Raw genomic sequence first — 70,385 nt, 5'->3', positions numbered from 1 at the left:
CAAAATATATGGCCGTTTGAAGTTGGAGCAATCATAGCCCTTATTTTTTCTCTCTCTTCGTCATCGGCTCCCTCATTTTCTGTTTTCAATTAAACAGGCACGCCGTTCCAAGTTTCCACGTCTCCTCGTCTTCCGTGTTCGGGTTTCTCATCTTCTGTACTCAGACTTCTCGTCTTCCGCGCCACTTGTACCTGTCTTTGAAAAAAAAACAAAATAGATAAAAAGATAAGAAAAAAGCTTTATTCTTTCTCGAGGCTGATGTGGCGGTGCGTCAGCCTGGGCCTTGTGTACACGTGGTGCCGTGTCGTGTGGCCACGTCGCTTGCGCTATTTTGAAGGAAACATAAAAAAAACAAACGTCAAAAGGTCGTATTTTGTCTTTTTTCTCCCTCGGTCCACGCTCACATTTTTGTGAAAAAATGGCTTCTTTTTTTTCGTCCACGTCGCCCCTGCCTCAGAAAATTCAAATTGAATTATCAATTATAATTGCAATCATTGCTTCGCGAATCGTGAAGCCATGATTGCGTGGCAAAATGATTGGTTGAAGCCAATCATTAACTAAGTTAATGAGTGGATGTCACCAATCATCAACACTAGCTGTGATTCATCGCCGTTCGACGAGTCGAACTACGACACGTGGCGGTGCGAGATAAAGGGCTAAAAATATTTTAGAAATTCATATCTAAATAAAATAAATGCCCAAAAATAAGTATAAATACATATTTCGACTTCGAAAAATCATACATTTCCAAATTTAATGTCAAAAATTCCAGAAAATTCATATTCTGTCTCAAAAATTATATTCTTATAGAATCTATTGTCAGAAAATTCTCCAAAAATACATAAAATGCAGAAAATTCAGAAAATCATTCTAAAAATAGGTTTAATCATTTTAAGCTTGATAACATGCAAATATGAGTGATTTAATGCAAATCGACTTATAAATATGATCATATTAAAGTACTAATATGCATGTTATCAATTACTGCTTTCAATCCTTCATTGGCCAAAATCCCATCCATTGATTAAGAGTTGGGTAGTCTCCAACAGATCCATACACAAATTATTTCCCTTCTTCATGCATTGATAGGTCTTTTCTCTAAGCATTAAAAAAGTTGGGTGAGAAATGCAGAAATCTGTCCTCCCCTTGCACATATAGGCCTCCGGTGAACACTAGCCCCTATACAAAAGGGCAAATCAGCCACTAGCTATGAAAATGTCAAGAAGAGCATCTTCTTTCTTTTTGATGAATGAAGAGAGACAAGAGAGGTGAAGTTATATTAATAAATCTGAACAAAATTTTGGTACGCCAAAAAATATAAACCCAACAGCTCTGCAATTTTTTATTTATTCCAGTCTCATTATATTATAAATACTGTCAAAAATACTAAGCCTACTTTAAAACATAAAACTCATAATAGCTAAAGACCAATCCGATAAACTTCTACTAAAATGTGGAACCCTCAAAAGGGCAAGAGTTCTTATTCCTAAAATCTACAAAGCTCAGGCACAGAAGGGCCCGCGTCGTTGACCAGGACTCTACACTTGAGGACACGATCCCCAAGATAGAACCCAGGTGCAACCATAACGTTGACCTTGGACTGACCATTGACTTTGACTTTCTGAGGCAGAGCGTCCTCCATGTAAACCGGGTCAAACCCAAGTCCCTCGTTGACCCGGAAGATCCCAACCGGAGGCCCAAAGGAGAAGGCCAGTCGGTGCACCATCCACACGCAATCAGCCGCCACGTGGAAGCCACGTGTCACCCTCTCAGCCCACGCCGGCGACCAGCCGAGCGCCGCCGCCAGCGCCGCCTTCTTCCGGCGGCGGAAGCCCCCGTCCGCCGCCGCCGTCCCGTTCCGTTGCGCCAGAAAGGAATTGAAACTCTCCGCCTGGTTCTCAACGGGGTCGAGCGATAACGGAGCGCCCCCTCTCTCGAAGATAACGTTCTCAAAGTCTTCGTAGAACACGCGGTTGACCACCGCCTCGAGACGGAGGAGGAAGCTCTTCGACCGGCGACTGAGCTTCTCCAACGAAGAAGAAGAAGAAGAAGTAGAAGAAGAAGAAGGGAGGGTTTGCTCTGCGTGGGAGATGACCAGCTTGCAGAACTGTCTCACGGAGAGGCGGGCTTCCGCGGCGATACTTAGAAAAATTTGGAGTTTCTCGGTGGGGGTTCGTAGAGCGGTTCTGAGCTCGTCGCAGTGGGATTCAAGGCTGGCGAGCTTGGCTCGGAGGTCGGCCATGGGGGAGTCTACGGAGCAGAGAACCCATGGCTTGATTTCGGAGCTGGAGGGGATTTCTGATCTGGGTTTTCTCCGGAAGCGAGGGAGGAGGCGGGAGAAGACTAAGGATTTTGAAAGGTGGGTGTGGGTCTCTTGGGGAGGCTGGGTTTTGCTCGGGGAAGCTTCTTTCATGGAGATCTCCGAGGGAGGGAGGCTCTGGGAGCGCCGGGAAGGGAGATATCTCACCATGGGCTCGCCGTAGCTCTGCGAAAGTTTAAGTAAGAGGAGAGGTAGCGGTTTAGGTTTATGTAGAATGAAGGGGAAGAGAGCGGGGGGCTTACGGGGGTGAAGACGGGGTAGTCTTCGGCGGGGACGGAGTTGAGGGGTTTGGGGAGAGATGGCAGGTTGTGGATGGCCGCGTGGAGGGCGCGGAGCTCCTCGGCGTTGGCCATGGCGGCGCGGAGCTCTTGGAGGCGGATCGTGGGCGCCGGAGAGGCCATGGCGGAGGAGGGGAGAGTCGATTGAGCTTCTCAGTAGAGCTTCTTTGCAGAGTCTGGAATTCCCATGGAGAAGAAGAAGGTAATGGTGGTGAAGAAAAAGAAGAAGAAGAAGAAGAGCAGAAAAAGGAAGAAGAATCAGAAGACGGAGTTTAAGATGAAGAAGAAGATGAAACGCAGGTTAAGGAAGAAGAATTAGAAGAGAATATCTAGGAAGAGGATGGAGAAACGCAGGTTAAGGAAAAAGAATTAGAAGACAAGGTCTAGGAAGAAGGAGAAGAAGATGAAGCGCAGGTTAAAGAAGAAGAATTAGGAGACAAGGTCTAGGAAGAAGGAGAAGAAGATGAAGCGCAGGTTAAGGAAGAAGAATTAGAAGATAAGATCTAGGAAGATGGAGAAGAAGAAACACAATTAAGGAAGAAAAATTAGAAGAGAAGATCTAGGAAGAGGAAGATGAAACGCAGGTTAAGGAAGAAGAATTAGAAGATAAGGCCTAGGAAGAAGAAGAAGATGAAACGCAGGTTAACGAAGAAGGATTAGAAGACAAGGTCTAGGAAGAAGGAGAAGAAGAATTAGAAGACAAGATTTAGGAGGAAGGAGAAGAAGAAACGCAGGTTAGGGAAGAAGAATAGAAGACAAGGTATAGGAAGAAGAGGAATTAGACAAGCGAGTTTAGGTTGAAGATGAAGGAGAACAAGAAAGCAGGTTTAAGAAGAAGACTTAGCAGACCAGGTTGAGGAAGAAGACGAGCAGGTTTAGGTTAAAGAAGAAGGAGAAGAAGAAAAACAAGTTAAGGAAGAAGACTTAGAAGAGCAGGTTTAGGAAGAAGAAGAAGACGAACCAGTTTTGGTTTAAGAATAAGAGGAAGGAGGAGGAGAACAGCAGCTTTAGGAAGAAGGAGGAGGAGAAGAAGAAGATCGAGTATAGAGAGATGGAGATCGCCGAGTGGGCGAGAGAAAGAGATGACCCAGAAATTTATTTCTCTGCGCAGTGTACGAGAAACTCATGTCGGTGGTTCTGTAATTTTATTTATTTATTTATTTTGATGAGAAGGAAAGCCGCGGGGAGTAAGTAAGTGGGTCGCGGCGAAGGAGTTTTTTTTCTGGCCGGCGTAGCAGGCGGAGGGGGGAAAGAGGACGGTGGTCCTTGTTTAACCCTCCTTCCCGGGCAACGCCCATTAATTTCTCGCTGTATGGCTGCAGGTGGGCAACAAATGCCGCTCCAAGTTATTTACTTGGGCAAAACTATCTACTCTCCTCTCTCTCTCTCTCTCTCTCTACCCCTCCCTCCATCTGTCTACTTTCATCGACCGATCTCTTTACCTGTGTGCTTCACAACTCTCTCTCTCTCTCTCTCTCTCAACCCCTCTGTCCATCGGTCTACTTTCATCTACCGACCTCTTTACCTGTTCGCCTTTGAACTCTCTCTCTGAATCTGTCTCTCCGGTCTCTCCTCTCTCTATCTCTATCTCTATCTACCTCTCTCCTCTCCTCTCTCTGTCTCTCTCTTTTTCTCTTGTTTACATCTCTCCTCTTTCCGTCTCTATCTCTATCTACCTCTCTCCTCTCTCTGTCTCTCTCTCTCTCTTCTTTACATCTCTCCTCTTTCCGTCTCTATCTCTATCTACCTCTCTCCTCTCTCTGTCTCTCTCTCTTTCTCTTCTTTACATCTCTCCTCTTTCCGTCTCTATCTCTATCTACCTCTCCTCTCTCTGTCTCTCTTCTCTACATCTTTCCTCTCTCTATCTCTATCTCGATCTACCTCTCTCCTCTCTCTGTCTCTCTCTCTTTCTCTTCTCTACATTTCTCCTCTCTCTGTCTCTCTCTCTTTCTCTTCTCTACATTTCTCCTCTCTCTGTCTCTCTCTCTCTCTCTCTTTCTCTTCTCTACATCTCTCCTCTATCTATATCTATCTACCTCTCTCCTCTCTCTGTCTCTCTCTTTCTCTTCTCTACATTTCTCCTCTCTTTTCTCTTCCTCTCTCTTTTTTCTCCCCCTCTCCCCCGTCTTTCTACCTCTCTCCTTTCATACTCTCTGTTTTATCTCCCTATCTCCTCTCTCTCTCTCTCTCTCTCTCTCTCTCTTATCTCTCTCTCTCTCTTATCTCTCTCTCATCTCTCTTTTCTCCCCCAGTCTCCTGGCTCCTGTCTCTCCCTTTCTTTTTTCTACCTCTCTTCTTTCGCTATTTCTTTTTTTTCTCCCACTCTCTTATCTGCCTCTCTCCTCTCTTTTCTGTCCCTCTCTCTTCTCTAACTCTCTTCTTTTTTCTCTCTCTATCTCTCTCTCTCCTCTCTTTTCTCTCACTCACTCTCATCTCTCTCTCTTTTCTCTTTTCTCTCTCTACCTCTCTTTTATCTCTCGCCTCTCTCTCCCCTCTCTCCCCTCTCTCTTCCTATCTTTTGTTTTATCTCTCTCCGCTATCTTCCCTCTCTCCTCTCTCTCTTCCTATTTTTTGTTTTAACTCTCTCCTCTCTTTTCTTATATTTTGTTTTTCTCTCTCTCCACTCTCTCCTCGCTCTCTTCCTATCTTTCTTTTTTCTTCCCCGCTCCCCCCTCTTTATACCTCTCTCCTTTCATGCTCTCTGTTTTCTTCCCCCTTCTCTCCTCAGACTCTCCCTCTCTCTCTCTTTTATACCTCTCCCTCTCCCTCTTTTTCTCTACTTTTCTCCTTTCAGCTCTCTCTTATCTCCCTCTCTCATCTCTCTTTTCTCCCCTTGTCTCCTGTCTCTCTCTTTCTTTTCTCTCCCTCTCTTCTTTCACTATTTATCTTTTCTCTCCCTCTCTCTTCTCTACCTCTCTCCTCTCTTTTCTCTCCCTCTCTCTTCTCTACCTTTTTCCTCTCTCCTCTACCTCTCCCCTCCCTTCTCTCTCTCTACCTCTGTCTTCTTTTTTCTCTCTCCTCGCTTTTCTCTCACTCTCTCTCATCTCTCTCTTTTCTCTACCTCTCTCCTCTCTCTCTTCCTATCTTTTTTTTTCTCTCTCTCTCTCTCTCTACCTCTGTCTTCTTTTTTCTCTCTCGTCGCTTTTCTCTCACTCTCTCTCATCTCTCTCTTTTCTCTACCTCTCTCCTCTCTCTCTTCCTATCTTTTTTCTCTGTCTCCTCTCTCTCACCCTCTCGTATTCCCCCTTCTATTCCTCCCTTTCCCCATCTCTCTCTTTCTTCCCCTTCTATTATTTGCTCTCTCACCCCTCTCTCTCCTCCTCCCACTCTATTCCTCTCTCTCTTGCTCCCCCTCTATTTCTCTCGCCCCCTCTCTCTCTCTCTCTTGCTCCCCCTCTCTCTCTTGCCCTCTCTATTCCTCTCTCTCTTCCCTCTTTCTGTCGCTGCCTCTTTTATTCCTCTCTCCCCCCCTTCTTGTTCCCTCCTCTATCCTCTCTCTCTCTTTCTGCCACTCTCCAGTCACCAGCTATATTCCTACTCCATCATTTCTATTATCTATGTCTCTCTCTACAGACGCATCCATCTCTCGCTCTCTCTTATATCTGTATGACTCATCGATTTATCAATCTACTTCTCATCAATCCATATAACAACCTATCCATGCATACATTTATATCTCTACCCATAGATATATCTGCTTTTGGTGCACGTCATCCGTCCATCTATCGATCTATCTGTTTACACTAGAATGCATGTATCTACACATCTGTATCAACCACCCATTTATCGATCCACTTCTCATCAATCTATATCAGCATATCCATGAATGCATCGATATATCTACCCATTCATATATCCCCTCTACGTGGACGTCTTCCATCTTTCTATCATCTTTTCATCTATTTGTCTATCTTTACATGGATCCATCTTTCCATTCATACGCCTGGCTATCCATGCATGCATACATCTAATACACATCAAATCTCTGTACATATATATATATATATATCTAATCTATCTAATTTATCTTTCTATATATCTATCTATCTATCTATGTATCTATCTAATCTATCCATCTAGTTATCTATATCTATCTATCTATGGAGCTATAGATATCTGTATATCTCTAGCTATCTATATCTATCTATCTATCCATCTATCTATAGATACATCTATCTATAGATCCAGCTGTCTGTATATCCATCTATCCATATATTTGTCTACCCACGCGTGCATCTATGTATCCACTTTTGCACGCCACGGTGGAATAAAAAGTATGGGAATAAAGCTGAATGGAACAGTAAAAGAAACGGTACGACTCGTGACTCGTGAGTGTCAAATTCATGTTCAACCCGTGGTATAACAATAGCACATAGGAAAACGTTATGAGTTTTCTAAAGGCCTTTTATTCAGAGTGTAATGGAACAAAGTCCCAGTTCCTTTTCTTGCATTCAGAAATTCACAGTCCAAATGGTCGTCATAGCTGATTAAAATTGATGTTTTTAGGGCACTAACGCCCATAAACTTACCTTCTTTTGAATCAGACTTGTGCAATAATCTAAACGAAAATGGACGACCAGCAGCAATAGGATGACAACTACATGAGAATGTGGGAATTTAGACTCCCCCTGATTTCTGCCTCTTAACCCTCTCTCTAGGTCACGAAACGGCCAAATCTTCTTTATCCTGGGACCAAGATGCCTTGGCTTTTATTATTGATCTCAGGTGTCCACAGTAACTTCCCTGGACTACTACATGAAAGAAAGGGAAATCATTAATTTTGGGAGTAACCTCACTTTGTTCCCAGTAGGATTAAATGGCCCCCCTATTCTAAAAGATGTGTATCTTTAGAGATACATGCTTATGGATCACATATGGATGAGATTATACATTTTTGGAGCACTTTAGAGACACATGTTTATGGAGCACTAATTAATCGTATGAAAAACCCCTGACTTTCAAAGAGACAAAGCACTTATGGAGGAGATTATACATTTTTGGTACGCATATTTGATATGATGCCATGTAATGGTATCAGAGGAAGGGTGTTGGAGAATATATTTTCTTGATTATGCTAGCACCTAATTGGAAAGAGTGTCATCAACCTTTCAGTACTTTTTATCGAATGTAACAACAATCAATATTGATCTGATTTCTTCCCTCATGAAAGATATGATTGAAATCTATTTTGACAAGCTGCTTGTATGAAAGAAGAGAGAAGATAAAAGTATTCAACGAATGATGATGTCATTCATGTGTTGGTTTTTCCTCAGACATACCGTGTTTGAATGATCATTATTCAGATTCAGTTGATGACCATGAAATAACCGCTTATTTATTTTCATTCCAAAAAAATCGTAAGAAATTCATATTCTTGTTACATATCGTCACAAGTAGGGTTTGACATTTTGGACCGGGGACCGGTCGGACCGGACCAAACCGGGACTGAAAAAAGACCGGACCGGAAGTGGATCGAACTTTAGGTAAGGTTTAGGTCCATGGCAAAAAACCGGACCGGACAGGACCCTATCCCACATACTACCCATTCCCCTCCCCATCTCCCTTTCAGTAACCCACCCCAAAGCTCATTGACGCTGCTTTGCATGCACAGCGCCTCTGCCCCCCCCTGTTCCTCCGCCACCCTCCATACCGAACCGGACCGGGACCGAACAAGACCGGACCGGAACCGGACCGAACTTCAGGTGCGGTTTAGGTCCATGTCATAAAACCGGACCAGCCCGGGACGGTCAAACCCTAGTCACAAGAGCTTGGAGTTACAACTTTGAGTTTCTAAAGATCAAATACCTTATCATACAATGGATACCATGACTGCAAAATCCTCAGCATTTTCACATACTATCTTATCTAAGCATTTATATCGCGTAAGAGATATTTGGGGAAGAGTATGTCAAGTAGACGAGTCTACTGATCAGTTTTTTTTATGATAAATTATTTTTATTGAGTTTTCTCATTCCAATAGTGCGCGCAGTCTTAGCTCTATAAGAACATTATCAAGTAGACTTAGCCCCTTGAGGCCCACATTATCAAGTAGTTGCACTGTATAATTTCATTTGAGATAAAAAATGCCGTTCATAAAGAAATTTTACATCCAATAAATATTTGAGTGATCCATGATCCTTGGGATTGAATTTGTACCTTAAAAAGTCATTGAATGACTTGATATTTGTGACAATATATATAGATGATAATGAAATCAACATAAATTGGGATACTTGTCCGAATCGATAACTATTCGTAAAATTCAGGTTGTACAATCCTTTAATTTATTAGAGAAGATAATTTTCAGTATTTTTATCAATATTCTTAATATAACCCATAGGCTGAATGACTCTTGGATTTGAAAATGAGTATTAGTCACCTCTTCTAGATTCATTGTGCATCTTAATTTAGTATAGACACTTGAATATCTCCATGTTGAAAGTCACTATTTATGTTGAGCTAAAATTATGCTTATAACTATATTTTAAAAATGACTTAAATTATCCAGATTATGGTAATTTAACTCCATGTTATAAGGTTTCATATATAAAATGATTTCTCATTTGCTGTAGGCATTGTCTTCTAAACAATCCTTGAGACCTTATAGTACACTCACGTAGGCATTGTCCATCAGGATTCCAATTTATCTTGTACACTCATGTAATATTGGTCATTTTAAATTTCATAAGATAAATATCTTATCAAAATTCCAATTTAAGTAAATTTCTAAGAATCATTCATGGATTGGTGCGTCCCGCTTAAGAAACTACAATGCCTCAGAAAACATAAAACTTCTAGAGTACATGAGACATTGATGAAATGCATTTACATATCATTTACCGCCATTGTATTCATTATAATGATTGAAATAATGTGTTTTCATATATCTAATAAACACGTACCATTCATGGATCAAAATATAATTTTGATATTATATTATTTTAATATGATTAATAACAAAATAATATGCATATAATGAAGTAAACTAGTTTTGTTTGGAATTTAAATTTTTTTCTGGATTTTTAGAAATTTTTATGGGATTTTATGACATTATTTTGTCATCCCAATGTACATATTATGATCTCAAGATCCATAAAATATATGTAAAGACTGTTTCTCTTAATGGAAACATTGAGTAAACAATATACAAGATAAAACCAAAAAACTTTTGTTTTACGAGACCCAAAAAATAGTTTTCAAATTAAAGAAATCTATCTATGGATTCAAGGAAGCTTCCTGTGAATGGTACCAAAGTTTCACCAGGTCATCATATTGTACTGCTTTGAGATGAATAAATTTGATGAATGCGTACACCACAACTCTAATGGTCTATATATATATATTCCTGGTTTTTTATGTGCATGACATTTTGCTTTCAATTTAATATTATAACAACATAATTTTTCTTTAATCAATATTATGATATAAAATGATGGTAAGAGAGTTAGAAATAAAAAATAACATGTTTTTCATGAAAGAATGATTGATCTCAACTTCCCACCAAGTTCTTTCTGTGATGATGCCCTTGATTCAAGCTCAATTTTCTCCCTCATCAAAGCATAAATTCATGTCAAGTCAAATTCAGAAGATTTATATGTATCTCATCTCTCCAGTAAACAAAAATACACTCTGACTAAACATAATCATAAGGTTTGAATCAGACTCTATCTATGTATAAGTGAAAAAGTGGGTGAGGTTTTCTTAAGAAGGCAAAGTAATATTTGTGATTAAATAATACTGGATCTATTAAATGGTGTACATTCTTGAGTCATAGTGGTATCCTTTTAAAATGTGCTAGACATACCCCTAGTACTTGAAGCCCGGATTGAAGGAGTCCAGATTATCAACGAAGACAAAAAGCCAACTTATATTATAGTGGGAGTTTCTGAGATTGATTATGGGATATGCTCAATTTGAAGGTTAAGTTTATGAAGTTTGTGATTATTTTACTATCAAATATTAATTATATAATGGATATATTAAGCATTAACTTGTTTTGTGTCATAAATGCATGCAAATGGTGCATGATATCAGCCCCATTCGTGAAGGAAAACTACCTATCAAGTTTTGTGGGCTAATTTTCAAGCTCAGATCCTAACACAATTAGAAAATGATTTTTTACAAAAAATATATTTTGATAAAGGATTGATCAATTAATCAGGCACATAAAATGGTTTGTCAAATGACACTACTGTAAAATTTTAAAGGTTCTTAGAGTGCACCATCATCTATCACTTTACAAAGAGATGTTTTGTCGATGATTTGGTGTAGTTTGGGCCTCCTTAAAATTTTTTTCACCCATGAGCTAAAATAGGGCAATGTGTTTGTTTGACTGTAAGCTCTCTAGTGCCTATGGTATACCCATCCATATGCCGATATCAGAGGCCAATTTCATGTTAGATGTTTAATCAGATATTGAAAGGGGAGTAACCGATATTTACCTTGTCCTATATCCAGATATTTGATGCCACTATTGGATATCGGCATTCAAAATACCGGTATCTGACATCGATATCCATCTCGATATTGGCATCCACCTTTGTCATGAGGTTTGGGGAAGTAATGGATATCATTGACAGATATCAGTTTTCACATCATGGGACATATTATTGTCAATAGATATTTTTATTCGTAAAATAAATAAATGCATCTATATTCTAGTTGTGCTTCATGATCAAATAAACTGTGTGATGCTGTAAAATTTATGGATAATCACATATCCATAATTTTTAACCTGAATTACCTTCAGGCATGTCAATATTCAATAGCATGGTTAATTATGCATGAAAATATATGATCATGGCAAGTAAAACTTTTTCCCGTGCATACATGGTAAAGTATTAATTTTCTTGAATACACTAAAATTTGTCATCGGAATTATTTTTGGCTAAAAAATCAGGCATACAAAAAATGTGTGTGGAAGATTCATGCTGGGAAAGTATTGGTTGCTTGATAGGAGCATGAAACATATGCATGTATGATTTACATCATGGAGATTGTGCAAGACGGGCATGTGAAGGCACAACAGGCACACAGAAGGGTGGGAGGCATGGGGGGTACATAACTCTAATGTCGGAGACTACTAGAGAGATGATTTTCAATGAAGTGGCACTCATGATGAGTGCACCAGAGTTGGGGTTTTCAGAAGTGGAGATGGGCAAAAAGGTAATATTAAAATTTTATAATACTTCTAAAATACTAATGTGTTAGGTTAAACTTTTAGTTATCTAACAATGGAGGTTCACATACTCAAATTAGTGTCAACAATAAGCTGGTGGTGACAAAACTAAGCTTCTACAGAAATATGAAATCTCCTCTTAGACTTCACTCATTTCATGATTATGCACAAGAATGGGCCCTGGAAATCATTTTTTCACTCTAGTAGCAACTGTTATTATGATGATTAAAAATCCATCAACACAAGTGAGAAAAACAGGTATGGTGCTTTTGAATACTTCATATTCTCTATCATTTGGTGTCCTAACATTGGAGGTTCATGAGGAGTTGATCTGCTCCTAAGATCCAAGTCTGTGATTGATCCAGATCTGAGAAAAGCACTAAATTCACATTTAAGCCACACTCCAAAAATGTGGAGCCATGTTTTGACCAAACCATTGATGCCTAAGTATGCTCAACTGGGCCTTTGAGTCCCCCTATTTGTGGTTGGGCTTACTCCTCTGGCCTATGTTGTGGTTTGGGTTCTCTTTTTCTCCCATTTGACTCCCTAAATTCTCGTAATGTGTATTCAAGAGTAAATACGGAAAACACATACTAATACATTTATGGATATGATTATCAATGTGGCCCTTGTCTAGTCACATCATAGTTAACTTGGGCATTTCTACATCAAATGCTTAAAATTTTAATTTTTTTGTAATTTTATCATATTTCTCATAATTTCAAATTATCAAATTAAAACAATAAGTTTTAATACTATATTGCCTAATTTTGTGATATGGTCATTGAACACACTCAAACATTGAATGAAAAAAATAAAAATAACATTTATAAAGTTATTCACATAAAAGGGACTAAAATTACAAAGACAAGGTCATTTTTTACATTGATCATTGCCTGATGGTTTTAGTTCCCCACATGGAGAAAACACAAAACATCCTGAAAACATATGATATCAACCATTCCAGTAACTAATTCATGGGGTAAATTCCATTTGAAAGAAAAAAAAAGTATGCAGTATGTCATGTAAGCCATTGAGAGATAATAAAAATTAAAGCATCTGGACCACGGAGTCTTTATCACATTCAAAACTTGCAACTTATACTATAAAATTGATGACTATTACATAAATATATGTGTTCTATATGCCATATTTACATGTTATCATAATTAAATGAACATAATAGCTTGCACTATAGTTTCATGATTTGTTTTTAATTTTTTAGTATTTTTACATAACATCTTGACCTTAATGCGCCGAAGATTTATTTTTTGCAGGGAAAAAATATTTGGCTAGAGGCTGTTAAAGCATTTACTAATTTTTATGGAATTTTCCCATTTTTTAATAATTTTCTGACCAGTATTTAGCCAAGAATTTTTTTAGAATTAATGGATTAAATTTCATGATTTATTTGGCATTTAACAATGATTTTAGAAAATTTAAGTGATTTTTCCATGTCATCCGCCCCAAAAATTTAGGCGAATGATTGGCTGCCCCAATCATTTGCCATCGGATAAATATGGCATCGCAATTCGTGATGCCATAATTATCCAATAATGATTATCATTATTGTGTAGGGCGGGTGGTTCGAGGAGATTATCCTATGTGCCTTTTTCACGCAATAAATGCACACGGAAAATTGTAATCACATGTATTTATTATATTTAAAGTAATATCTTTTTTTATTAAAAACGAGGCATGCTACCAGCCGTGCACAAGGTATCTTTTCTCTTTCTCTTTCAACGAGAATTAATTTGTCATTTTTAGTGCGTAGCGATGTGGCGCATGTGATCCGGGGGCAGATAAAACAAGGAAGGCACCTGGAAGAATAAGAAGTCGTGATTTTCACATGGTTGGCGTCTGTGTGGAGGAGAGATAAAATAATCCAAGGGCTGAGATTAATTGACAGTAAAATGATGATATCTTGAGATCTAATTGTCTGATTGCACCCAAATTTCGAAGGTAGGTTTGTCTTTTCACCCTCTACAATCCACACGGTTAGATTACAAAATAGAGGTTGAGAGAAAGGGGAAGGATACCAAGGAAGCTCTCCCCAACTAGTTTGGCCAGAAAGGACACATGACCTGCTTCTAAAGTCAACAATTCTTGATTCAAGGATCAAAATTCTAAGTTTCTTCTTCACTATTTGAACACCTTCTCAAATGTTTTCAAAATGCCAAGGAATGAGCAAAATGAACATGCACTTGGAGGTGAATTGAATTGTGATTAGCATTGCATTTTGGTTTTGATTCAAGATCTGAGTTTAATTTTCCATTTCTAAACTGTTTCTCATCTCATCTTACACCTCAAATCCACAGATCAAAGTCAAATTTCACCTATAACTAACTTTCCCTAATTTTTCCCCAGTTTATCTCTCTAGGTTATTTCGCCTAGTAAATGAGAATTTGTGTTAAATAAGTCGTTCAAGGCTCAGATTTATGCAAGAATATTTACAAAATTTTCCTTTCTTAGAATAGGTAAGTAAGGGTCGAATCCTCAAGGAGCAAGTAATGAGAGAGTAAATTGTAATTCAAATATATTTTGAAATAATTTTCTTTGGTGATTTTATATATTTTTGGATTTTTAACTATTTTGTAAAGATAAACTTAACTAAATGATAGAAAACTAGTCAAAACTATTTAAATAAGTAAAATAAGTATTTATATTGTTTATTATAAATTCCATTAATTTATTATGACTTTTACAAGTTTTTCTAGGGCAAGAAAAACTTTAAAGATAAATATAACCTTAGGACGCATTTCCCATGGTGAAATTACGTCAGAAATTAGTGGATGAAAATCGATGCAACGTTTTCTACAGGAGGAATTTTTTAGTGTTGTTTGATGCGTTGGAGAGATTGAAGTGTATGCTATCCTCTGGAATATTTACCTAGATATAAAGGTGAGAAAATTCAAATAAAATATTCAGGAGATCATACGGACCTTCTTGTCATGCCCTCCAATGGCCAAGTGGTGCTCTCTCTCCAAGAATCTTGATCACCCTCGAACTCTCTCTCCCACACTCTTGTAGAAAAGAGGGGATCAAAGAAATCTGATGCACTAGGCCTCCCAAAACAAGTTGGGAGCAGAAATCCAAGATAAGACACAATGAGAAGGGAGAAGAGAATAAATAGAAGTGGCTAACTCTTCCAGCCATTGGATATAATTCCAAAGGGATTGGATGGCTAGGATTTCTTGATTCTCAGATTTGAAAACAGATCGTTCAAATTCAAATTGTGGGTTAGTTCCACAATTCTTGCCTTTAGTTGACCCGATCTTTAAGGAGGTTTGAATGGACTTCTAGAATGGGTTTCTTGTGTATTGGGCCTCCTCTCATTATCCATTTGATTTCTAATTTCCTTCCATTTGTATCTCAAATTCACCATTATATTTACCTGAGTCCTGTTTATCAAATAAAACTCCAAGATGATGTGAGAAATCCACTTGACTCTAAAGAGTCAAGTGGGGTTAGGCTCAAAATTCAATAAAATATATAAAAAATAGAACTTAGAAAACTGAAAAATAAATCTATCATTTTATCCTTAAATGGTGAAGAATTCTAGTGCAAATCTAAAAATATTTGGTAAAAATTAAGTATAAAAGCATAATTGTATTGATCTAATTTGATGTTTTCACCTACTTTCTCTCTATATATTTGGAAATTGATTTTTGCAAGATTCAATTCCCTATCTATAATACCTAAATCCAAAATTTCACCCAAAAATTCATCCATCTTGAACTCTACTTTCTCAATCAATTACTTTCTTTAATAATTCCCAATTAAATACATAAATTTTTTTCTTGATAAATCACATTTCATTACATTGTAGTATTTTGAGTTTTTGACATAGGTCCAAAAATCATCATCTCTACAATGCTCTGACCAAAAATATAAATACCAATATAAAGATTCTAGACCTTTTAGTAATTACAAAACAAAATTAAACACAACGAGGGTTCACTAAGTACACAATTTATTCATTCTTGAAATTAATTCATAAAAAATAGAATGAAAATTCTTGAGAAATTTTATCCCTGTAGTTTGACCCCTTTATCATTCTATATTTCCAAAATTGTCATTAAGGGTGAATAGTAAAAATTTCATTGCATAAGCCTAATTCTAATGACATTATTAACTGAATTTTCTTACCCAATTTTAGGCTTATCAAATGGGGCTGTTGTCGGGGAGGCACGGTGAATATAAAAACTATATCAAGTATTTATGTATCTAGTGAACATCACTGTTCTTAGTACATTCTGCACTTGCATTGAATTTTTCTTTCAAATTCAGAATTTGGTTTTTTTAAAAAAAACATATTGAAAATTCCCAATTTATCATTGCTCTTTCTTCATTTTGATTTTCTTATTCAGTTAATCTGACTTTCCCTCACCATATGTTGAGACTGAACCTTGCATAAATGGTAGGAGATCTTTAAATCCCCACCTAGTTGACCTTGAGACGATTGGTAGAAGAAGTCCTAGTCTTGATAGTATCTTTGAGAGCTCTGAGGGAGAAATTAAACAATTTGGAGAGAGAATGGAAGACAAACATAACCATAGAGCTGAACAAGGAGTTAGGGAATGAAATTTAGAGAGAAATCTAACCCTGCAGGAAGTGAAACGTACACAAAAATTTATGCTCCTCTACACAAAAACGTCAACTTTATAATTGACCCAAATAAGATCAATCAATTACCTACCTTTTATGGGAGATTCAATGAGGAACCCTATGAGTTTTTGGAAGAATATACTCAATTGTTTCTGCCTATAGTTATGCAGGTGTCCCTCGAGAAATTCTCAAGCTTAGGCTATTTCAATTTGATTTGAAAGATAGAGCAAAAGAGTGGTTCAAGGGAATAGGTCAAGAATTTCAATCATGGAGTGAAATGCAGTCTACTTTTCCAAAGAAATTATATTCTTATGGAAATAAAAATTCCCTAAGAAAGGCTATAAGAGACTTCTGCCAAGGAAATGACACTCTCAGAGAAGCTTGGGAAAGATTCATGGCACTCACTAGGAAATGCCCACATCATGGTATACCATCCTATTAGTTAGTTCAAATTTTTATGGGGGATTGAATGATCAGGAATGACATCTAGTGGACATATATAGTGGAGGAATGTTCCTTGATACTCATGCAGATGAATCCATGAAGCTTATGGAGAAGTTAGCGGATGATTGGACATATAGAAAAAGCTTTTCCAACACTAACCGAAATACAGGTCCAAAGCGTGGAGGACTCATTGATGTAAAAACAGTCGAACCAGAGCTCATAATGGATAAATTGGGGAGAGACAGGGGCAAAATTGGTCAAACAATAGAAGATTTAACTAAGGGAAAGGCGATTGCATTTGATGGCAACACTTCCATTAACATAACTTTTTGCTTTTTCTCTAGTGAAGAACGTACTGATAAGTCTTGTCCCATGATTGAACAGGTTAATGCATTTGGGAGACAAGATGCAGGTCACGAACCATGGAATGCTGGTCTAATTTTACCAACCAGAATTGGGACAAAGGAGCAAACAACAGTGTGGCATCAAAATAATTTGTCTAGCAACAAAATCTTCAAAATTTTCAAAACTACTCTAGACCTTTTTAGTCTCATCCTAACAACTCTAATGAAAACACTAACTATACTTTAATGGATTTTATCAGGGATATGCAAGAAGAGAGAAAGAACAAGCATGCATAAAGGAAGATGGCAATGCAAACCTCAGAAGAACACAAGAGAGACACTGAAATGCTAAAGCGAGGACAAGGCGCAAAAGCACAACAGCCTAATCTCAGAATGAAAGGTAAATTGGAAGATATCACTCTAAGAGAAAGCAATCCAGGTCAACTTCCAACTCAACCTAATATTAATCCTAAGAATATCATGTTGTGTGTAGGTAGTAATTTTGAATCATCATGTTTTTTATCTTCTGAAATGTAAATAAATCTTACCTTAGTGAAAATAATAATGTTTCATCATGTCCTATTTTAATAAATGATTTTTTGTATAAGTCTGAAGGAGATAGTGACAATCAAGTAAATGATGAGCAATTGAATTCGATTTCAAAACTTAGAAATGGGAAAATTTTGCATGACCCATGATAACATGCAAAGAAGAGCTAATAAAATGATAATTTTATCATATTTGTAGGCTTTTAACGTTGAAAAACATTAAATTCTAGTGCATGTTATCATGATTTTATGTAAAAATAACACTTTTCTTAATTTTCAAGAGAAACAATACTTTTGATAAATAATTAGGTTAATAAATACATTTTAAACGTCTTAAAATTGAATTGTATAAGAAATTAAATGTTTTAATTGACCTATTTCTATAAAGAAAAAGAAAATTTAAATAAAACTTATTTTAGAAGTTAATAAAGCATTTTTCTTCACATGAATAAACGGTTTTTACAATTTATTTCAGTTGCTTTTAAATAAAAATCATTTTTTTATTGAAACTGGCCCTTATTGGGCCAGTTTAAGCGCTAACAGAGTTGTGGAGTTGGGCAGAGCACACGCAGAGCGTGCAAACCAATCAGGAGCAAGGAAAACGCCTTCGGTGCGGACACGCACATACACATCAACTGCGTGTCACGCCGCACACGAAGCATTGCACAGACCAATCCTGTGCATCTTAACCTGCTGCTTGCGACGCAGCGAGTTAAACCCGTGCGCAACAATATGTGGACCAATCAGTTCTCAGATCGTATGCTGACTGTGAAGTGTTTTTATTGCAAATCACACCTACGCGGCGCTGTGTGTATGAAGGATGACGTGTATGTGGCACCGAGTAAACCAATTGCGGCGCTCCGTGTCACCTGCGTACAAAGCGAAAAAGACCGGAAAAACGACTTCTTCCAATCCTATGGCGATAAATTGGGGAAAAACAAAAAATTAAAGGCAGTTCTTGATTTGGAAGCTCGAGGAGAGATTGCCTAGATCCCTTGAAGACTCAAGAACGCCCTGAGTGGAATTTGGTTTAGATACACTGTACCTCAGTTGCCATAATTCTCATCGGGATTGATCTCTTCTTCATGAGTTCTTTCCACTGATCCTTGTCTTGAATTTCATCAAAACTTTTTCACATTAGAGAAAAGGCTCCATGCCCATCTAATTCGCAACTCAATCTGTGTTTTCTTCTTGTTTAAGGCTCATCTTTTCTGCTAGAGTATTCTATGGATTTGATTTAAGATGAGGTTGGCTCTCTTCATTAACATTTCCAAATTTTCATATTCTTTCCTCCTTCAGCGGGAATTTAATGATTAGTTCTCCAATTTTAATGACCACACTCATCCAAAATCACATACTTTCTAAAATTTAACTTATTTTAAAATATATAGCATTTATCTCCTTGATAAGTCCAATAAGTTAAAGTTCTCTCCTTTTTAGTTTACTTGCCTTAATATTCTTGGTAAAAAATTATCCCTGAATACTCAGTGCATCCTCTGCAATATTTATGCTATTTTCATCATCAATATGTAAAAATTAATATATAACATGAATCTATTTTATTGAATTAATGATATGTGCATGTTTTTAGCTTTTATATATAACAAGGACAATAGCTTTTCAGCTTGCGTCTCAAGAATCTCGCATGTTTTGGATTTCCAAAAAGTGGGACTTTGACTTGAGAAATTGACTTGAGGTTCAGCGATTTGAGGACACAATTCTCATCTCATTTCAACAAAAACTGCAATTTGAGTTTGGGGTTTAAGCTAGGAAAACTCGATTTGCGGTTTCTTAAAATTCTTGATCTTGAAGTGGAAGCTGGAAACCTAGAGGATTTCAAAATGCAAGTGGTTTTGGTGGGTTGGAAGTGCAAGTATTTGGTGTTTGGTGTGAGGCTTGGTTTTTTTTTTAGAACTCCCAAAATGTAGTTTGTATCATCTAACCCTTTTTTTTAGAAAAAGTATCTGAGAGGTGGGGTTATCCAAACACCTAATCTTTTTACTAGAGAAAACATGAAATGGGGCGGCGCGGCAAAAGGTCAACACACATGCGGGAGGGGGAACGCACGCGTGAGAGATCCGGGGTTGCACCAGATCTGCGGACCCGAAACGACTGCGCTGCAGTTAGCTCGGTGGGGCCCGCTGGAAACCCATGGGCTCAGCCATCGGCGCCGAATTGACTTGTCGGGACCACGGCACTCCCGCGGGGCCGTCGGTGCCGACACGATGAAACTCATCATGAGGATCCGTCGGCTGACAGAGAGTTGGTGGACAGTACCCAAGCCACATGGTGCACGAGTGTATGTGCACACCCACAGGGTGGTCGACATGATCGCGTACGTGGGCTCGCGGGAGAACACCGTCGCGGCCAACGATCACGATGATCAACATGAAACTCAAAGCGTTCGTTGAATTCATTGAGCGCTTCAGGAAACGGTCAACCGCGGCAGGTGACTTGGTGTAGCAGCGCTGGGGCGGTCGTGGATCCTTGTGGCGCCTCTATCTCCTTCCTCCCTCTTGCTTTCTCTCCTCTCCTCCTATCTTGGGAGACCTAGATCGAGGAACGTGAATTCCAAAATGCAAACTTTCCAGGCATGCCGACCTTGGGCGCCCATCTCTCCCTTATATGGGGGACCTTGGGTCCTTAGGTAGGTCTATAAGGGGGATGGAGTCCATTAAAGGGGCCTTATACATGGGCCCCCTTTTTTACAACAAAACAAAGGGACAAATACGAAAGAAAACATAAAGACAGGGATACATGACACCTGATGAGCACACGAACACATGGACACACAAACAAACACACGAACGAGGGCAGAAAATGAACATGTGAACGCGATAAACATCGAACTGATGAGCACGAACTGGCAAAACAAAACATTCGAACTCATGGACATGCTCTCACCTGTGATATTTGAACCCGGATGTCTTCATCTTTGCCTTAGCATGTCGGGCGGGTTGAACGCAGACAGGCAGGGCCAACGATGATGGCGGTGGCAGCTCTGATGACGTTGACGGTGCTGGCGACTCCGATAACATCTCTTGGGAGCGGGCTGGCATGCTCCATTACCCATTGGACCAAGGAGAAGCTTGTTGGATTCTGGAGGCCGTGATATGGATGAATATTATGATTCCTTGCATCAGAAGACTTAAGTCAAAATCATAACAACATCATTAAAATATGAAACAAATAATATTTTCACGGATCACATCCATGACTCATTGAATCCTCAAGTGAGTCAAGTGGAGTTGCTCATGTGTGCAGCCTAGACACACCGAAGCAATCCTCAGCATATAGAATCTCCTCCTGCACCTTGTTGAGCTCTGTTTAACCTCTATTGCCATCATTATGTCGTTCCAATCATATCGGGAATGGAGTGGAGTTGTGGGGAGAAGGGAGAAGAAGGGGAAGACCCCTGAAAAATTTTGACCTGGGTGAATTTCCTTCAGGACCTTTCCCTATTTATACTGAGTGGGTATTTTTCATAAAGACCCCCAAATTTTAAGTATATTTTCGACGTTCGTGTGACCTTTAGGCTTATGTATCACCTAGTTAACAAATCCAACAGCCCAATAACCTTTATTGGCCTTCCAAATTAATTCACTATATCATCATATATATTAACATATGTTAGATTGATTTAACCCAATCGATAGGTTGAGTCTCTAACTCATGGGATCTCTAGATACATGTTGTGCTCTAAAAGATACAAAGGAGTGTACATCAACTCACTCACGAGGCCCGTTTCTCATTTGTTACCATGTACAAATAGTCCCTGATCCACTTGATGCTCCTAGGATGACTTGGGATATGTTCAACTATCAAACCCAAATTGGTCATCCGAGTTAGTATTGATGCATTTGAAAATCATCAGAGAACTCTTCTTCGGTATTTGATTGCCTAGGCCAAGGATTTCATCACATCATTTTCCTGGAGTTATCTCCTCTTATATTGAGGTTTGATGATCCCATCCTAGCCACTCAATCGGCTTCTTGAACTTCTTGATATACCTGAATTAAGATTGTTTAGAATCCCATGATTAGAGACTCCTAGGTCATAGTCAAGGTACAATTATTCATCCACAAAATGTATTTAGTGTCTCAAGTCTAAAGACCATTTATAATACCATTCATGGATTCGTATGGATCAAATAAAAGAACTCTTTCCACTAAAGAGAATCCATTATCTATCCTTAGTGTCTCCACGCTAATGGCTACAGGACTGGTTGTACTCTTCTTATAAGTGAAGATAAGTATTGCTATCCTATCAGGACACTTTGATATCCTTCTTGAGTATCCTTCAAATATAAATATTTAGTACACATGCTTTAAGGCTAGTTATCTATCTATTTAGCATCTTATCATAATTCAGAAAGTATGATCATGTATTCATGGACTTCATTTTAAGCATCACATGTGCACTATAATGAATAAATCTATTAATGAACATGAGATGTGATATGGAATGTATGATTGGCTTGTCAGCCACATATATTTCCATAAAGGCATGCTAGGGGCACGTGGAGGCCCATCATATGTCTCATCACATGGGCCAAATCCAAAATAGATATATCTTCCCATAATTTCTGCATCTTGGACAATAGAGAACATACATTTTATCTCATTTATTTAGGAACAGACCTTTTGAAGTAACAGAATAGGCAGCTCTAGAATCTTGATAGTAAGATTATTATATCATTTCTCATGTATGTATTACTCTTCTTTAACCTCTTTGTCTTATTTCAGTTTTTTCATTTTTTCTCTTCCATATCCTCATTTAATTGGAATAATATTCTCCTAGTCTATAGTCATATCTTTATCTGTTATTTAATCTTCCGCTTCCAGTTTGCAAAAGTAATCATAATTTGGCCGCAACATTGGAGCAGATTATTTGTGAGTAGATAAGTAAACTTTTGACTTGAAAGTCTCTTCTTCAGGCTTTTCCTTAGACTGATTGATTCTCTAAATATCACAATAGGCCATCAAGGATGCAAATGAATTTTTCATTTGAGTCTTTGATTGAAGTCATAACATGATCATATATTTTTTGCAGACTTCTCAAGAAAGTATCAATAATATTGTTCTATGGTATGTCTTCTCTAAATATTCTCATCTTATTCACAATAAAAATACACAACCAAAAATTTTGAATGCTTTTCCCACCATCACCGAAATATATTAAAATTCTTATCATAGTTTTCTATTTCTCTAAGATGCTCCCTGATCCCATGTGGTGTGTAAACTTCTGAATTTTGTGTCAAAAGGATAATGACTAGGTTTTATCGTTTCTCCTCATAGCATCATGATCAAGACCATCATTTACAATCTCCAATAACAATTTTGGGTTTTAAATATATATATCTCTGTTTTTACTCTACATTGAGTACTTGTCTCTAATAAAGTGTTAGACAGTTATGATGGATCCTTCTCAAGCACCTATACTAGCATCAATAGATATTTAACAGGAAAACACATATATATTCACTCTCTTTACTACTTTGATATGATTTCCTCGTTATGCATGCCTCTACTTCTCTCTGGCCTCAACATAAGCTTTTTCATAGTATAAGAGCACAGCATAAAAAAGTGCATAATCTTATCAAAACTTCTAAGACACCTCTTGTTGAGATAGCAGTGCAAACAGATAAATAAATCAGGGAAATGAGAGAGGATAGACTGGGGACTATAAAAGAGGAGTCAAAAATACTAACAATGATCAGTAATTGTCATTCTTCACCCCCATTTTGTCATTTCCATGGCTTACTGATCTTTCTGGCCAAAGCACCACCGTCATCATCATTATCATTTTTTACCAGGTTTCATTTTTTATGGAGTTTTAATGTTCAGGCCATTAAACTAAACCCATCATCTCTCTTCTGTTATGTTACATGTTCAACAGATTTTTATATTTCTTACAGTTCTCATATTTTGATCTTTCTTGTCGACATTAGACAAAAATCATTAAAACTTAAAATTCAGGTATTTTGTTCCAGTAGGTTTTTGTTCCTCTTTTCTTGAACTTAGTTTACTTGGTTACTTTTGATCTCTATATTTCCAAGAAATAATTTTATTTCTCTCCTCCGGATCTAATTAGAGTAAAGTGTCAACTTTGTTTTATGTCTCTTCACCACATTTTTCTATTCATCTCACATCCCAACATTACTAAGTCAAAAGCACTTTTAACTTCCTTCCCCTCTTCACCTGGCTCTTCAGTTTATCTCTTTAATTAGCCAAGATGGTTGACTTCTGATTTCTCTCTTCTAGACAGTTGAACAAAAAGTCAACCTTTCTCCAGGCTCTTCAATTTCTATCTTCTCAACCATAGTTAACTACAATATTGACCATAACCATTGACTTTCTGACAATCAACATCTAGATTCATAATGTCCCTTTATTTTTTTCATCCTCTTCACCTCTGTCAATCAGAAGAGTTGACTCAATCTCTCTCTTCTTGCCAAGTCTCAAAGCCTGCATTGATCTTAATTATAATGGGCAAAAATATTGAATTACTATCCCAATGAAAGGAATAGCAAATAAATTACAGAGGCCAGCAGATACACGAAAACATAGAACAAAGTGTTTGAGGAAATGCCTCGAGAAGCAAAAGATTACTTGCCCTTCGTCAGCGAAAGAGGCGCTTCATCTTCTTCCCGGCCACGGCCGATTCCGCCTCCGGCGAGTCCTCCACCACCAGTTCCCCCTGCAGAACGAGCCCGCGGTTCCTCGTAAGCTTTCTTATCGGCGTCATCGGCAGCGGAGCTGCCACAGACTCAGACCCACAAGACCCAACCGCGCCGCCACCATGTCTATGCGGCATCACCTCCTCGCCAATCATCACTTTCTCCTTCATCAGCTGCAAAAGCAACATATAAATATATATTGCATGAAATTACTTCGAGAAAATAACTCTCATAAATCGCGTGGCTTGGACGAATGACAATGACAAAGATGGCTTCATCTTCCCCAGATGGATGATAATGACAATAACAATAAATCCCCATGGAAACTTGATGATGATGGCATGATTAAATGCTCTATCTTAGCATGGAAACCACCGGATGAAAATGACAGTTCTAGGAAAATGGCCCTTGCAAATAGACATGGTTGTTCTGTTCTGTTAGTTTGAAACGAACAAAAAATTTGCACAAAAGAACCACACAGGGCCTTGTTCTTTGTTCTGTTCTTTTTTTTTCCAAAAACGAACAAAATACGCACATTCGCGCAAATTCGCACAAAACTAGAACAAAATTCGCACAAAAAAAGAAACGCACACGGGTCTGTGCGATGTTCTGTTCGAATTCGTTTTTGTTCTGTTCAGAAAACCGAACAGAATGAACAATTCGCACAAAAAGAACAGAACGAACAATTCGCACAAATTCCCACAAAAAGAACAGAACAACCACGTCTACTTGGAAACTACATGATAATGACATGATTAAATGCTATATCTTAGAGTGGAAATCAACAGATGAAGATCACATATCTAGCAAACAGGACGAACATGATGATTCATCATCAACCGACAGACTACGTTGGCAGTGATGAGAACTGCTCTTGGAAACCAGATAATGATGATGATGATCCATCATCATGGTCATTAATGGTGTTCATCGATGCTGAGCCCTGATCATAAGATACTCTAAGCGTACCGTCCAGTCCTTGAAGTCGAATCTGAAGACAAAGTGGCTGAACGAGACCTCACCAGCTGCCACTGCAGCCGCCGCGGGTGCATTTTTAGGCGCTGAAAAGGAAGAAAATAACGTCTTTAATCATCATTATATGCACATAAGATAAAATCTTCAAGATTATGATTCCATTTCTGTCTCCAGGGTGAGCAGCACACCAACAGTGTGATGGCCAGAGTCGTCAACTGTGATCTCGGCCCGGCCGTCCTTCACAAGGAAGGAGAGGACAAACAGGTTTTCTACAGTCTGCGCAAAGGAAACCCGATTCAATATAAGACTTTCCAGGCCAACCCGCCGCAGTCTCCGCAGAACATCAAACATGGCCATCATGTTCTTGTCTGTGTCCGTTCTCTCTTCCCCTTCCAAATCTGATCCTTTCAACTGAAAAACCATCCAAAGATTGAAGAAGACTGCCATAAAAAAATCACTGAATTTTTAATGGTAAAACCAGAATTTTACCTCCTCAGGCCGGGCGTTTTCAGAAGGTTTGCTCTTCTTTTTGTGGACAGGGGCTTTCCGTTGCTTCAGTTCTGTGTTCATGGGCCCCAACCTGGCAATTGAATTTTCCATCAAAATAAAATCATTCTCTATCATGGGTTGAATGATCTGATACGCTATAGTCAAGGAACAAAGATAAATAGGTCCAGCTATATTTTCTGGCCCGCTGATAATGATATTTCTGCCTAATGTACTGGAAAATTTTGTTAAACTTATTCCATCACTGGTGAGGCTATGATGAGTAAATCATCGTTTTCATCATTCATCTGCGGCTAGGATTATGATGATGACTACGTCGTGCTCATCACAGTTTAGTGTTCAAGATAATTGCTACGTCCACAAACCCAAACCATGACCAAAGCTAGATTCTAGACTAAGACATCATTTTCATTTCATTTAGTTTCGGGCATGGAATAAGTGCATAGCACCAGGAACTGTAATGTCTAATTGCGTTCATTGATTCGAGAACGTAGGACTCTTCTCTGTGAAGAAACTTACTTATGAAACGATTTTCCAAACAAAGATCAGACCTTTAATCTTGTTAAAAGTCAAATGTCAAGATGCTAAAAAGAGACTACTTCTGTGCAATTAAAATTGAAGTTTTACTCACATTGTAGAGCATCCAAAAGGGTTTTTAAAGGCAGGAGCAACAGACAAGCCCAGATTCTTCCAAAAATCATGGCTGCAAGCACCAGCCGAGCTGATCGCATCCTGTTCACCAAATTTTCTCAGCACAGCGTTTAAAAAGTCCGCTGGAGTCAAACCATCGTTTCCGTGAGAACGAATTGAAGTCGCCAACGTGCTGGCGATGTCGAGCAGAGCCTCAGCATCGACGATCTGCTCTCTAGGTTTCTGAACTGCAATATTAATCCACAGTAAATCAATATCGATCATAAGTAGCCACTTGCTAGAATCAAGATCAACACAAAGCACTAAACAATGCATCCTGGATTTTAAACTGCGATACAAATCCCGCAATAGATCGATAGCAGTAAAAGTTAGCTACTCACCTGGATCATGATCAACACTAAACGCTCAAGAACGTATCCAGATTTCAGAACAGCGAAATTAAAAGTATCCAATTGCTTGGATCAAGATCAACACAAACGCATCTAGGTTTCTAAACTGCGATATGAATACCACAAAAAATCGATATTGGTAAAACTTAGGCACCCCCTTTGGTCAAGATCAACATAAAACACCAAACAACGTATCCAGGTTTCTGAACTGCGATGTAAATCCACAGTAAATTGATTGCGATAAGAAGCAGCTACTTACTTGGATCAAGATCAACACATAACACTACCCAATGCATCCAGGATTCAAAACTGCGATTTAAATACCACAATAAATCGATAGCAGTAAAATTTAGCTACTTGCTTGGTTTAAGATCAACACAAAACACTCAACAACGTATCCAGATTTCTGAACTGCGAAATAAACCCCACAAAAAGTCGATAGCGTTAAAGTTAGCCACTTGCAAGGATCAAGATCAACAGAAAAAACTCAACAACGCATATATATTTCTGAACTGCGAAATAAACCCCAGAAAAAGTCGACAGCGATTAAAAGTAGCCACTTGCTTTGAATCACAATCAACGCAAAACATTAAACAACGTATCCAGGTTTCTAAACTGGGATACAAATCCCACAAAAATTCGATATCGAAACAACGCGCCAACTTGCTTGGATCAAGAGCAACACATAACACTAACAGCGCAGCCATGTTTCTAAGCTACTAAATAAATCCCACAAAAATTCGTTATCGAAACAAAGCAGCCACTTGCTTGGATCAAGAGCAACACCAAACACTAAAAAACGTGTCCAGATTTCTGAACTTGGACGAAGATCCCATTAAAAAGTGATCAATACGATGCACGGATCAGTAAAATGAACACGCCGCGGACTACCTACCTCGCTGATGCAGAGCTTCAACTTCGGATATGATCGAAGCAAACCTCTCGGAATTGATTCTGGTTAGGTCCTCCTTTCCATCTGCGACACAAACAGCGCAACGCGATTGAATAAATTTAATTTTTCTGCAAAATTTTGGATGAGAAAACGAGAATCCGTACCGGCAATTTGATTCTTAACCGCAAGATACCGCGACCGAAGAACTCGCCGCTCGACGGTTTCTTCCCGGGTAGGTTCTGCAGCGGGTGAACTTCCACGGCTGCAACCTTCATCGGCTTCCTTCTTCGCGCGCTTCCTCATTTCATCAACCGGCAAGAACAAATCGAGAGAAACCCTAGATTTTCTAATCCACTGCCATCAGATCAGCGGTGGAAAAAACATTATCCCCGATGAACACGGACGAAGAATTTGAGAGCGGGATGAACAAATTGCAGATTTTCCAAGCAACTAGAAGAACTCTGGAGGGAAGATCTAAATTACCTTTTTTGAAGTCAGTTACGCTTCCCGCGCCGTCGCTTCGAAAATTAATCGAATTTTATCTCCGAATTTGCATCCGCAACGACGCGATCGGACGGTCCGTATTCCCTATCACTCTGCACCGTTCGATTCCGGAACTGTTCATCGAGATTGTTTTCCTACCGTTGGATCTTGAATGGCAGAGTAATGTCAAGGGATGAGGGGGAAAAAAAGGGAAAAGAGAGCAGACCTTGCCGCGAAACGCAGATTTTCTTCTCCGCGGCGGAGGGGAAATGTAGCGATCTTTCGATCGATGATGAGCTTGTTCTCGATCTGAGATTGATTTCTCCAAGAGAAATTTCGCGGCGAGGTTGAAATCCGAGCGAGTTAGGGTTCCGGCGAGCTCGATTTCCGCCGAAAATGAAGGCGTCGATCAAGTTCAGAGAAGATCGGCAGCCTCTGGCGAGGGCGAAGGTGCCGGTGAGCGTTCTCGGACTGCCCTTCCTCACCGGAATTTCCGCCGGAGATGCGAACGAGCTTCGCCTCGACCTCGGCACCGCCTTCGAATCCGGTCCTTCTCTCCGCGTCTGCTACCGCCCCAACGATGCTAGCAATCCCTTCGGCGTCAAGATCAAGGCCGGAACGGCCGCCATGGCGATGACCGCCGAGTTCGGCCTCCTCTCCTGCGGATCTCCGATCTTCACCATCCAGATCAAGCCTCGCCTCGGCGACTTCTTCCTCAGAAAATCCGCCGATTCTCTCTTCCTCGCCGGATCCAGCGATTTCGTCAACGCCAACAAGAAATCGATCGGATCGGCCTCCGCCATGGCGATCTGCGACGTGCTCTCCGGCGCGGAGCTGACCGCGCAGAGCATCCTCCCCGTTCGTCGCCACGCCGTGGTGAAATTCCGCTGGGGCGTGCGCGTTCCTTCGGAGATCCAGATCAAGCCTACCTTCCTGGACTACGCGGAGAGAGGAATTTCGCGCTGGAAGCTTCCCGTGCTCGTGATGAGCAAGATTTCCGTGGAACAATCGCGACAGAAATCGATTCAAGAAGAACAGTTTGATCTGCCGTTTGTGCAGAATCGGATCGCCGATCTCCAGCGCGAGACTAGCTCGATGAAGAACGCGCTCGACGAGCTTCGAGCTCGAATCCATGGCGGTGATCAGATCTCCTCCGCCACCGAGAAGTCTCTGAAGAACGGATGATCTCCGACTCGATATTTCAAATCACGCCGCCCTCTTCTTTTTTTCTTTTTTTTTTGAATCTATTCATTTTTCTCTAGTTTTTAATCTTTTCTAGCTTTTGGGGGTATGGTTGTCTTTTCCTAGTGCTGAGGGCTAAAACTGCAAATAATGTTTGGCCTTGGGGAGGATTTCAAATCGAAAAACCTGTTAATGGTTTCCTTTTCATATCCTTCCGTCCCGTCCCGTCTCGTCATCATACACATTTGATAATTTATTTGAAAGCCATCCATCACTCAGTTCCGTCATCCGTTCCGTCCAATACTGTGAGCCTTGTAACGGATACTGAATGTAAGGCCCATTCCACCTTCGGCTTCGGGGGGTGTCAACTGCCACGTCATATAGTCTCGTTGATGGATGGAAGGATATAGACATGGTCGTTCTGTTCTACTCATTTTAAATGAACAAAAAAATTGCACAAAAGAACCGCACTGGGCCTTGTTCTTTGTTCTGTTCTTTTTTTTTTTCAAAAAACGAACAAATTCGCAGATTCGCACAAAACTAGAACAAAATTCGCACAAAGTAAACAAAAGAACCGCACACGGATCTGTGTGATGTTCTGTTCGAATTCGTTTTTGTTCTGTTCGGAACACCAAACAAAACGAACAATTTGCACAAAAAGAACAGAACAGCCACATCTAATTGTGGGTCTCTTTGGGTAATGGGATGCCTAAATGCCATGGCCCTTAATCAAATGAAAAGGAGACATTTAATCCTCTTTAGTCTATTTTAATTAATATTGTCGATGTCAGCGGGGATAATCACCGTGGACGATGGGGATAGTTTCCATGGATGATGAGGATAGGATTGTCAATGACTGGGATGACCACTACGGATGCCATTGATGCAAACGTCGATGACATGATGACAACCATCATCAACGGCGATAACGACTGTCAACAATGGGGGAGACTATTATAAAAAATGGAGAGGAACGCCTCTAACAAAGTGGCCAACAACCGTAGACAGCAAAGACGACTGGCCAAGATGGGGACGACGATCCTTGACGACAGGGATGACTACTAATGGGGACCATCTATGACGTGGATGACCAATGCTGATGTGGAGGACGATGACCACTGATGATGGGAATGACGGGGATGACGTGCCAACGATGAAGAATTTGTTAACGGTGACAACAATTATTGCCAACGATGACGAATTATTTAACCAAGAGGCTCCAGGACAGATGGCGACCGTCTTCCATTTCGTCACTTCCCATGTCGTCCCGTCATCGGGACGGGAACGGAAAGACTAAAACGCCCTTCCATTCCGTTGACCGTCAGTCAACGACAAGGCGATAGCATGCGCAGTAAATCAAGCCAAGTAGAGGAGCAATTTCGTCAAAGTACGAGCCAATAGGGGCCAGGTTTATAAGAGGCGGCCATCCATTGGAAGAAGAGAAGGCGGGACGCGAAAGTACGACGCTCTTCTTCTTCATCTTCTTCTTCTTGTTCTTCCTGTTCTTCCTGTTCTTCGTGTTGTTCTTCATCTCGCGAGCTAGGGTTTGCGATGGAGGTCGCCATGGGAGGAGCGAGATGAACGGATATGGCGCGGTCTGGAGCACGCGGGAGGACCTCCTCCTGGTGTGCGCCGCCAAGCTTCACGGCACGAAGAACTGGCGCCTCGTCGCCACGGAGATCCAACCGCGGATCGAACCGCCGGCCATCGTCGATCCGCAGACCTGCGAGCGCCGATTCCTCGCTCTCCGCCGCCGATTCAAGCCGGAAAATCGCGAAATCGACGGCGGAGACGATTGCGCTCTCCTCCTCGAAGAACTGCGCAAGCTCCGCGTCGCCGAGCTCCGGCGCGAGGTGGAGAGCCACGACGAATCCATCACGTAACTATTTTCGATTTTATTTCCGTTTGTTCATCGACGGATCTTCATCCGACGGCTAATCTCACGTCTCGTTCGAAGGTCTCTTCAGCGGAAAGTTAAAAAACTCGAGGAAGACCGGGACCGCGACGAAGAACAAATCGACGCGGCGGAATTTCAGCCGCGAGATGAAGCGATCGACGGCTGCGATCCGTCGTTCGACGACTCGAACTCGTCCGAAGCCAAGAACGGCGGAATCAAGATCGAGACAGGCGAAGAGGATAACAAGAGCGGGGGTGAATCGGCGGGGGAGGAAGTTGACTCAGCGGTTCAACACCAGCAGCCCGAGTCGGGCGAGTCGGTGGCGGAGACGAGAGGCGAGGCGGCCGCCGTGCTCTCGCGGAAGCTCCACGTCGAATCTCAGCCGTTGATTTCCTTCCTCGAGATCTTCCGCTCTCACAAGCACGCTTCTCTCTTCGAGCATCGCCTCAAAATCCAGGTATTTTTCGAATTTTCGGTACTTTTTTTGGATGTTTCTGGAACGTTTTGGATTGTTCCAGGAGACGGCGAGATACCGGAGTTTGATACGGCGCCACGTGGACTTGGGCGGGGTGACGGGGAAGCTGACGGGGGGAGGGTACGTGGCGCGCGCGGAGTTCTTCCGAGACCTTCTTCTGCTTTGCACGAACGCCGCCGTCTTCTTCCCGAGAACGTCGACGGAATATGCGGCCGCCGTCGAACTCCGGCGGGTGGTGCGCCGTCGGATCGGCGGCGGAGGATCCTCGCCGTCGATCTCGGATCCGACGGCGGGGAGCGGCGGGCCGCTTCTCGCGTGCCGGAAGAGGGCCGAGGAGGAGAGAGCGGATCCGAAGAGGACGAAGAGGCGGCGGAGTAGCCGAGGCCGCGGCGGCGCACGTGCGGATCCCTCCTCCGCACGTGCCTCCGGCGGCGGCGCGCTTCTAGAAGCTCTCAAGAACTCCAGGAAGGAGATACCCGTCAAGCGCGGCGTAGGCCGACCTCCCAAGAGACCGCCGCCGCCGCCGAAGGCCAGAGCGAGGAAGAAATGAAACACGGTAATTCTTTTTTTTAATTTTAATTTATTTTACTGGGTTTAATTTTTCGGAGATTTTACAAGGAAACACGGCACTTCTTCTTTTCAGTTTATTTTACTGGGTTTAGTTTCTCATCGATTTTACACGGAAACATGGTAATTCTTTTTTCAGTTTATTTTACTGTGTTTCAGTTTTCGCCGATTTTACACGGAAACACAGTACTTCTTTATTTTCAGTTTATTTTACTGGGGTTCAGTTTTCGCCGATTTTACAAGGAAACACGGTATTTCTTTTTTCTCAGTTTATTTTACTGGGGTTCATTTTTCGCCGATTTTACAAGGTAACACGTACTTCCTTTTTTTCAGTTTATTTTACTGGGTTTCATTTTTCGCAGATTTTACAAGGAAACGCGGTACATCTTTTTTTCAGTTTATTTTACTGGGGTTCATTTTTCATAGATTTTTCAACTAAATACCGTAATTCGATTTTTTCCTTTTATTTTATTGGGGCTCATATTTCGCAGATTTTACAAGGAAACACCGTAATTCTTTTTTACAGTTTATTTTACTGGGGTTCATTTTTCGCAGGTTTTACAAGAAAACACCGTAATTCCTTTTTTCAGTTTATTTTACTGGATTTCATTTTTTTGCAGATTTTGCAAGGAAACACGGTAGTCTGTGAATAGACGCGCTTCGGACAGTCCCGGTGCCCACCGCTGTAGTTAAGGTTAAGAAAAAAAACACAACTTTGGAGTCATTTTTTAAAATATATATATATTATTAACGGCGTTTAAGTTGCTGCAGATGAACCGGACCCCTATTTTTTGGCCTCTTTTCAGAAAAAGGAAATTCCGAGGAGAGTGAAAAAAAAAAATAGGATTGCCCGTGTCACAGTATAAACAGGGAGGGGGGATGGGATTCGATCAATTACCGCTTTCGCTGTCCGAAGGGTCGGCTATCCTGGCGATGGCATCGATCAGCGAGTGCTCGTGGCCCTGCCCAGCATAGAACCCACCCACAGCCGTCAGTCATATCTCTATCTCTCTCTACTTTCTCTCTCTAGATATCTTACCTTTAGCGCCCGCCTCGCCTTCTCGACGTCTGCCGGGTCGGGGTTCCCTGAACTGAACACCTTCTCCACCTGGGGGGGGGGGAATTCAGGCAGACGAATAAGCCCATAATTAGGAGAAGGATTAGGGAGTAATTAGGGAGACATACGGCCTTGATCAGAGTGTCAGTGTGGAGGATTTCGATGACGTCGGCTCCCTTCTTCCCCACCCCGTTTTGCGGTCCTGGCAAGCCAGGTTTCGAGTGGTGGGCAGCCTTCATCGATCCCCGCCCTCGCCCCGGGCCCGGTCCCATGGCTCGTGCCGATGGCTTCTTCGGCCCCCTGCCCGGGCCGCTCTGCCCGGCTCGGTGGGGCACAATGCCTGGGTCCTCCCCTTCCCAGCGTATGTCTTCTGGAGATATCTGCAGTTTCGTTCAAAGAAAAGAGAGAGTTTGACTTTGACCACATAAGTCGATCCTGACTATTGACTTTTGACCTACCTCGTTGAGATTCACCCACTCCCAAGTCTCATCCTTGGTGTTGATGTCATACACAAGAGCGTGAAGACCCTGCAGAGGAACAGAAATGGACGGATCAGACGGGGCTCAGCTCGCTCGGCTTAGCTTCCGCGGTGGAGATCTCACCTCGGCAGGATTGTAATCCGTGATAACAGCCTCGTAGAAGTTGTTGTCGTCGGGCCATCGGGTGAGGACTTTGCGCCCGATCAGCGGGTTGAAGGTGGGGACCTCTGCTGCCGGCGCGTTGACTGCCTGCCCTCTTCCTCCTGGCCCTAGTGGAGGATACTGCATTGACTTTGAGGCAGATCCCGAGGGCAAATTCTGAAACCAGATAGATACGATAAAGTCAACCAACGATTAAGTCAACACTTGACCGAGTCAATACTTTGGAAAAGTGAACTCACTGATTTTTGCTTCTTGTTTCTGGCTGTCACCGGCGCAGCTCCTCGCTTTGCGGACAAGGACGATGGCGTCGCTGCCGCCTCTGCCGCTGCCCGGGAATGCAGGGCCGGGGACGGAGAAGGCAAGGACTGCAGCGGCGGCGGGGGGGGCTGTTTTTGTTTCTTGCGAGAGGCAGACGGCGTGGGACTTGGCGCCACGGCGTGGGAGGCTTGCACATTATTGGGGATGTCGATGTGGGATATGCTGCTCTTCCTCCAGTCCCTGGTTAATCATTTTAATCAAATTTCTCGCATAACATTAATCCAAAAAACAGATTTTGATTGCTGGAAAGTTACCTTATTCTCCGGATAATGTCATTAGCGTTGACTCGCGTTAATAGCTCCCTGTGCTCCTCATCAGACACCCTAAGCTCTTTCCGGAGCTCGGTAATCAAGCTCTCTTGTTCCTGGGTGCACCAAATAATATCAGAGAAAAAGAAAATACAAAATAAACTGAAAAACTTTGAGGAATTGTTTCATGGGTTGATGGAAAATACCCAGGTTATGACATCAGACTGAGCCTTGAAAGCCAGTAGAACAGAGCAGTAGGCTTCCTGCTCAAGCTGGTGAATTTGTGTATCCATGTCATTCTGAATCCTGGAATAAGGGAGGGAGTTGAAGACGGGGGCGGCGCCATTGCCCGGCCCGCGCACGCCTCCTCTCGCGCCGCGGTTTCGATGGGTCGGCGGTAGATCGTCGTCGGTTCCTGCAGCCACTCTCTGGATCAGATTCATCTGTCTGCCATACAGAAGATAACAAAACAGACAAGGAATTGGAAGAACTGAAGTGTCCTCCACAGAGTTATATTTTTTCCCAATTGAGAGAATTTTTTTCTTTCTGAAGAATGTAAACAAATTTAGGGTCTGGGGACTTGTCAGTTTATCATGAGACGCCCAACTCGAATGGTTTGATACTTATTAGTCAACCACAACAATCCTTATTGGTGAATTAATAGGTCGCAAAATTATAATTATTTCTCCCAGCGCTAAATGCATTACATTTGTGCAGATGAGTTTGCAGATGTCTTCTACGCTAATTATTTCTCCTCCCAGCACTAAATTGTAATCTAGAAAAAACAGCCATCCGGAAGATTTAAACATTATAATCACAACAACACAGATGTCACGATAACTAAAATTTTGGTTAACAAAAAGAACACTCGAGAGTTATGGACCTGACCCACATTCGGAGCCTTCTTCAAAGCAAAATATTTTCTTTCCAATTACTCGCACAATTGTCTCGCTCGAAATTCTTAAGAACTGTGTGTTTGTTCTTTCGATGAATAATGCACGCCAACACCAATCAGAGAAACAATGAGCAATGAGCAAGTCGCCAAGATCGAAATACAAAAAAAAACACACACACACGAAATCGACTCACCGCTGCTGTCCGAAGGACCGAATTCCATGCTCAGATTCTCCCGTCGATTCGCACCATGAAATACTCACCACCACCAACGAAACCCCTTCGATCAAGCCGCAAAAAAAAACGAAAGATTCTCGGCTTCCCTACTGAGGCCGGTGAATCACGAAAGCGGATCCCGTCGGTCGGAACGACAACATCTCCGGTCGGATCAGCGTAGGAACTGCGTCGGCCTCCATGGAACGGGAATTCCGATCCGATTTCAGATCATGAACAAGAACAAGAATTCAGAGAGACGCGCTCGAACAGTACCTCGGCGGGGAGGGGGCGAAGAACGCAGAGGAAGGCGCGGCCGAGGAGTGTTTTTCCGCTGAGGAGGAGCAAAAGAGGGGGGAAATAAATCCGGCCAATTTGGAACCGAAAGCCCTTTTATATCGCAGGCTCGTCTAGGTTATAATTCGCCTTCAGTTCCGCCACCTAAAGAATCTTCCATGACTTGCCCATGCGTTTTGATTTTCACCCACCCCCTCCGTTTGGCCACTCGTGTCCCGGAGAAATGATTAGGGTTTGTTGACTGATGACAGATGACGGATGACTGATGGCGTCCGATTCTCGTTCGGCTTAATTCCCGTGCCCTAGACGGTGGATGGTATGTTCAGATTGGTACTGTCTGTTTTCGACTCGTCATCCGTCCGGCATAATTGTCGTCATGATGGGTGTCAGTTGATGGATGACTAATGGCGTCTGATTCTCGTTCGGCTTAGTTCTCGCGCCCTACACGGTGGATGGTATGTCCCGATTGGTACTGTCTGTTTTGGACTCGTCATCCGTCCGACATAATTGTCGTCGGGATGGGTGTCGGTTGACGAATGACTGATGGCATCCAACTCTCGTCCGGCTTAGTTCCCGTGCCCTGGATAGTGGATGGTATGTCCCAATTGGTATTGTCTGTTTCGGACTCGTCATCTATCCCCCATAAATGCCGTCAAGATGGATGTGAGTTGACGGATGACTGATGGCATCCAATTATCGTCTGGCTTAATTTTGTGCCCTAGACGGTGGATGGCATGTCCCGATTGATAATGTCTATTTTGGGCTCGTCATCCGTCCGGCATAATTGTTGTCTTGATGGGTGTCGGTTGACGGATAGCTGATGGCATCCAATTGTCGTCCGGTATAATTCCATTTCGCTAGATGGTGGATGGTCCAACAGTGTAGGGGAGGCCGTTCCATTTTGTATTGTCCATTTTGGACTTGTAATCCGTCCGTAGTCGTCATCAAGATGGATTTCAATTAATGGATGACTGATGGTGTCCAACTGTCGTCTGGCACAATTCCACTGCCCTAGACGGTGGATGGTCGGTCCCAATTGGTAAAATCTGTTTTTGACTCGTCATCCATTTGGCATAATTGTCATCGGGATGGACGTCGATTGACAGATGACTGATGGGGTCTGACTGTCGTCTGACATACTTCCACTGCCCTAGATGGTGGATGGGATCATGGTGTATGGTGGGGAGTCTGGTCCAATTGGTATTATTTGTTTTGAGCCCATCATCCTGACAGATATTATGTGGCCATCAAGCCAATCACGCTACCATGTTTATTTAAGTTCATCGAATAAAATATTTACGTTCATTATTATTATGTGTGACGTTTATAATGAAGTCAAGAAATATGTGCAATGACTTAGTAAATTATGATGATATCATAATACAATGATCACTAATTTTTAAACATATACTCCAAATAGTCATATTCGGTGGATAGTCGATACGGACATCGAATTATTTGGATAGAATAGCACTAGTTGATACTACTTATATGATAAGTATAGCTGGTCATGTGGCTATTAGTGTGGCGACACTAAGGAAAGATAGTGGGTGCTCTTTGGAGAAAGGGTTCATTGAATTGATCCGTACAAATCCCTGAATGGTATTATACCTAAATGTCAATCAGGTTGATTCATGTCACGGTTATATAAGTGATCCACTGACTTGAGACACCCTGACATCTCGTAAATGGGCGACTAAATTTTGAATACAAATTACGAGCCTCTAATCATGGGATTCAAACAAGTCATAGCTTGGATGTAGTAAGAACCTCACGAAGATGATTGAGTGGTCAAGACGGGATCATCCATCCTCGGCATAAGAGGAGATCGACTCAAGGAAGACGATGCAAAAAAAATTCCTGTCCAGGGTAGTGAGGATATTGGAGAAGATGTTCTCTGATGATCCCTGTTAAGCATCAATACTAATTGAATGATGGATTAGGGTTTGATGATAAACCATACCCTAAGTCGTTCGAGAGTCTCGCGAGAGACAGTCGCAGATGATGGATTATACATATACGGTAACCGGTGATGGTAAAGGTTTCATGAGAGAGTTCAACACTACTCGGAATCTTCTAGAGCGCGAGGTGTAGCTTGGCATCCCACGAGTTGGAAACTTAACCTATCGATTGGGTTAAATCAATCCTTATTTAATTAATCTATATGTTGATATAGTTAATTAATAAGGTTTATTAATAAATGTTATTGGGTCACTAAAGTTATTAACTATAACCATACATGGGCCTAGAGGGTCACACGCATAAGGTCATAAGGGTATTGGTTGATATATTTTACTTTTAGGGTTTTTGAGAAAAACCTTAACCAAAATATAAAGAGGGAAAGGACTCTCATTTCAAGTACCCATGCAAGCCAGATTTGAGAGCCCCTCCCTTTCTCCACTCTCTTCTCTGCTCATCCAAGGAGAGTGTCTTCATGGTGAGCAGATCTTCTAGATTTTTAAGAAAGGTTGGTGAAGAAGATGTAGAGATCCAAGCGCTGAGTGATCGCTTGGATACTTCTAGAGGCCGGATGCGTGAACAGCTTCAGAACAATCTCGGAGCGGCAAAGTCGAGGGTTGAACGAGTTCCCTAATAGGTACACTCGATATTTGATTTTAAAGATCAATTATGAATCGATCGACACGCTTCCGTATCCATGGAAATGTGTTTTCCATGGACGAACCAATGCACCAAACCCAAAACATCCGTCTTGTGTGAGGGTTGGGACGGACGGCAATCTTATGTTGCCTGAAAAAAGGTTTTTCAAGCATTAAATCAAGGCCCAGAACCCAACAGCATTGTGTATTTCATTATATGGAATTATTTATGGGGTTTCTAGTCTTATTTTTCTTCCTTCCCTCGTGTCGCCATTAGACTTGATCTAAAGGAGGCAAATTATGGTTTTTACTAATGATTACTGCGGACAATCATTGGGAAAAGATGCCATGATGCATTGAAAATTGTGATCATGTCAAGACCAATCATTAGCCAAATCAATTATATTTGTTGAGTGATAAGATGATGTGGGCCATAAGAAAAAATATTGGACTCAAATCACAATAAATACTATTGCGAAGAACGAGAAAAAATAAATATGTTTACATTTTAAAAATACCTCGCTTTATTTTGTATTTGATGCTTTAAAATTAAAAAATTGTATCGTATGTATGCTGGGACAAACAGCTCTTATACGTGTATACGGGTTGCAAGTGCATAAATGTGTCACACATGTGACTAATTGCAATTAACCAAAACAGATAAAACATGTTGATATTGTGTGCACTAATGCGTCATCGCATCACACATTTATCATTTATTAAATCTTCTTTTTTTCTTATTCACGTAGGGACATGTGGCAAATGCAGAGATATCAATCGAGAAAGACACAAAAAAATATGACCCGATGATTGAAAATAACAAACCCTAGATACATCATGATAGTGGTGACAAGGCGATAGAATATTTTAACTAAATCAACAGCCAAGATTGCTCGAACTTCAAAGCTTGATATTTGGCAATCCAAAATCTCGAATATGGCCACTCTATTATCCATATCCCCATTGGTTTTTAAGTACATCTACGTGAATGCATGAACAAATAATCACTAGGTTGGCATAAATATTAATACACTTATAATTACTTCATAGCTTCATACATCACCATTACTCTCGTTTGACAACCTCGTATTTTGTAATATATTTTGTTATCCTTTAATCAAACATTTAAATATTAAATTTTCTATCCATCATTCCCTGCATAGATGATCCATATTCATCACAAGATAAATCTGTGTTATGTAATGTAAATGAATTAAAAAACAAACAATGACATAATTAACACTAACTTTCGAGTTTATCTCTCATTTACTCTCTTTCCCGTCGTACTATCATCAACCATGCCATTTCCTTTTCTTCATTATTGACGAATCATGCCCATGTGCTTCCACTACCATTGCCTCATCATTTTGTCTTCCCACTGTCAAGAGAAAAGGTAAATGCATGTACACATTTAATCCCATTTCTAACTGATGGATATTGTGTGGACGTCAAGCCAAATAATGCCACCATTTTTTTATTTAAGTTCATTGAATAAAATATTAATTCATTATTATTATTTCACTTTTTTTTTTTCAAAAACCCATAAAGTAAAATAGATTCACCAATGCCCTTATAATATTTTGCATGTGACCCTCTAGGCCCATGTATCATTCTAATTAATGACTTTATTATCCTAATAACAATTATTGACCAACATTATTCATTAAATGTATGAACATATAGATTAATTAACTAAGAATCATTTTAACCCAGTCGATAGGTTAAGTTTCCAGCCCGTGGGGTGCCAAGCTACACCTCGTGCTTTAGAAGATACTGAGTACTGTTCGAACTCTCTCATGAAACCTTTACCTTCATCGGTTACCGTATATGTATGATCCATCATCCGTGCTAGACTCTCAAATGACTTAGGGTATGGTTTATTGTCAAACCCTAATCCGTCATTTGATTAGTACTGATGCGTAACGGGTATCATTGGAGAATGCCTTCTCCAGTATCCTCACTACCCTGGCCCGAGAATTGATGCATCATCTTCCTTGAGTCAATCTCCTCATGTACAAATCTGACATGGATAAACCTCATTGATGTTTAGGTATAATAACATTCAAGGATTCTTCGGATTAATTCAATGAACTCTTTCACTAAAGAGCACCCACTGTTTGTATGTAGTGTCTCTACACAAATAACCATAGGATCATATATGCTTATCCTATAAGTAGGATCATTTAGTACTATTCTATCTGGATAATTTGATGTCCATCTCTACTATCCATCGAATAGGAATATTTAGAATACATGTTTAAAGACTAGTGATCATTGTATTATGATCTCTTCATAATTCAGTGGGTCATTGCACATATTCATGGACTTGATTATAATCATCACACTAGAATATTAATGAACATAATATTTTATTCAATGAACTTAAATAAACATAGTGGTGTGATTGGCTTGACGACCACATAATATCCATCACCTCTAATATTATTCAATTCTCATCGTATCTCTTTGGGATGAGATAAGTTTTGCTGACATATACAACGCATACATTAATGTATTAAATATTTATAATATAAGTGTCACCTCATTATCTATAAAACTTTATATTTCCTTCTCATTTTCCCTCTATTCTCTAATAATTCTAAAAAATACTCTCATATTTATCTTTTCCTCAACACCTTGTCATAAAACCTCTACTCCCTTGCACACAACATATTATTTCTATTTCTTCTTATATAGATCACCTTAAAAATATTCAGGAATGATAAAACCTTTTTGTTGTGTTCAACCCAGAATTCTTCCACTTTAATAATTAAATAATTTGTTATTTTAAATAAACAAATTTTAATAATTAAATTATTGACGGAACCAAATATCTTCTTCATAAGATCTGAGGTATGCCACTCTATTATAAGAAGAAATAAAAAATATTAATAATTAAAATAATATCTTTGACACATTGATGAAATCAAATTCAGTGATTTAATTTCTCATTCATATTTGAGTCAATACGAAAAATTGATAAGATATTTAGTGTTAAACCAGAGGTTGGGGTTAATTGTGTCACTTAAGACTTCTGTTTTATACAATAAGATTTATAATTTTTTTTACAACCATGGAGCGCGTAAGGGTTGAATACATACAAAGCAAGTATTGAATAATTGAATTTCAAATTTAATTTTGTTTTTAAGTATTTTATATAGTTTCATTAGTTAAATATAATTTAATAAAATAAATGTAGCGAAACATATTTCGAAATAATTATAGGAAGAAGGGAAAATAAATCTGAGTCAATGTAGTTTTTTAAAAATTATAGAAAAATTTTGGAAATTTTCTTGAGATAAATCTTGATTAATAATAATTAAACACTTTAGCTGGTATTGTAGTAGCTCTGGGTGACCATTGATAGTAGTGGGTGGAATAGAGTGAGTATATGAGTATTATTGTCATAGATTACAAGTGGCGGTACAAACTTGTGAGTGTCAGAGCAGGGTGAGTGATAATGATTTTTGTCGTCCATTGTGGCGATGCACATGAAGTTGGATACACAGCGACAAACAATGGAGTTGGTGGTGGCAAACATGATGGTGAAAACTTATGCTATCAGTGATGATTGCCTAGGGAAAAAGATAAAGATGTCAGATTGAAAAAGACAAATATCACACTAGCCACGTCTTCACATGCCCAACAATCTGAGTGGTAATTTTTCTTTTGGAGTCTTGATCATGACATCACTTCTTTGATCATTTGCTATTGTAAAGCGAGGCCAAACCCAAACGGTGTAATTATGAACAAAACACAATAATATTTTTTCATAACGATGGCGAGACCTATTCATAGATCCTAGATATTGCACAGTATAGGGGATAAACCTGAAGCTTCCCTAAACTTTTGGCCTGAAATGCCTTATCAATCATTAGACATTGCAATTTAAAGTTGAATTATTCTCAACCACTTGATTTTTTGTCACCTCAGTAATCTGTTTGACGGATTTCCAGTGTAGCATGAAAATTTTGGAAGTTCCAAAAAATTAAAAATTAATATTTTTTAATAAGTACAAAAGTATAGTTCATATCTTTTAAAATCATCTTATTTAATGAATGTAACTCCAGGGAATTCCATAAAATACCAAAAAATTAAGAAAAGTCTTAAGTTTCATTGAATAAATATAAAAATAACATTAACAATATTTAAATAGATATCTATTATGAGTTCATGAAATCAATGTCAAGAAATTCTGTTAAAATACCATAAAATGATTAGCTGTGATGACGAAGGATGGCCTTCACTAGGAATAAACATTAGGTATTTAAAAAATATAATATGGGGATGAGAATATATATTTTATAAAATAAGAAATAAGGGGAGACGAGAAACATTTTGATTAAGGATGTTCATATGGAATAGTTAATGCATGTAATTATTAGATTAATATGGATGACACGGATCAGATGGATATATGTAGGTAGGTAGATGCGGATGGATAGATGGTTGTGAATATTTGAATGTTGAGAATAAGATGACGGAATAAGTACAAGGAGACTCATCGTACACCCTAATATTTTGACAGGATCAATGAGATTCAGAACAGAAGAAAAGCTGCTCCACTTCTCGTTTTCCATCTAACTTTGATCAACAATGGACAGCAAAAAATTTTGATGTATCTCAAAATTTATTTGCTCTTCTTAAGTTACAAATACAGGAGTGATTCCAAGATCACTTTTAGGACTAAAAAGAGGGTTATATTTGTAGATAATAGGGCATGGATGGATAGACGTGAGAGAGAGAAAGATCCCCTCAAAATTCCTTCTAGATCATCATATATTATGATTTGAAGTTGGATCACTATTGATAGGATAACGCATCACATTATTCTCAAAGTTTCAGAGTACTCTTATCTCATTTTTTTCTATTTAAAACCACAAGTTGGCGTGTGCCCATCGACAAAAAAATACATGGATAGATCCTCCAAAAAGTACACTTCATGATCCCAGTAAATTCTCTTCCATCAAATTTAAAGTATAAATATGGTTAATTCAATTAATGCTTTGACTGGACATTCGTTTGAGTTTTAATATCTGATTTTTATGTCCTCACACACGTCCACTATCACATTGCATTTATTGTGATTTTAATTGTCTTTTTTTGATTGGGCCAGTTTTATTACACATTAGAAATTATAATGTTAGCTTATGATTGGCTCAATGAAAAGTGCAGTTAATTGTTGGCATAAACCAACTGTTGGTTTATGCCATGAATTGATCAAGTAACGACATGTGGGAGACTGTAATTAAAATCAGAAAAATTCATAAACTAATTCACATGTTTCTAGAATCTATATTTTAATTTATAAAACAACTTTGAAATATATGCTCCAACTTAAAAAATCTCTCTAAATATAATAATAGAAATTCTAATATATATAATATTAGAAAACTATTCACTTTATGATTATGATGTCAAAAAGTTCCACAATAATACTTAAACATAAAAGAGTCAGAATATCATTCTAAAAACACATTTAATCATTTTAAACTTCATAACACATATATAATCATTTGACTTTATACTTCGACAATCACTATTACTAATAGACCTGAACAAGACTGAAGGTTTAACCCAAGCCAGACAAGACTATGGCCAAATTGGGATTAAGCCAAACTTAACGTACAGTTTTGTACAACAAAAATCGATATTTCACAGAAGTAACATAAAATATCAAGCGATCTAAGAATTCTAAACCCTTAATTAGGCAGCTTATGTCTAAATATAATTCTACCGAACAAACTATGCATGCCCTCTTGAACAAATTATGCACATCTTTATTATTCATCTTGGACAAAAATCATCAGATATTAAACAATCTTCACTATCAAGCGACGCATATGCAGGCCCACTTCTGATGCATCATCCAACTCTTTAAGAGAAAGTCCAAATGTTATTCTCAGAGCATGAGATATTTAGATCTAAGTTTGAGGGAAATAAATAAAGTGGGGTCTATGAATTCTTCGATATCTAAAAAACTTAATGAAAATGACTAGGAATAATCGAAATACTAAAAATCTTCACATCAACCATCAGGCAGTTTACTGCCTAATCTTCTTATTCATCTCCTAATATATTTCTACTGATGGATTTCCGTCTTCCCAATGAATTCTACCTCAACATTGTCTCCTAGTCTTCCACATGATTTTCATCCTATAAACTATCTAATATTCTTGGTCAATAAAATGGTAGAAAGACATTTCATAAGAATGATTCCTGATTAAGATCAAGACGAGAACATCAATATTCAATATAATTTACAGAATGAAACATCTAGAGAATAAAGATACCCGAGAGAAGGTTAGAAGCGGCTAAGCAACATACCTCTTAGTTGCATATCCTCCACCCTCCACTCGGTACCCTCTCATGGACTCTAGGTTTTCTATTAGGAAAAGTCAACCTCCAGTCAAGATTTCCTATCAAGTAACGGAAGACCCTGTCATACAAGGTTTTGAACAGATTAGAAGTGTTCATGGAATATAACCTTTTCTGAGTAATACTCTTCAATACCATAATTAACAAAGTTGATAAAAATGCTGGCGCCAAAACAAGAAAGAGGACCCCCTTAGAAATTAATTTTTTTTCTTTTGAAAAAATCGCAGGCATTGAAGAAATAATTTGGCTGTAAGATTTCATAAAGCAATAAAATCCTAAATGATGTGCATTAAAAGCTAAGACAGAGACGAGACCTTCTTTCATTCTCCACAAAATTAGGGTTCTCAGCTTGCGGGGAGGTGGAGCAATTAGATAGGATCTCTGAGTCAGGAAGTTGCAGTAACTTGGACGCAATGCGCGCCCAATTGTAAGACCTGAATTACAGAGTCAGAAGGACAAATGATTCGAAGCCACTTAGATATAAATCAAATGTGATGGCAATAAATTTCTGTCATCGGTTCTTTGTTTAGATTACATTGAACAGTCAGGAAAAATACCGAATGTATAAAGACACCATGTCATCAAAGAAATCATTATTTAGTACTTTGGGATAGATTTGGTTTTCAGAAAAAAATGTCAACTGTTTGATCACACGGCGATCAAAAACCAGTTGAAAAAATTCTGTCCAGAAACGAAAAAGTAATCACTTAAATGTAGTTACCGTTGGAAGTGAGTTTATTGGGCTTAATGGTGCTCCGTATTGGATTAAGGGTTCTCCTCTTGTCGATAAATAATGATGCTGAGACTAAAAAATGAGCCTTTTTAATGTTTTCTTGGCCCGCAATATCTTTTTATCATGTTATCTTTTTAATGTTTTCTTTTTTACTTCGACAATAATCAAAATTCACAGTAACAAATATACATTGTCTAGTTTTGGTTTAAAGAAATCCCGAGAACTCATGAAACCCAATAGTTGGTAGTTGTTGGTGCGAAAAGACATTGAACCTGAGAATAATGAATACTCTGGAAAATATTTTTATTGATATAAAGATGAACAAGGAAAATACTGAATGTATAAGGACACAGTATCAGCCAAGAAAAAATTGAGGGTTGTCAAGACAGAAATGATTTTCAAGAATCAATGCCAACTATTTAATCACAAGACAGAAGAGCAATTATGGAAAATATTATAAATCAAAATACGATAAAGATGACTGATTAAATGTTGTTACCATGAGCATGGAGCGATTACAAATATATCAGAAAAAGTGTCATAAGTATCCATTAGTTTCCCTTTCCAACGGGAATCCCCAGAGGCCACTGTCACACGTACCCTTCTGACAATCTCGTCCGGACAACGTGAACTTTGATCAAAGATAGCCGGTCTTATTGATCCAACAGAAGTATCTACCTAGAAAAAATAAAGAAATCATCAGCGTTTTCTCCGATATATTAAAAAAAAACTAGTAAACATTCCTCTTAAAGAAGTTCAAATTCTCAAATAAAAGAGGAAACGGCTCACTGACCAAAACACCAGCGATAATGGGAACAGTGATTCCATTTGCATTTAATTTTGTGTTATGACCTAGGACACACAATGTCTTGATATGAAAGTGTTCTTGTCTGTTCTTCAGCGCTTCAATGATCTTTCTACACAGTGGAATTGAGTGACCTGGTTCTTTATCCATGCAGCCCACAGTGTCCTGAGAACAAACTTGCATTATGAACGTTTGAACACAATGAACTCCTCTTTTTTTACATTTGGTTAAATATATTTACAAACAGAAGTGAATTATCGGCTCGTAATCAATAAATAAATATTCAAGAGCATTTATTGTGTTTTTTATGCCGACATATCGGCACCATTGTCTAATAGTCCGGAGGAGAAGAAGTAAAAAATGTCGAAACTGACAGGGCACTTACCCTGTCAAGAACATCATCAAAGCCCCCGACAATATGAACCTGGGAAAACATCACCATTTAGCTTCAAAAATAAGTCGTACGCATGTGAAATATATGTGATAGATATCGGAGGGGAGAGAAAAAAATGAAGAGATAAATATGTTGGGAGAGAGAAAGGGAGAGAGAGATAGAGAAGACCGAGAGGGTCAGAGAGAGACAGAGAGAAAAGAGAGATATAGACAGAGACAGAGAAAAGAGAGAGATAGACAGAGACAGAGAGAGAGTGACAGAGACAGAGAGAGAAGAGAAAGACAGGGACAGAGACAGAGAGAGAAGAGAGAGACAGGGACAGAGACAAATATGGAGACATAGATAGAGATAGAAGAAAGAGACAGGCACAAAGACAGAGGCAGAGAGAAGAGAGAGAGGCAGACAGAGGGAGAGAGCTGACATCTAGCCGACCCAATTTGCGTCGACCCAGTGAGGATAACATTTGATCAAGGCCCATGTTGATGACTTTTGGAGAATCCAAATGGGCAATGGAGATACTGAAATTAAACACAAGAACGAAAATAATGAACAACGTAAACCAAAAAACCATTTTAGACATAACCCATGTTTCATACATTCCACTATCCTGTTCGCGAATGATAAAAGCCACGCAGGTAGTTGCTTCGTCCGTCCCAGCTAGCTTTTCATAAAGAGAGAGAGACAGAGAGAAAGAGAGAGATCAAGAGGGAGGCAACAAAACACTTTCATGTAAGGAACGATCGGTTAATAAAAAAGGAAAACTAAACTTAGAAAATTGATCATTCATCAGTATTATCCACTTTCGAATTCTTGAAGGCATTTCATGGACTTTATGAATTCTGTCACTGGTGAGGCGATTAAAGCAATACAGTGAACAAGAAGCCATGTCAAAATAATGGACGAAATAGACTGACTCTCATATCGGAAATTGAAACATAATCCTTTGCCCGTATCAGACTGGGGGAGAAGTGAGAGTAAAATGAGTGAAAATTCAATGCGTATTTTTACACCCTTATTTATTACTCGGGGAAATTGTTAGGATCGTTTCCCCCCAAAATCCAGTTATACCAGATATCCCTCCAGAAGAGAGAGATTGAATGTTAGTTCGTAATAGAGATCGAATTATAGTCTGACATTCCAGAAACCTTGATTAAACTCAAAGTTTTCCGTGCACAAGATCTTGTAAAAATTACAGTCCAACGTCGTAAGAATGAATAAAGAAATTTACGGGCCGAATGAAAAAATTTACCCATTTTCATCACAGACATGCTTTTGGTCTGAGATCCTAAATTCTATAATTCATGCGGCGATGTAATCTCCAAAGATCAGTCTCACACAGGCAAATTTTAATGATCGTTCAGAAACACATAAACCAACAACTGGAAAAGGCTGTACGCCCCTCACCTCTACAAATTCAGGGTCCACTGTCGCAAATTCCCTCTGAAACACGTACACATGTCTCGAAGAAGGCGACAACGGCTCAGTGTTGGAAGGATCATCCGACACCATCGATAATCTCCTTTCCGGCATGGCTTTAAGCCGATCCGAGGCGGAGACAAGCGACGAATGCTCGAGCAACGATTTCAGTACCAAATCCCCCTGTTCCTGCGAAATCAACTGGGGCCTGAATCTCTAGCACAGAAAAACATCGCGCAAAAACAAATTCATGAAAAAAAAAACTCAGCGAATGACGGAAAAGATTGATGGATCATCGAAACTACCTCTGAAGAACGATCGAAGTTCGGAGGAGGCCACGGAAGGCCATCCACGAAGATCATCGCTACGTCCGCGCTTCTCTGTTCTTCCGCGAGCAGTCTGTGTCTAGTCTGTTTCAGAGTTTGAAAACATATAAATACTAAAACTGTTGTGTCCTACTAAGGTCCAGGTTTTAGTAATGGCCTAAACATTATTAATAGTGTTTGTCCTTACCCTGATATGGGTTTTAGCAATGGCCTAAACATTATTAATAGTGTTTGTCCTTACCCTGATATGGGTTTTAGCAATGGCCTAAACATTATTAATAGTGTTTGTCCTTACCCTGATATGGGTTTTAGCAATGGCCTAAACATTATTAATAGTGTTTGTCCTTACCCTGATATGGTTTTTAGCAATGGCCTAAACATTATTAATAGTGTGTCCTTACCCTGATATGGGATGACGATATTGGGTTGGATGCTGAACCGGATCTCGGAAATGGGATTCTCAGATATCTGTCCATAGAGATATCATGATGCCGGATGACGGTATCAGATGTCGGTTGCAACAGTATTGACATCCGATACTGTTATATGTACCAATATCGACAACGACCCTTGTTTCAAAGGTTTGACGACGATGCTGGGTATCAGCGTCGGATATTGGTTTTTTGAATAGAACCGGATGACAATATCGGGATGGATGCTGAACCGGATCTCGGAAATGGGCTTATCCGATATCTGTCCATAATGATATTTTCATACCGGATGAGGGTATTGGATCTCGGTTGCAACAGTACCGATATCAGATACCATTATCTGTACCATATCGACATTGGCCCTTGTCTCAAAGGCTAGACAAAGATATTGGGTTATCGACATCGGATATCAGTTGTTGGTTTTTTTTATATCTTACGTATGAATAGAGATATATTCCAAATAACTCATTGTAAGTAACTAAACTATTTGGGTTCATATTTATTGTTTGTTTAAGCATTTTTAAATTTTCTTAATGGTTTTCGATTGATCTACTTTGTCTGGCCCAGTATAGAATGGATCAGATTGCTCTCATTACGGAGCCCATTATTATCTCATCTATAATTCAGGTATATCAATGGATCTAATGTAAGATGTTTTTCAACAGTAAAATGATTTCAACTATTTGTATTAATAAACTTTACAATTTTTCATATGACCCCTATTTTTAAACCGGTACACGAATATCGATAATCATTATTCGCAGACCAATTTTTGGTATGGATTTGGATATCCAATGTCCGGATATCGGAGTTATATATCATTTTCAATATCCAGTATCTGCAACATCCATATCCTGAGGCCTAAGATATCCTTCTAATATCCGTAATCAAAACATTAATCTTATCTAAAATTTCTCAGTTCGAGGAGCTCCGGTCAAGAATCTGGTAATCCGGTAGAGGTCAAGAAGAAAAGTTAGATAGAGGTAGGATAGAGGTAAAAGTTGCGATAGATCGTTGCAGCAGGCGTTCAAAGAAGATCTCCTCTTCGTCAAGTGGGTGCCCATGGAATGTCAAATATTCCCCTTCGAGGAGCTCGATAGAGACCTCTCGGAATAGTTTATTTTAATATTTTTAAAGAAATTTAGTAAAAATGTAAAATAATATTTTTTAATTGACTCTGGCTCTAGTCCATTTTGACCCTTGGAACTAAACCTGCCTGACCAAACAGTAGGCCCCAAATGGCTGACCTACGGTCTGGATTTGGTCCGGTTGGCACGGTTAGGGTTTGATGGTCCCTGTCTGGCCTGAGTTTTTTGCTAGAACCTAAACCCAACTTATAGTATGGTCCGGTCTTGTTCAGTTTCGGCCTGGTCCCGCTCCAGTCCACTTCCAATTGTGTTGACTGGTCAAAGTCAAAATAAAGGAATGGTCATAAACTTATTGTAAAATGAAAAATGTATTGCAAAGTGATATATAGAATCTATATTGGGAGATGAAAAGAATAATAAAATAAAAAGAAAAGAAGAAAGAGAAAACAATAATATAAAAAGAGAAGAAGAAGAAAAAGAACGTATGTAAATAAAGAGAAAAAAGAGAAAAACAGGGAAGAAGAATATAAATGAAGAATAAAATATGATAAAATAAGAACAAAATATGAAAAGAAGAAAATAAGGATAAATTAAGAGTAAAAGTAGAAGAAGAAAAATGGAAAACAAAGGAAAGAAGAACGGAAGATGAAAACAAGGAAATAAGGAGAAATGAAGAGTAAAAGAAGGCAAGGGAGAACGTAAGATGAAAACAAGAATGAAAGAAAAAAAGAAGAATAGAGAACAACAAGAAGATGAAAAAAAGAAAAAAGAAAAGGGAACAACAAGAAGAAAATAAAAGGAAAAATATGAAGAACAGAATAAAAGAACAATAGAATAAAAGGAAGACGATAATAAAAATAAGAAGAGAAGACGAGGACAAATAATAGGAGGGAGACCGCACGGTTTACCCTCTCTCCCCCTTCCCACCGGTCTTTCAACCAGGAACTTTGACCAATATAAATATTTTTTATTTTTTAAATAATGTTTGGTTTGACTGTCAGCCCGGTCAAATTTGACCATCAGACCAGATCTGACCAGTCCAAGCCGTCCAACCTGAAATGGCAGAACAACAGTCCCAGTTCAGTGTGATCTGGCTGGTCCCCGGTCCAAAATGTCAAACCCTAGGCACGGTCCTCAGTCCTAAATGTCCAACCATAATAACAAAATTCACCTAAAAATAATCACAATAACGAATTAAAAATGCGAAAATAAAATAAAAAAATCCCGATTTGCAGATTCGCGCCACGGGAAAGCTAATGTGTCAGCTTTAGAAGGGCATCTGCGTAACTTACTGTCTCCGTTAGACGGCCGAACCTGAGCCGTCCGATTTCGCTTATCGAGATCCGCGTAAAACAAATCCAGCCGTCCGTTTCCATCGTTCGCTCCGTCCCGAGGTTCAACCAATTGATATATGCCACGTGGCTTTTCGGCAGTCCGACGAGCCGATTTCATGGCGGGGGAAGTATACATACCGAGCTTCAAGGCAATGGCTGTTCTTGGAGAAGAGCGGAAAGGGAGAGATCAGCTGCTGATCGGAGGAAGTTTCTTTGACCTCTACTCTCCTTCTCTCTCGCTCTATCACTCTTTGATCCTTCGTCACGTTTCTTCCACCCATCTTGCGCGTCTTGGAAAGTGAAAATCGGTGCCGACAGCAGGAAAGGCGCGCAGGTACTTGCATTTCCTAGTTTTCATTTGATTCATTCGGTTTGATCGATGGGAAAACGTTATTTTTGCGGTTTTTTTTGCTGATCTCGGGACTCTTTTCCTGGTGTGATTACGAGGATTCGAGCTTTCTAGATAATAACTGTTCTATATGTTCTTCTCTTCCTATTTTCTTTTTTATTTGTTGAAGTCTTCCGAATTAGAGATTAGATGCCAAAAACACACTCCTAATCTGAAAAACCGTTCCATTAGAAGGCATTCCGCAGATTCGTATCCCCATTATTCGTCAAGACGATGCATTTAGTGTTCTGTCTTTTTTGATGGAGCCTTCCGAATTAGGGTTTAGACGCGAAAAACACTCCTAATTTAGTGAAGCGTTCCATGAAAAGGCATTCCAGAAATTCGTATCTCCACTAGTCATTAAAACGAGAAATTTACTTCTGCATTTTTTGTTGAAGCCTTCCGAATCAGGATTTAGACGCTAAAAAACACAACTAATCCGAAGAACCGTTCTAAACTAGGGCATTCCAGAAACTCGCATTCTCCTCTGTTCATCAAAACGATGCATTTGAATGTTCTGGATTTTTTGTGGAAGTCTTCCAAACTAGGGTTTTAAACGCTTCAAAACACTCCAAATCTGAAGAACCGTTCCATTAGAAGACATTCCAGAAACTCGCGCTCTCTACTCCATCAAAAACGACGCATTTAATGCTCAAATCACTGCACGGTCTCCTCTTTCCACTCCTTTTTCTCTGACAAAAGCGCGATCATTTCCCCACAATAAAGGTGAAAACCCCCAATTCCCGAGAACCCAACCCACCCGTAAAACAAATTCCACGAACAATTCGACAGATTTCCCAATCCGAAACTCACGGCCACGGTCAGTTCCTCCGCTCTCCCCACTCCTCTTCGCCACTCCCAGCCTCAAACCGCTGTTTTGTCGCTTCCCCTCGAAACCCGAACCCAATACAATCCACCAAATTTTCAATTAAAAATTTGTTTTGATCCACCAAACAACCCAACACAAACAATTCACAATTAAAAATTTTCAATGGCGGAAATCAACCCCCGAAACGAGTGGACGAGAGGGGAGACCCGTGCTCCAATAAGAACCCTAACCCCGTTTCTTCTTCTTCTTCCTCCGACGAGCAGATCAGAGCAGAGCAGCCATGGGAGCGGGAGGACGGATGACGGTTGACGAGACCGAGCCGCTCCAAAGAGTCCCCACGACGAAGCCCCCGTTCACGCTGGGCGAGATCAAGAAGGTCATCCCGCCCCACTGCTTCCGCCGCTCCATCCTCCGCTCGTCCTGGTACGTCATCCAAGACCTCGCCATCGTCATCCTCCTGCTCTACTTCGCCGTCAACGTCATCCCGTCCCTCCCGTCCCCGGCCCGGCTCCTGGCCTGGCCCCTCTACTGGCTCGCCCAGGGCAGCGTGATGACGGGCCTCTGGGTCATCGCCCACGAGTGCGGCCACCACGCCTTCAGCGACTACTCCCTGGTGGATGACGCGGTGGGTCTCGTCATCCACTCCGCCCTCTTCGTCCCGTACTTCTCCTGGAAGTACAGCCACCGTCGTCACCACTCCAACACGGGCAGCCTGGACCGGGACGAAGTTTTCGTCCCGAAGCCGAAATCCCAACTCTCCTGGTTCTCCAAGTACTTGAACAACCCCCCCGGCCGGTTCCTCACCCTCTTCGTCTCTCTCACCGTCGGCTGGCCTCTCTACCTCGCCTTCAACGTCTCCGGTCGCCATTACGACTCCTTCGCCTGCCACTTCCTCCCGTCATCCCCCATCTACTCCGACCGAGAACGCGTCCAGATTCTCGTCTCCGACGTCGGCCTCGCCGTCGCCGTCTTCGTCGTCCACCGTCTCTCCTCCGCCTTCTCCTTCGCCTCCGTCGCGTCCCTCTACCTCCTCCCTCTCGTCATCGTCAACGCCTTCCTCGTCCTCATCACCTTCCTCCAGCACACCCACCCCGCCCTCCCCCACTACGACTCCGCCGAGTGGGACTGGCTACGTGGCGCGCTCGCCACCGTCGATCGGGACTATGGGTTCTTGAATAAGGTCTTCCATATCATCACCGATACCCATGTTGTTCATCATCTCTTCTCCTCCATGCCGCATTATCACGCCATGGAGGCCACCTTGGCGGTGAAGCCTCTGCTGGGTGAGTACTATCGCTTTGATGGGACGCCTGTTTATAAGGCTATGTGGAGGGAGGCTAAGGAGTGCCTCTACGTGGCGCCGGATGACGGGACGAAGAACCGGGGCGTGTTCTGGTACAGGAACAAGTTCTGAGGTTTTCTTCTTTTGTTCCTCCCTTTTTTTTGTCTGTCTGGTAATAAGCGGTGGGGACTTTGTTCTTTTGGGGTCTTTGTTTTTTTTTTTTGGTTCTTGTTGATGGGAAATTGACGCTTTCCTGTTGCTAATTGCGGTGCTTTGAAGTGGAGTTGTTTAACCGATGTTGAATCTCTCTCTCTTTTTTTCTTTAGCAATCTCTTTTCACTAACTGCGTCTGTCTCTATCTCTATTAATACCCACACATGGACATAAGCTGGTTAACCAGGTGAAATCTCTTGTTTTTCTTTAACAATCTCTTTCTAGGTTTGAGAGACTCATCTTGTTTTTGGCCTCCAACTTACCCATCTATCTCTATCTCTCTTTATACCTCACATTTACATTAGTTTATTGACCAGTTGAAATCTCATATATATTTTTCTTTAACAATCTCTGTTCTTTCTGGATATGCGAAACTCATCTTGTTCTTGGCTTCCCAGTAGCCCCCATCTATCTCAATCTCTCTTTATAACCATACATCGACATTAGTTGTTTGACCCGTTGAAATCTCATTTTTTTTATTTAAAAATCTCTTTCTTGGTTTGCGAAACTCATCTTGTTTTTATCCTCCCTATAACTCATCTGTCTTTATCTCACACTTTATACCCGCACGCTGACATAAGTTTAACCAGTTGAAATCTCTTATTTTTCTTTAACAATCTCTTTCTTGGTTTGCGAAACTCGTCTTGTTTTTGACCTCCCACTAACCCATCTGTCTCTATCTCACTTTATACCCACACGTTTATATATATTTAATTCTTCAAAAGACATACCTAAATCTAGTGATCTAATTCTTTGTATGCATCATTCTAACTAATTTAATTTCCGTAACCAGGGTCCATTTCTACATTTGTCAAACTCTATTTTCTTTTACCTCCCGCACAAACCCATCTATCTCTCTACAGAAAAAAATATTAATTTTATCAATCTACTAGGGCGGCGCTTATTATTGAATTTAGTGATTAGGCAGTGCAATTATTGTTTTGCATATTGCCAGCCATTTGGCTTTATCAATAAATTAGATCAAAGCCGAATACCAAGATCTATGAAATAACTTTTCTAGTACAGTTTTTGGTATATCCAATTGGGGAAATGTGGAACAAAAAAAATACTTGACTCTCTTTTAATAAATTACCCCAAAAGTTTCCAGTTGGGAATCTGAATAAAATTTATTCGATTGACCGAACTTTAAGAGGAGACTTTTAAGGGCTGGACATTTTTGGTTCGTAATTATTTTTCTGCGATCGCGACATTTGTAAGGACGTAGGAAGGCGGTAGGTCCTGAGAGTTAATAAGTAGGTGATTAATTTTTTATAAGATAATGACATTTTGTTTGTATTATACGATGCATAATCATGCATACCGGAACTTGTAGTGAAGAAGTCAGAGGAGACGAATTATCATGCATTAAATTGACTAATTTTTTAATCTCTGTTCGTCGGTTGCCTTATTGATTGTCTAAGACTAATGCGTTTTTGTCTTTGTCTAACGGCGCACGAAAACTTTTTCAACAATAAATAAATGCGTGAAAGAGAGAGAGAGAGAGATTAAGATTGTGTTAGAGAGAGATAGAAAGAGAGGGGGAGATAGAGAAAGAGCGAGGGAGGGAGAGAGGCCAATAAAATAAGAGGCGGGAAGTGTATGGTGAGAGAGAGAAAGATTTTATGCAATATAGACCAGGAAAAAATGAGTGGACAGCAGTGTAGAGTGTAGACAGGCAGACAGATTGAGAGAGGAGAAAGAGGAAGAGAGAGACAGTGAGAGAGGAGAGAGAGGCAGAGGGAGAGTGGAGAGAGGGAGGAGAGATGGAGAGGGAGAGAGAGGGGATCTGGAAAGAGAGATATATATATAGAGATAGAGGAGAGGAAAGAGGAGGGGAGATGGAGAGGGAGAGAGAAAGTGGAGATATATATAGAGAGAGATAGAGAGAGAAAAAGGAGAGTAAGAGAGGAGAGAGAGGAAAGCGAGGGGAAGTGGAGAGATATGTATAGAAAGAGAGATAAAGAGTGAGAAAGGAGAGAGAGAGAGGGGAGATGGAAAGGGAGAGAGGGGAAGTGGAGATATATATATAGATATAGTGAGAGGAGAGTGAGAGAGGAGAGAGAGGCAGGGGCGATGGAGAGGGAGAGAGATGAGAGAGAAAGAGAGGGGAAGTGGAGAGATATTTATAGAAAGAGAAATGGAAAGTGAGAGAGGAGAGAGAGAGGGGGAGATGGAGAGGGAGAGAGAGGGGAAGTGTGTTCTATATATATATATATTAGAGAGAGAGAGAGAGAGAGAGAGAGAGAGAGAGAGAGAGAGAGAGAGAGAGAGAGAGAGAGAGAGAGAGAGAGAGAGAGAGAGTAGTGGCTTGCCTTGTTGCCCATGAAGACCAGGGTGCCGCATTGCGACGGCGGAGAAACTCAGATGGCGAAGATCCTTCCGCATGCTTCCTCTCAGCCACACGATCAGAAGGATTCCAACCATATGCTCGCTCGCCACGCTAAAGAACTCCTTGGCATGTATTACTTTCACGGGTGGATCTTTTGCCCCGAAGACAACGATGATGATGATGTGGACGACGACGACGATGATGATGATGATTGGTTTAGTGCAGCCCTGATAAGGGAACAGCTTACTGGAAGCTGAAATTAAATTGATCTTAGTTTTGGAGGTTTTTGGTGATGATGAGAAAGACGCCAGAGATTGAGGGTGTACCTGAGAGCGTAGAAGCTCTTCTTCTATCGCCTTCTACATGACATCTCCTAACGGAAAACCTCTATGTAAACGACGTTAGTCACAGTCAGTTGGTTCGCGTCGTTATCGCAAAACACGATTCCTGCTGGACCAATTCACGTTCTTAAGAGAGCGATGTAGAGTTGGCCGTGAGTGAAAAGTGGGTTGGGTAGATATAACCCCATTGTGTCAAGAGTCTGACCTTGGGATTTGTTAATCGTCATCGCGAAGGCGAGTCGAGCTGGGAACTGAAGGCGCTTGAATCAAAATGAAAGCCTCGATTGAGACGGGTGTAGCTCAATCCGTGGTAGGAGATGGACTTCGCCGTAGAAATTTCCTTGGCTTGGAGCATTGTTGGGAAAAAGCCATCCACTTGAAGCCGAGTCCCGTTGCATAGACCTTTTAGTGTGTTCAAGTTTCATAGAAGGATCACAATGCACCCGATCTTGAGTCGGAGCTTGTGGAGTGATGAACTCGGTTGGGTAGAGGGATTCGTTTTCCACTTCGCCAAGAGGGATTGCGTCAAAGCTGAAGTACTCCATCACTTCATTGGAAAGAGGTCGAGTACCGTGTTGTTGACCTTTACCACATTATCATTCAGAGGTGTCAAAATTGTCTTTGCTATCAATTGAGTTTCGCCATCTTCGAAGGTGCCATAAACCTGGGCAATCAGCTCAGGCAGAGAGGAGACGCGCTGAATCTCGACTGGAAGATGGACATCAAGTCCAACGCGCCCTTCTCCAACGGCAAGTAAGAACTTGCTCCACGCTTGTAGGCTGGATGAAACACGAATGTTGGTTTAGAGGCAAAAAACAGAGTAATGGCGCCATACATTGCTTCGGTTGAGGGACGAACTAATGATCATTGAGTGTGTGCCTTTCGGTATGACTGGAAGCATTTGTCTGATCACGACGACTTTACCGCCGAAAGGAATACTTTCCAAAGTTGCATCGACGGTCTTCATCACATCTCGAATAGACCGATCGAGCGTCTCGTAAATGTGGCAGTGCATCATTGGAGCTTCGTCCACAATTATCATGCTTGGTTATTAAATTTGGCGACCGATCTGGGAGTCCGGTGAGATTCCACATGTTGAGATACGAGTGACATGAATCGGAATCTTGAATGTTGAGTGCAACATTCGCCCTCCTTCTAGAAGAAGCATCGTGATACCACTTGCGCAATTGATATGGCGTTAATGCGAGAGGCCTTGATCTGCGCGAGAATAACTGAGTAGAGAAACGTCTTACCAGATCTCCCAGGCCCATCAACAGAGAAGACCTTGGTCTCCTTAGCACGTTCTGTGGATTCAATGGCTTCAAATACTGCGTCATACATTTGTCGTTGTTCTACGTTGAGCATGCCTTGTAGGTGTTCTGCAGCAAGGATTGCTTGCTAGATGTTGTTTCCTTGGCTTGGCCCACATTCTGTATCTGTCAGCTGGAGTTCGACGCCTTGGGGAAACCCAGGGAATCCTGCGAGCAAAGATCCATCGTGGTAGAGGATTGACTCGAGCGTGCTCAAAACTTCTTTCCATATTGGGTTAGTCACTTGCGAAGCACTATTCGCAAAACGGATGTCCTCTGACATGGCGTAAATGTATTTCTCGAGAATCACGTCTGGTTGGGAGATTTCATAGTACAGTAGTATCATCGCGAAGAGCTTGCGAACTTGACAGGGAGAAACAACGCCTGCTACCAATGCGAGATTGTTGTCAAACTCTACATCGGAGTGGAGTAGGCCACGCGCTTGAGCAGCTCTTTGATACATGTCATGGACAACAGCATGAACAACAGCATGAACGGTGCACAAATCTTCGTAACATGTTGCTCCTAAAACATGATGAAGCATCAATCGGAGATAGTATTGTGTACTATCGTGAGGGCACACGAAGTGCACCCTTCTGATACACTACAGTCGGTGATGTCGTGACCAATGTTGAGTGGAATCGTTCCACATGTAATTAGATGGGAAGTCATAGTACAGCGTCCGCTTGGCTACTTCGTCTTCTGGATGCTCCATGTTGTACCACATCCACTCTGTGAGGGGTGTGCGTGCCGACCTGTCCATAATTTCACTGACTGGTTTGGCTTCAGCATACAACACGGATACATCTTCTGCATGTTGAATTCACAAATCCACCAAAAGACTCCAATGCAGATACGTATCGGGCGTCGAGATACTGTTGGGCTTCATCGCGTGAATAAGGGTCTTGAGCTGCACCGGCGATGCCACCGTCTCTTGGAGCATCCTTAGAAGATGCTCTGGCTTGAATGCGATCGTGGCCCTTGTAGACATACTTGTACAGGTACTTCACCGACTGGATGGAAGAGCAGATTTCCCCGTTAATGTGGCAGTTGAACACCTTACATAAATACTTGTTGTATGAAATAACCTAGCGATTGTCAATGAGATGCGAACCCTTCTGGACGATGCAACCATTATTGCGGCGCTGGTATAGAGGGTAACCATCATTGTTTACTTGTGTTGAGCTGATGAACTCCGTGGGAAACTTCTTCGAGCACTTTCCGTCCTTCATACACGGGCATCTTGGGTTTGTAGAACCGTAAGGGCCATGAATCATATATGTTGTCACACAATCAAACAACTCCTTGTCGCTGGGATCAGGTAACTCGACACACACAATCTTGTCAATGTCTTCACGAGTCTTTGGCTTGTACGGATCGTCTAGTATCCAGACCACTTGTGAGTGTGGGAGAACACGCTTCTGAAACTCGACAACTTACACACGACCTTTTACTTTGCCGAATATTTCCTTGTCGATACTCAAATGGAGGAGCTCCTTCAGTTTCAACAGAAAAACGTGACAACAGAGGTCGAATCGATCTTGTGACTCCTGGCCAGGTAGTAGAGCTTCCGTGACGTCGGGCCATTTTAGGTTGCAAGCCAAGGTGATGAATAAATCTGACTTTCCCATCTTTCGTACGATGGCCATGACATCCTGGTACAACCCTTGCATGTAGCGGGGGCCGCCGGTGAAGGAAGGGGGGAGAATGATCAATCAACCCTTGGTAGAGGCTTGCACGCAACATCGTCTGATTGTAGTGAATCCAAAGCATGCGAGATTCTTCAAACTTGGCGTAAGCATCCAAAACATATTCTTGAAATAGCCGACCAGAAAGATGAAGCATTTTTGATGAGTCTCAAACCATGAAGTGGTAGGCATAAAACTGGTTCATCATCACCTTGCTTCTTTCCTTTAGTTGCAGGCTCCACCCCAAACTACCATACGGAAAGAGCATCACAAAGTAGAGTGGATCATAATTCACGTTGAGTTGATTCACGAACTGTAGGCCCCCACCATGCTTCCGATGAATAATGTTGCGCCTTCCACCTCCTTCGTTTCCGTCTCCAGGCATAAGAACATCAACTTCAGAGCCTGTGGGTTGGGGACAGAAGGCCCGCCGACTCATAGCTCAAATTCTTGGGTGGATGCAGTGAGAAGTGCTTCTTCGTTGTTCGTTTGAAACTGGAAAACAAAGGGATTGGCCACACTCAGACAATGGTGGATCTTTTCAAGGATATTGCGATGCAGACAGGGGAAGATTGAGCTTCGTCGTTCGATCTGGTAGTTTGTATCATAGATATAGATTTGAGCGAAGCAAGGAGCTTGACCAATGGGGGGCAGTAGAGCATTTGAAATTTGATGATAGACACCGCTTTAGATGCCGTACGTGTACACACTGGCATGGTTGTCGACGAGGGAACTGTCAAAATTTGCACTGCTAGAAGTGAAACTAAAAGCTGAATTGTAGGCTCAAAGAAAATTGTGGTAGTGCTTTGCCTCCTCTGTTGTCCCCTCGAGCAAAGCAAGAAGCGGTGTCGGCGGTTTGGGAAACGCCGACAATGCGACCTCGCCATCCTTGCAGCATAAGTGGAACACTGGGTTTCGCTGACTGGAGCCATGTTTGCGTTCTTGCATCCACATCTTCGATTGGCACGCAACGCATGTTACAATCATGCCTCCGAGAGAATGTGGTTGAACGTTTGCGACATTGCGGGTAGCTACAAGGAGTGTCCTTACGTTGGCTGATTTTTTTGAGCTACGGTTTGCAATTTGCTCGGCCCTACGGTTGCCCTCAAATGCGGATGCAATCAGCATCTGGAAGGGTACATGAGCTCCTATAATTATTAATAGAGGTAAATGTTTAAAATGAAATATACAAAATAATATGGGGAGATGTAACATTTAATTACTCACACAGTAGAAGTGTAGAGGGGCATATTAAAAAAATAATATTTTTTATGCCCATTATCTATATTTTAATCACAATCAGATGAAATCCAGATTTAATTTGAAGAAAAGATAATGAGATCTAAATTTTGCAGTAATCAATAGAAATCCAATTGATTTGAAAGAACAGATAAATTCATATCTTGAAAATGCATAGGTCAGTAATATGATGAATTATTGATGAATTTGAGGAACAGATAACTCTAAAAAATACAGATGAATTATCGATGCGTATCGTCATTTATAATTTTAGATTTTACATTTATGAAGTGTATGGAAGTCATGAAAATCAAAAATCCAATACACAGAATGAACAAAACGAATCCAGATAGACGAATAGATCTTAAATTCACAGTCAAATTGGATTGTGAATTTAAATTTGCGATCATAGAATAACCACAGATTATATGATCATAGCTTTTCAATTTCATATTCGTTTTTTGAATTCAAAATTTTCTATATATATTAGAATTCATATTCGAATATTATTTTCGTTGATAGCATGTTTAGATTTTGAATCTGATACATGAATTTTGATCTATTTTAGATTTCATAGTTCAATATGATTTCTGTAGATTTCGTAATTAGTTTTTGAATTCAATACTGATTTCTGTAGATTTCATATTCGAATATGATTACTCATGATATAATAATATTTGAGTATGAATCTCTCATTGAGTACGATGTACCGACTGGAGTTGCAACATTGTACTTAATTCCATCGAACCTAAATCTAGATTTGACCTAAATCTATACACCCCAAGGCATGTATACACCCCGATTGGCTTGTACGGATACATTTGATCGATTCACAGAGCATGTATAGGGGAATCCGTTGTTTATCCTTTTCCTTGTATCCTGTTCTCACACTATTCATTTTCTTTTACTTCTTCTCTTCTCTCTTGAAGTGGGAAAATACCTCTCTCCCACAGAAAATAGCTTATCAAATAGGTTTCCACGGACCTGATGCCTTGGAAACAAAGAAGAAAGGAACAGTTCCATAGATTTCGTAATTATATTTTGAACCTTGGAAAAGGATGATTGCTGCAACAGCCTGACACTATGGCAACTTATCGTTGCTGTCCTTTTCTTCTTCTTATTCTCATCACTACTTTTCTTCTTCTTTATTTCACACTATTCTTCTTCTTTTACTTTTTTTCTTCTCTCTTGCAGCAGTAAAATACGTCCCGGTTTTAGCATTTGACTGCCACTTACAAGTGTGCCAAAAACCGAGGCAAAAGAAAATCATTTAAAAAATGCAAGTGCAAAGAGAGAGAAATTTTCAGATCCGAGAAAAACCCAGATGTACGATGTGCCAACTGGAGTTGCCACATCGCTCATCAAATTGGATAGATAAATAAAACTAAAATTTATCCAAAAATCTAGTTAATTCCATCGATAGAATCTAAATAGCAAGTGTTGGAACCTAGCTCTCTCACTTCAGCAACTCACACAGAGAAGGGAATGACAGTCACTCACTCTCTAGATCTCACACAGAGAAAAAGGTTTCGAAGCCCTCACTCTCTTGATCTCACACAGAGAAACAAGATGCAAGAACACTTTGAGAGAGAAAGGAACCTTGATACACACATCATACTACAACAATGGAACACCTACATATTTATAGGCACTCCCCCATAACTGCCTATGGATCTAAACTCAGCATGGCCACACACCTGTCCATGTTCTTGGTATTCCAAGAAACCCAGTCTTTAGCTCCTCAAAATAAGCTGCTGCCTCCACATCTCCGTATGCCATGCCGATTTGGTCATTCTTGACTTATTAAAAAAACTACCACTCCTAAAATAACTGAGTCAAGATTATTTCTCCATCAGGAAGGAGAAGAATGATCTCACTAAGACGAATTTCACTCACCATGCGGCGAATGATGCGCCATTATTGATAAAAACTTTTTACGAATCACAAAATCACATCGCTGGTGAAGGCGCGTAGTCGTACGTTGTCGACGTTCCCCCGGGGAACTCGCCGAAGGAGAATTATGTTTTTGCGGACACTATCGTCTGTTGCAATCACCAGACTTTGGCTCAGGTCGCCAAGAACCTTCTCCCTCGCCGGATTAGTCGATGCCGATTAACAACGGGTTCCCCTGTTACTTTTAGAGATCATGCAATAGAGAAAGAGGGCGCGGAGAGATAGAGATAGACATCATGCGAGAGAGATAGAGAGTGCAGAGAGAGAGAAAGAGATCATGCGAGAGAGAAAGAGAGAGAGAGATCGAGCGAGCAAAGGGGCAGAGACACGACCAAGAGAAAGGGAGAGTCAGAAACATTTCGAGAGAGCGAGGGAGAGAGAGAAAGAGCGCGACTGAAAGTGAGAGAGAGAGAGAAAGTACGGTTTCTTTTACTTTTTCTTGGCCTTCTTGACTTCTTTTATCCGGCCATCCTTTTGACATTTTAAATTGAAACAGATACCTGATTCTCTTTGATTCGTCATAATGCATCTGGTTATGCTTGAAATATACATCGAAAAAATCTTAAAAATCAGGAGAAGAATGATCTCGCTGAGACGAATTTCACTCACCATGCGGTGAATGATGCACCATTGCTGATAAAAAAATTTACGTATCACAAAAACGGGTTGCTGGTGAAGGCGCGTAACGTACTGGGTTCTTCCCGCTCCGTTCGTTTTCCTTCCATGAATCCTAGCCGCGAGCAAGCGTCAAACATCATGTACCCTAAAACCCATCATCTTTTTCAAATATTCTCCACAGGGCATATGGTCTTTCATTAGCGACCCGTATATTAAACAGGTAGAAGAAGACCCAAAACTACGCTTCCCAAGATTAATTAGGGGTTTTCAATCTGATCTTTGTCGCTCGTATTTTTCTTTTCCTTCGCCAGCTGGTGAGAGACGCCGGCGGGGAGACCGTTGATGAAATCATCACCAACAATAGTTACAACATCTCCGACCCCGACGACATGGATAATTTTCACGCTATTCTCTGCGTGAGTTACAGGCCAACTCTTCTTACTGTTAGGGAGTCAGCACCAGAAGGCTAGTGCGCCAACTTGCCAGGACAATGGTTGTGCGTGACGATCATCAACTAGGTCTAATCCAGATTAGGTAGTAAAATGAACGTACATACTATACTCATTAGAGATTTAGATTACATGATTAAATATAGGTTCAAACATAGAGTAGGATTAAATATAGACGGTTAGGACTAAATCTAGACAGGATTATAACGGTTAGGATGATAATGGGTCCACTGTACCAATCGATGGTCGTGATCGGTGCACCCATTTAGTTATAACGGTCCAGATATAATCTAGATCGGAAATGGGCTCATTGCACCGATCAATGGTCAAGATCGGTGCACCCATTTTATTATAACGGTGCAGATTACATCTGAATTTAAACGAATATATCCGTTGTAATCTGTTACAACGGATATATCTCGATCAACGGCTACTTACTATTCTCTAAACACTTATAGGATCTATAAAACAAACTCATGTAATCTTTGATACTAAGGAATCAACAACGATCTAAGGTCACACCTCTCCCTTGGTGTTCTTCTCCTTCATCTTCTCTATTCTCTCTTCTTCTGTCTTCTTCTATCAACCTCCTTCGAAGATCTTTTACATGGTATCAGAGCTGGGCGACCTCATCATGGAAGAAGAAAGGATTGCCTCCTCTGTCGCTGCAATTCCATTTGCCACATCAAGCATGACGGCCATAGGGCATGTGCCCATAGTCATCCCTCCTTGAGTGACTATCGCGATCAAGTTAGGATCAAGCAACTTCCAAATGTGGAAGAACGTTGTCCAACCTCTCCTCAACGGGTATGGACTGAATAAATTCATTAATGGAACTGCTTCTCCCCCCATCTCCATTGCAGATCAGCATGGGAACACGTCAGAGAACCCATAATACGAGAATTGGTGGAGGGTCGATGAGAAAGTTCTTGGTTTTCTCCAATCCACCATCTCCGAGTCAGTTCTGCCCTGCGTAATCAAAGCCAAGTCAGCAAGAGAGGCTTGGAAAGCTCTAGAAGACACCTTTGCTGGGAGGAGCCAATCTAGAATCATTGAGCTAAACAGAAAATTTGCAAATATTGGGAAAGGAACAATGTCAGTGGAAGACTACATCAAGCACTTCAGGTCAGTTGTCGAAGCCCTGGATATGGTAGGACACCCAGTCAACGAGCCTTAAAAAATCTACACATTCCTGAGAGGCCTACCTCCTGAATACTCCTCTTTCGTTATTAGTATCAATGCTAACCTTGATCATCTGAGTTTTGAGCAGATTGTCACGAATTTAAAAGCTCACGATGACTATCTCAATCATCATCATAAAGGAAGCGGTAATGGAACTCCGCTGATGGCAAACACTGTCCAGAAGCAAATTCACAAGAACTCTGACTACGGACGTGGGTCAAGAAATGATCATTGGCAAACCACCGATCATGAACGAGGATCAAGGAATGGTAACTGGCATGGCAACCAAAAGAACTCAACTGAGCAAGAACGAAGTCAGAGATCTGAATATTGGCATGGACGGCAGGATTGGCGTCAACAGCAGGATTCCAATAGGGGACGAGGACGAAACCAGAACTTTCAACCTCGCTGTCAAATCTGTGCCCAATATGGACATAGAGCAAGGGAATGCCAGGGATTCATCAGGCTCTCCTCCTCCCAACACAATTGATCTGGAAGATATCCTCAGGCATTCTCTGCTGAACACAATGTAACTACTGAACGTCAAGGCTGGTACCCGGATAGCGGGGCTACTCATCACGTTACTGCTGATCCAAGCTACATACACCAGCCCCAGAGCTACCAAGGACAAGATCAACTCCATATAGGTAATGGAACAGGTTTGCACATCTTAGCTATTGGGAATTCAAAAATCACCACATCCGATAAAACTCTGTCACTTAATAGCATATTACATGTTCCATCCATAACTAATAATTTACTTTCCATTCATAAACTTACGTCGGATAACAACGTTTTTGTTGAATTTCATAAATCCTTTTGTCTTATGAAGGACGAGGCCACCAACAAAATTCTCCTTCGAGGAACAATTAGAAATGGGCTCTACTACCTGGACGAGCCCAATTGTAAATCTGCCTACATTGGAGAAAGAGCCTCTAAGGAAGTCTGGCACTGGAGATTGGGACACCCCCAACTCAGAACATTGACATTTCTAATAAATAAATATGGTCTCCCTGTTTTGCATTCCCAAAAATTGATCATTTGTGATTCGTGTAATATCTCAAAATCCCATAAATTGCCCTTTCCTCAGAATTTACATAAAACAAATAATTACCTTAAACTGATTCATTCTGATCTATGGGGTCCAACACCAGTTCTGTCCCACTCCGGCTGCTCTTATTACGTTGTATTTGTTGATGATTACAGAAAATACATTTGGCTCTATCCCCTGAAGAAGAAAAGCGATCTTCTAAGTGTTTTTGAATTATTTCATAAAAAAATAGAGAATCAATTTTCCTCTAAGATAAAATATGTTCAATCAGACTGGGGAGGGGAGTATCAATCACTCCACTCATACCTTAAGAATCAGGGGATTGTTCATAGGGTATCCTGTCTGCACACCCCTGAGCAAAATGGAACTGCTGAACGTAAACATAGACATCTCATGAAACTGCTTTATCACTGCTTCATCAAGCTAAGATGCCCAAGAAGTTTTGGGATGAAGCAGTCGTTACAGCAGCCTTTCTCAATTTTCTTCCCAGATTTTCTTAATTTTCTTCCTAGATGAAGACCATGCATGCCATGTTATGTCCGTGTGATCGGCGGGTCCGGCAGCAGTTTCTGTTCTGTCCCTCGAGTATAAAATTAGGCGTATTACGAAAGAGAGAGAGCGAGATTTCATGAGAGAGAGAGAGAGATCATGCGAGAGAGAAAGAGGGTGCAGAGAGAGAGAGATAAAGATCATGCGAGAGAGAAAGAGAGTGCAGAGAGAGAGATAGAGATCATGCGAGAGAGAAAGAGAGTGCAGAGAGAGAGATAGAGATCATGCAAGAGAGAAAGAGAGTGCAGAGAGAGAGATAGAGATCATGCGAGAGAGAAAGAGAGTGCAGAGAGAGAGATAGAGATCATGCAAGAGAGAAAGAGAGTGCAGAGAGAGAGATAGAGATCATGCGAGAGAGAAAGAGAGTGCAGAGAGAGAGATAGAGATCATGCGAGAGAGAAAGAGGGTGCAGAGAGAGAGATAGAGATCATGCGAGAGAGAAAGAGGGTGCAGAGAGAGAGATAGAGATCATGCGAGAGAGAAAGAGAGAGAGAGAGATCGAGCGAGCAAGGGGGCAGAGACGCGACCAAGAAGAAGGGAGAGACAGAGACAGTTTTAGAGAGCGAAGGAGAGAGAGAAAGAGCATGAATGAAAGCGAGAGCGAGAGAGACAGCACGATCTTGCTTATTCCGATTATAGTAGTTGAGATTATAAGTACAAGTCTGCCAAATAGTCGTAGAGATTATAAGTACGTGTATTCCTATTATAGTCTGCCAAATAGTTTCTATAATGGATGAATAGAGACAATTGGGAGGGATCAAACCAGCATATTCAAGAGAATGAATCATCCTTGTAGTATTTATACATGGAAGAAGTAAATTAGTTGTTTTCAAGTTGTCCATATTTCTTCAAAAGCATTGGAAGGAGTATAAATGTCATGCAGAGTGACCGAAATAAAAATAAGGTAAAAACCTTTCCTTCGCAAGTTCTTGATAGTAATTAAAGTTTTTAACAATATGCATACAAAATAAAATTAAATGGAGAGGAAATTTCTTTTTTCCCACAAAAAAGACCTTTCTACATTTATAGATTTTAATTTAAAGATTAGGGAACCCCTCAAGTTCTAATGAAAAACGAAATCAAAGGCATTTCTCCTAAAATGGCAGAGTTAAAGGTTCAATGGATGCTCAAAATGCCTAAAGTAATATATGTACTGGTAAACCATTCATAAAAATATTTTTACACAGGTCTACACATTTTAAAAAATAATAGAATGAGGTACCAGAAGACTTTTTCACAATTTAATGGCGTCATGTACACAAAATATGAAATGTTTTTTTTTGAGAAAACCTAGAATAAAGTAGGATTATTTACTCAAACTTATAATATTGAAACAATATGCCTTAGTTTCAATAAATAGAGGAGATGAGATTGCATTCATGTCAACTCTTTAATTGAGATATCACTCAATTCCCTAATGGAAATAAACGAATAATAAATTCATTACTTTAAAATGGATGGAAAGCTAGTACAAATATTACTTGAACCTAAAAATAAATATATATATGTTTAACTGTCAGAATCATTCTAATGTTTTTTGGATATCACACATCATTTTACTGGTGTATTGATGAATTATATTCTGAGCCCATATGGGATAAAAATGTCAATTACCTAAGTTCCTAATCATTTTTTTGTCCCCTTGAAATAATATTCATCATCTGATGAGAAAAACTGCCAATAGTCTTCGTGAGGAGTTCCAAGTATGGAGGAAAAAAATTCATTTCAACACTCAGCCAAAATGAGTTTTTTCAGTGAAAACATTTATCCACAAGAAAATTCCTGTAAAATTTACGTATCAATTTTTTACACAATTTGTGAACATTGATAACTAACAGTGATGAACTCAAAAATGGTTTATAGTTTTATCCATCCTGATGTTACTATGATGGCAATATCAGGACAGATACTGAAATAAATATCAGATATGGGAACTCCAATATCTGCCTTTACTGATATATCGATACTGAGATATTGGATATCAGTTGCTACAGTGCTTGTATCCATTTCTGATATTCATTCCACTATTGGAATCCATCTTCGTCTACGGGAGTGGTCCTGATATCAACATCTGTTCTCATATCAGGGGTTGGATGATGATATCACAAATGGTTTTTATATATCTGACATATAAATTGAAACATATGAAACATATAACTTTAAATATATATCGTTGAAATATTTGGGACCAATATTGGGTGTGAGAAGTAAAATGCGTATGGGCGAAAGTGAAAAATATATTTTTTTGGGATATCCCATACCTGAATAATGTTCATAAATGCTGATTTGACTAAGGGTAAACTGGTCCACTTTACAATTGACATGCCTTTTCAAATCAGATGCCTTTACACATAGAATTCAAAACAAAAATAATTTGTATTTTCATTTTCTACAAAATGATACAGTGCAATGCATCCCTAACAAAATAAACCCTGAATGGATTCTGATATCCGGATATTAATATTCTGTATGGATATCAGTTTTTGATATGTGGATCAAAATCTGACATCTGGTATCATCATATACAACACTATGTGTACCCATTCATATCCATCCTGATGTCCAATATAGAGTGGAGATTATATATTGGTCTGATATTCGATAATGACATCTAAAATAATCTCAATTTAATCTGGATATCAGATATCAGATTTTTTATATTGGATATCAAACATATATGGACAGGGGAAAACTAACTGTTATTGTTTCAGACAATCTTGTCGTATTTCCATTTAGATAAAAATTTGTCTGAAAAATAGGTTTGAATATTATTTTTCTAAGAGTATTAAGAATGATAAGGATATAACGAATGATTATGAACAAATTGACATGAAAATTTATAGACCATATGCAAACTGTTTATTATTTCTCTTAGATGAATGAATACATTTTCAGAGGGATTATGAATATCATAAGTCCTCATGTTTTTAACAATACAATATGAAGTATTTATTACATAGAAAAATTAAACAATGAAGGGTAGATTATTCTTAAATTAGTAACATGAGACAACACATGCATTGGATGGATAATCTCGTTAATAACGTGATAAATTCAGGAGAATTTGCATCACACTATAAAATGTATTTTAAAATTATTTTGAATGATTGGAAATCATGCTTCTAAAAGACACTACACTCACCACTTTTAAGGCACAAAAACACATGACATTATGTGATTCAATGGGAAAAAAGGGCACAATAATTGTGCTGTAATTCTGTTTTTTCCCTTTCGTGGATACAATCAGGGTACGTGGTGGTGAGACATTGAATATAAATTTGAAAGAAGATTAAAATCCATCACGTTAAACAAATTAGATGATTTCATTCCACCTTAGTGATCTGTGATGAGGAGTGAGAAAATGAAACACCTAGATT

The 70,385-nt window shown here is 40.2% G+C and overlaps 7 protein-coding genes across 14 annotated transcripts; 3 read left to right on the top strand and 4 right to left on the bottom strand.

Moving 5' to 3' along the window:
* Positions 1–1,414: 1,414 nt before the first annotated feature.
* On the bottom strand, positions 1,415–3,687 carry LOC144709688 (IRK-interacting protein-like). Its single transcript, XM_078583302.1, has 2 exons — positions 2,563–3,687; positions 1,415–2,485 (listed from the first exon to the last, which is right to left on the bottom strand). The coding sequence occupies exons 1-2, from the start codon at positions 2,719–2,721 to the stop codon at positions 1,487–1,489; spliced, it is 1,158 nt and encodes a 385-aa protein (XP_078439428.1). The 5' UTR covers positions 2,722–3,687; the 3' UTR covers positions 1,415–1,486.
* Positions 3,688–24,167: 20,480 nt separating this feature from the next.
* Positions 24,168–28,664, bottom strand: LOC144709340 (Nse4, component of Smc5/6 DNA repair complex). Of its 2 annotated transcripts, none has more exons than XM_078582872.1 (9): positions 28,523–28,664; positions 28,297–28,430; positions 27,978–28,167; positions 27,817–27,897; positions 26,513–26,759; positions 25,864–25,954; positions 25,563–25,785; positions 25,369–25,460; positions 24,168–24,572 (listed from the first exon to the last, which is right to left on the bottom strand). In XM_078582872.1, exons 3-9 carry the CDS (start codon positions 28,114–28,116, stop codon positions 24,342–24,344), a joined length of 1,104 nt encoding a protein of 367 aa, XP_078438998.1. In that variant the 5' UTR covers positions 28,117–28,167; positions 28,297–28,430; positions 28,523–28,664; the 3' UTR covers positions 24,168–24,341. The 2 variants fall into 2 exon arrangements, with proteins under 2 accessions (XP_078438998.1, XP_078438999.1); XM_078582873.1 differs by having other exon boundaries at positions 28,297–28,409; positions 28,523–28,662.
* On the top strand, positions 28,635–29,685 carry LOC144709341 (uncharacterized). Its single transcript, XM_078582874.1, has one exon. The coding sequence runs from the start codon at positions 28,693–28,695 to the stop codon at positions 29,479–29,481; it is 789 nt and encodes a 262-aa protein (XP_078439000.1). The 5' UTR covers positions 28,635–28,692; the 3' UTR covers positions 29,482–29,685.
* A 1,221-nt stretch (positions 29,686–30,906) lies between these two features.
* Positions 30,907–34,682, top strand: LOC144709254 (uncharacterized). Of its 2 annotated transcripts, XM_078582737.1 has the most exons (6): positions 30,907–31,357; positions 31,436–31,832; positions 31,894–32,406; positions 33,038–33,111; positions 33,189–33,407; positions 34,393–34,682. In XM_078582737.1, the coding sequence occupies exons 1-3, from the start codon at positions 31,056–31,058 to the stop codon at positions 32,398–32,400; spliced, it is 1,206 nt and encodes a 401-aa protein (XP_078438863.1). In that variant the 5' UTR covers positions 30,907–31,055; the 3' UTR covers positions 32,401–32,406; positions 33,038–33,111; positions 33,189–33,407; positions 34,393–34,682. The 2 variants fall into 2 exon arrangements, with proteins under 2 accessions (XP_078438863.1, XP_078438864.1); XM_078582738.1 differs by lacking the exon at positions 33,189–33,407.
* On the bottom strand, positions 33,243–36,195 carry LOC144709252 (protein EMSY-LIKE 3-like). Of its 2 annotated transcripts, none has more exons than XM_078582736.1 (10): positions 36,065–36,195; positions 35,771–35,985; positions 34,888–35,096; positions 34,688–34,797; positions 34,355–34,613; positions 34,077–34,271; positions 33,933–34,001; positions 33,603–33,854; positions 33,457–33,525; positions 33,243–33,379 (listed from the first exon to the last, which is right to left on the bottom strand). In XM_078582736.1, exons 2-10 carry the CDS (start codon positions 35,796–35,798, stop codon positions 33,308–33,310), a joined length of 1,263 nt encoding a protein of 420 aa, XP_078438862.1. In that variant the 5' UTR covers positions 35,799–35,985; positions 36,065–36,195; the 3' UTR covers positions 33,243–33,307. The 2 variants fall into 2 exon arrangements, with proteins under 2 accessions (XP_078438862.1, XP_078438861.1); XM_078582735.1 differs by having other exon boundaries at positions 35,771–35,975; positions 36,065–36,177.
* Positions 36,196–44,304: 8,109 nt separating this feature from the next.
* On the bottom strand, positions 44,305–48,810 carry LOC144709178 (protein N-terminal asparagine amidohydrolase family protein). Of its 5 annotated transcripts, XM_078582611.1 has the most exons (10): positions 48,714–48,810; positions 48,397–48,624; positions 47,589–47,653; positions 47,414–47,510; positions 46,984–47,022; positions 46,587–46,763; positions 46,293–46,471; positions 45,375–45,494; positions 45,010–45,121; positions 44,305–44,557 (listed from the first exon to the last, which is right to left on the bottom strand). In XM_078582611.1, exons 1-9 carry the CDS (start codon positions 48,768–48,770, stop codon positions 45,013–45,015), a joined length of 1,071 nt encoding a protein of 356 aa, XP_078438737.1. In that variant the 5' UTR covers positions 48,771–48,810; the 3' UTR covers positions 44,305–44,557; positions 45,010–45,012. The 5 variants fall into 5 exon arrangements, with proteins under 5 accessions (XP_078438737.1, XP_078438736.1, XP_078438740.1 ...); XM_078582610.1 differs by lacking the exon at positions 44,305–44,557 and having other exon boundaries at positions 44,885–45,121; XM_078582614.1 differs by lacking the exon at positions 44,305–44,557 and having other exon boundaries at positions 44,885–45,121; positions 48,397–48,597; positions 48,714–48,809.
* Positions 48,811–51,742: 2,932 nt separating this feature from the next.
* On the top strand, positions 51,743–54,389 carry FAD2 (fatty acid desaturase 2). Its single transcript, XM_078582609.1, has 2 exons — positions 51,743–51,921; positions 53,068–54,389. Exon 2 carries the CDS (start codon positions 53,085–53,087, stop codon positions 54,216–54,218), a length of 1,134 nt encoding a protein of 377 aa, XP_078438735.1. The 5' UTR covers positions 51,743–51,921; positions 53,068–53,084; the 3' UTR covers positions 54,219–54,389.
* Positions 54,390–70,385: the final 15,996 nt, after the last annotated feature.

Source organism: Wolffia australiana, chromosome 11, assembly GCF_029677425.1.
Source record: "Wolffia australiana isolate 7733 chromosome 11, ASM2967742v1".
Lineage (NCBI taxonomy): Eukaryota > Viridiplantae > Streptophyta > Magnoliopsida > Alismatales > Araceae > Wolffia > Wolffia australiana.
Note: the sequence above shows the minus strand (reverse complement) of the source record. Positions and strands in the feature narration are given on the sequence as shown.

Bases quoted from the DNA above. Each gene is read 5' to 3' on its own strand.
- FAD2 (XM_078582609.1), top strand. From the start codon at position 53,085: ATGGGAGCGGGAGGACGGATGACGGTTGACGAGACCGAGCCGCTCCAA.
- LOC144709688 (XM_078583302.1), bottom strand. From the start codon at position 2,721: ATGGCCTCTCCGGCGCCCACGATCCGCCTCCAAGAGCTCCGCGCCGCC. The intron at 2,486-2,562 runs GTAAGCCCCCCG...AAACTTTCGCAG, and splicing joins ACTACCCCGTCTTCACCCCC to AGCTACGGCGAGCCCATGGT.
- LOC144709178 (XM_078582611.1), bottom strand. From the start codon at position 48,770: ATGATCTTCGTGGATGGCCTTCCGTGGCCTCCTCCGAACTTCGATCGT. The intron at 48,625-48,713 runs GTAGTTTCGATG...TTTCTGTGCTAG, and splicing joins ACTTCGATCGTTCTTCAGAG to AGATTCAGGCCCCAGTTGAT. The intron at 47,654-48,396 runs GTGAGGGGCGTA...CTTTATGAAAAG, and splicing joins TGGACCCTGAATTTGTAGAG to CTAGCTGGGACGGACGAAGC.
- LOC144709341 (XM_078582874.1), top strand. From the start codon at position 28,693: ATGAAGGCGTCGATCAAGTTCAGAGAAGATCGGCAGCCTCTGGCGAGG.
- LOC144709254 (XM_078582738.1), top strand. From the start codon at position 31,056: ATGAACGGATATGGCGCGGTCTGGAGCACGCGGGAGGACCTCCTCCTG. The intron at 31,358-31,435 runs GTAACTATTTTC...TCTCGTTCGAAG, and splicing joins AGCCACGACGAATCCATCAC to GTCTCTTCAGCGGAAAGTTA. The intron at 31,833-31,893 runs GTATTTTTCGAA...GGATTGTTCCAG, and splicing joins AGCATCGCCTCAAAATCCAG to GAGACGGCGAGATACCGGAG.
- LOC144709252 (XM_078582736.1), bottom strand. From the start codon at position 35,798: ATGGAATTCGGTCCTTCGGACAGCAGCG. The intron at 34,798-34,887 runs GTATTTTCCATC...TGGTGCACCCAG, and splicing joins AGTCTGATGTCATAACCTGG to GAACAAGAGAGCTTGATTAC. The intron at 33,855-33,932 runs GTAGGTCAAAAG...ACGAAACTGCAG, and splicing joins AGTGGGTGAATCTCAACGAG to ATATCTCCAGAAGACATACG.
- LOC144709340 (XM_078582872.1), bottom strand. From the start codon at position 28,116: ATGAGGAAGCGCGCGAAGAAGGAAGCCGATGAAGGTTGCAGCCGTGGA. The intron at 25,786-25,863 runs GTAAAATTCTGG...ATGGTTTTTCAG, and splicing joins AAAACGCCCGGCCTGAGGAG to TTGAAAGGATCAGATTTGGA. The intron at 24,573-25,368 runs GTACGCTTAGAG...TTGCTTTTGCAG, and splicing joins TCGACTTCAAGGACTGGACG to CTGATGAAGGAGAAAGTGAT.